Source organism: Engystomops pustulosus, chromosome 9, assembly GCF_040894005.1.
Source record: "Engystomops pustulosus chromosome 9, aEngPut4.maternal, whole genome shotgun sequence".
Lineage (NCBI taxonomy): Eukaryota > Metazoa > Chordata > Amphibia > Anura > Leptodactylidae > Engystomops > Engystomops pustulosus.
Window position 1 is genome coordinate 89,835,180 of NC_092419.1, and position 60,948 is coordinate 89,896,127.

Consider the following 60,948-nt stretch of genomic DNA (forward strand, 5'->3'; position numbering starts at 1 on the left):
CAGACCTCTGATTATGTTTTATCTAAAGACCTATGATTACAAGGACGACATTATTAAAAGAAATCTTCCAGCTGATCATTATTTATATGAGGAAGGCATTAATATTGCCGGAACAATCAGCGAGGCTCGGAATACAATGTTATTTTAACGGGCTACCACTTTGACCTATTTTCTAAGAGAGGTATTTGGTTCAATCTCTGATTCTAGTGTGTTTGTGAATGAATTAACCTGGTTTTAATTACTTATTAATATTCGCTGTGCCCTTCCCAGTAATAATGACCATAAAGTAATTTAATCAGTCATGGGTGGTGTTCACACCCAATTTAATCAGTCATGTTCCCTACTTGGCATAACAGATGCCCTACCACACTGCATTGACTTATTTCTATCTGTCACGGGTGCTCCTGCGACCCATGTCCCGGGTCACAGGCTCACTCAGGTGTCTCTCTGTGCTCCCGTACATCCGCAGCAGGATAGCTCTCCTGTCCATGTTCCAGCTCTTCTCCATGCTGTCCGACACGCGTGTCCCGTCTCCCAGGGGGCACGCATGACGGCTTTCTGAATCTCAAAGGGAACCCGCTGAAAGCAGTTGTTTACTGAGCTAACCACTTTTTTAATCTGCTGTGTATAAATGATCTTTTCTACTGTTTTCTTATCAGTTTACAACTGTTCAGGAGAAGGGAAATGGAGCAGAATGGAGCAGAAGCAGAGAAATTGTGTCCCCGATTCGGATGGTCCGACGGAGATTAAGTCCGGCGCGATTCACGTAGCTTGTGCACCCGAGTTCGTGCATCCGTCGCTTCCCCGCCGAGGTCCGCTGGAGTTCACCTTCTTCTCGGTGCTTTTAGGTGCGTGTCTTGCGACACAATTCAAAATGTTAAATCCGGCGCGTAGTCCGAACCCGCCGATTTGTGTTGCGTGCAAGCTGGCGCTGATGCGCCAAAATCCGATCGCGTGCTCCAAACCCCCTGTTGAATGCAGCGCAAAACAGAAATCGTCGGGAAACCCGACGAAAATGTGCTCCGTGGACCCTTAGTAAATGATCCCCATTATCTTCAGACAATGCACTTTATGTGAACTCTGGTGACTGGGTAAGTAAATGTACCCCGTTATCTTCTTCCGCTTCTATGCACATGCAGCTTGCCGCCAGGCTTTTCTGATTTAACGTTCTAGGACAGTGGTGGCGAACCTATGGCACGGGTGCCAGAGGTGGCACTCAGAGCACTTTCTGTGGGCACTCAGGCCATTTCCCCAAGACAGAGTTCATTAAACAGGACCAAATCCACTGAATCTTCCAGCAGTCGCAGGCATCTTAAGAGACGCTGCTCTTAGCTCTATTTTAAAGTGACACTTCATTGACACTATGGAAAAAGTGTGGAAGAACTATGTCAAAACGTTCTCATTTTGACAGAAGTGCATTATCTTTGGAGATCCTCCTCCTGGACCCACTGTTCTTACTGTACAGAAAGGCCCTGGAGGGAAGCTACAATGATAATCCAAATTTTCCCTCCTTCTTTCAACTATATTGGCGTCAGATACAATTGAAAGATGTGGAAGAGCAGGAAGCCATAAGTTACTTCTTAAAATGCCATATTGGCACTTCACAATAAATAAGTGGATTTTGGTTGTAGTTTGGGCACTCTGTTTCCAAAAGGTTCGCCATCACTGTTCTAGGATTTGATAACGTACAGAGCTGCAATAGGACTGTGTTCAGATAGCTTGAAAGCCAAAGTATCAAATCAGAATATTAATAATAACCATCGAAAGTGTTTGCGAGCATACCTCCAGCAATACACTTAAAAGTCTCTTAGGATTTTCACTCCATTCTGTAAATTGCAGTGTTTATTCTAGAATCGCAAATGAGAGCTGTATATAAGCTTTATTAACTTACAGACTGTGCAATCCATTCATTTTATTATGATGTAACCACTGTGTTGTCCCTGACAGGCAGAAGTAATCAATCGCTGTACCATCCCCTAGCTGCTGTGTATGAATCATCCAGCTCAGATTGATTAGTCCTGTCTGGACAGTTCAGGAAGCTTCGTGTAATATGTTTATGAACAGCAGGCCACATGCAACCCAACTTATTCCAGCTTTGTATAGAATTTTTATAGAATTTTTTAGTTTGCAAAAAAGTGGCATTTTCGACTGTTTATGATTTTTACTGTTTATTTATATTGGTTCTAGGGAAAGGGAATTTTTATGTTTTTTTATTTATATTTTACTATTTTACAGACCCCTTTGGGTAGTTTAACCATAGGTTGTCTGATTGATCCTACCATATACTGCCATACAGCAGTATATGGGGATTTTCCACAGCATCTATTAAATTGTACATTGTAATACATCATGTATAATGAGCAGGGCTGGCGCTATGGGTAGGCAAAGGTGGCAATTGCCCAGGGCCCCCTGAAAGGGGAGAATCTCTTCTTTCAAATGATTTTTGAATTGTGTTTCTAGGTGCTCTGGATCCAGAGATATTCAGGTTTAAAGTGAGAATATCAGGTGCCATTTTTATATATAAAAATCACTCCCAACGGCACTTCAACAGTTGTTATCTCCATTTTCCTAAAACTTATTAACACAAATTTAGATTCATATAAAAGAGGAGACTCTCTTCTTTCATAAGAAAAAAGAAGTGAGGTTGTATGTGTCACAGAGCCAGAGATACAGCCCCCTGAAGTGTTCCCCCCTCCAGATTCTTAGCCATCAGGCTGCAGGGAGAATTTGCTGCACCTCACAGATAATGGAAATATTCACTTTATATGTTACTACATTCTGATAAGGGATAAAATCAACTAATGTTTATGTTTTTAACCCTTCTCCATCCAGAACTATCTGAGAACACACTTTCTTTCTTATTTCCTTTTACTTTGTGATAGTTTTTTTTGTTGGGAAAATTGACTGATACGATGAACATTCGATCCTCTTCGCCTGATGTCGCTATTATATATTATACACCGCGACCCAGAACGTGTCCATAAAGCCATATGTAACACCAAAAACACTCACATGTCCTGGAATAAACTTTTTATCTCCCACCATCCCCCATTATGTTATGACGTTCTCACTCATATTCTTATGAAGCGCGGAGGGTTCTGTTATTGTGTGGTTAATACAATGGCGCAAATCTAAACATGACTTTATTTGCTGCATATTTTGGTGAATATATTGGTGTGGGGTCTGTATGATCTCCTCACAACTTACTGTTTTAGGAAAGTATATTTTCTTTATATAAGTATCTGGATTTGTACATATTTTAGAGGAAATTTTGAATGTTAATTGCCAAATGCATCGCCTGGTTGTCTGCTTTCAAAATTATATAGGTTTTATGGCTCCTTTACTTTTTATTCTGTTTTATTGATATATTTTGCAGGTTGTGACTGTGTAAAAATTTCTAGCTGAAAAAAGATATCTAGTTATTACAGTGTTAGTGATATTATGTGGATGTATTCATGTGAACATATCAATATGGGACATTTGTGAACTCTACACTTGTCCATCTATTACATTTAGGAGATGTGAAGGTAAATAGTTTCTGTTTCGAGCACATTTGTTGCCATCAAATTCAAATTTTAAGTATTTTTTTGTAAAATGTTTCAGTTCGAATCAAAGTTACATGAAGGTGCCTATGTCTATAAACTCTTTGATGCAATTTTGAAAATGGGGCAAGTGTCTGCTTTCAGAAAATATCGGTCCCTCTCCCCAATGGGCCTCACAGTCTAATCAACCTACCAGTATTTTTTTGGAGTGTGGGAGGAAACCCACGCAGACACAGAGAGAACATAAAAACTCTTTGCAGATGTTGACCAGCGCTGCAGGTCTGTAGTGCTAACCACTGAGCCACCATGCTGCCCATCTCCCTATCATCTATCTATCTCCTATAAAATTCTCCAAAATTACAGTTTGTTTTACCATACTGGGGGGGGGGGTGTCTCTTACTGACTGTGACTGGTCATAAAATAGTTTTATTTTGGGGCCCCACTTTTAGTTTTGCCCAGGGCCCCACTTTGTCTAGAATCGGCCCTGATAATGAGCATAGCAACAGACCACCATTCTCTGACAACGTCATGGGGAGCGATGCTCTTAGCCAACATGGCGGTGCCCTCGAGCCGTCGGCTTTTTAATGCTGCTGGCAGCTTTGCCAGTGGAGAACATTTGTGAACGGTGCTAGCAACGATCACGGGTGCTACCAATGGGTGTTTGCTGCAATATGCTGCAAATGCTAACCGGCTACAGAAAGCCATAAGGGGTTAAAGAAAACACATGCACACGTGTCAACAAAAAACGAATATAGTAAAAAAGTTCTGCTTGTCAAAAACACACCCAGAACGCACACAGGAAAAAACGCTAGTGTGAAAGGGGTGTAAAGGCTACCTGCACATGAACATGTCACTGTTTTTCACAACTGATTTGCATCAGTTTTTCATGGATCATGGATCAAGTCTGTGAATAGCCTGTTAAAAAACGTTTCCGAAAAGGACGTGCTCCATTTTTGGTCCACTAATCCATGGATACTGAAATATTAAAAAGAATTGCAGCCGTCACAGCAATTTTTCACTGTTGTAGCCTTGGCCAGTGATGCTGTACCTCCCAGGATTATAATACTTGAGAAAAGGTAAGTAAGGACACATCTGTATATAATAATGATAACCTGAGTATTGTATTAGTAATGTGCAGCGATACATATAAGAGCGGGAAGAACCTGCGCAGGTGTATAACATCCCAGTCCAGCTCCATAGCACCAGCTAGTGCTGTGACAAGTGCAGGAGGATACACGTTATGAAGTGTCCTTCCACATGATGTCTTTATTATCAGCATTTTTCCTCATGTACCTCCCTTCCTGGGAAGGGTCCTTATGATTTCCCTCCAAGTGCACTGAAGTGTAATCAACAGGAATAAGAGTATCCTGACTGGGAATGAAGCTGTGAACCAGGCGTCACCGTCACTCCACAGATTTATGGGGAACGATCCCGTGGTCACATCACAGGGCTGGAGTCAGATCAACATTCCTCAGTCCTGTGACATCCACATATTCTTTACTGTTCTCTCCAGGTCTTAAGGGATTGCGAAAAGGGAAGTCTACGGATGAGGGAAACGCACGAGGAGAGGTTTGTCACATGTGAACTCTTAGACTTTGCGATGATGATCTTCGAAGTAGGAGATTCTTCCTTACAACCTTTATACAGGGATAAATCTATACTCTCTACTGTCTGAGGCGAGCTATAGAATAGCCCCCCTTAGCACCATCCAGAAGTTATTATTTTTTAGTGAATAGGTTCTCCTTGCAGGGTCTTACATCTATCAGGTGTTGAGGGACACTGGCCCACATTTATTACAACATTTGCTCCATTATTCTTTGGACTTTGCACTGAAAAGAATGTGCAAACTGCGTGCACATTATAATGTGTCTGCGCCAGTTTTGTTTTGCGGCAATAGTAAATGTGGGTGGCCCCCATTGCCGACCCACTCCCCGCCCAGACACACCTATAGTGGCGTGCAGGTCGGAGAAAGCCAAAAACTGGTGGGGAGTGGGAAATTTTGTCTTGACTTCTCTGCCCGAAAACTGATGGAGAAGACACAATGGGGAACATTTACTAAGGGCAGTGCGCCAGTATTTTGTAGGACTGTGCACGTTCTTTCTACTTAAGTGCAAACTGCTTGAACAGGTATTTAAGAATTGTCTGCACCACATCTGTGACACACACGTTCTGTGGCGCGGCTGCACTATTCTTCATGCAACACAAATTTCTGCTCTGAAGGGGGCGTTCTGGTGCTCATTCGGACCGTGCGCCACATTTATCATGCAAAGTCCGACAGAAATGTGTTGCACTCCCCAAGCTAAAGGTGCACCAAAAAAAGTGGAGGGGGCGCCAGACTCATGAATAACGTGCACCAGAAATCCTGAATCTGGCACCCCCTGCACTATACACAGGCAACTACACATGCAGTGACTCCTCTGATATTAGTAAATGTGTCACAATGAATCTCCCCAAATGGGGCACATTTACTTACATTGGCGCTCAAGTTCACTGAAAGTGCATTGTCTGTCTATAATGCTGCGTGCGGCGATTCAATAAGATTGTGAGCCTGATATCATGAATGTGTCTCTTCCCCACTCAGGTCCGACAGAATTCACCATCTTTTTTGTGGTCCACCTTTAACATAGGGTGTGCTTCACAATTTCAATTACGGCGCTCGTAACTAATCAGTCAGACCGTCCGACAGAGCGCCCCCTAATGTGTGTCGCATGGCGGCCGGCGCAGCTGTGCCACAAAAGAGTCGGGTGCGACACAATCCCAGCACACACACTTCTTAAATACCTGTGCGAGCCATTTTAGCCATAAAGAACGTGAACAGTCCGACTAAAGTGCGTCACAAAGCAGCGCAAAGCCCTTAGTAAATGTGTTCCATTGTGTTATAAAAGGGATTCCTCTATTTTTTTCGATTCAGGAAACTATAAAAATCAACAAGGTAAAATGTGTATGAATATGTGCAATAATAAATATAATCTATTAATATTTCACAGTTCTTCTTTTACGTTCAGAGGATACATTATCAGACATTACTCTCCCCCGTCCTGCTACATCCCTGCTTGGATTCTACAGTGATCCTATCTGTAGGGAGAGAAGGCAACAAAATAAACAACTGTCTGTAATGTATATACAAGGTGAAGACTCTCAGAAGGAAGCCTGAACAATACACCAATGTATGTATTGTAAGTTGTGTGAGGACATGTATACAATCTGGCAAATAATGTTATTGAAAGAGATCCAGTTGCAGGAGAGAATTTGATATTGACTAAAAAATTGTGTGTTGTGTGAAACTTTCACAAATACTAAAGTTCATAGGTGTCCAGGAAGAGCTGTCACATTAAAGAGCTGGACAAAGGCAGAGCCTTGTGAAAAGCTGCTCTCTTAAAGGGGAACTCTTAAAGGAAATCTCCTGTCTGATTTGCACCTTATAAAGCAGCATCAATGACTGAATCCACATTGCAACCTGATGCAGGATCTGGCCATGTAATAGTTTTTCTTATCTCCTTTTCCTAAAAAAAGCTGTTTTAAATATATATACCGTTAAACTGCAAGTGCTTCTCAATTCTCTGGCTGCACAGGTAATAACACATATGAAGCTCATTAGCGTATTTCTACAGCATCTTTTTTTAGGAAAAGGAGACAGTAAAATCTATTCTGTGGTCAGATCCTACATCAGAGTGCAAAGTGGATTCAGTAACACTGATTTATAAGCAGGGGTGCACCAGTTGTGTCTCTTGCCTCAGGCAGCACCACCTGCAGCAAAATGAGGGGCGGCAAGAAGGTTGTAGTAACCTACTACAAAGCAGCACCTAACTCTTAGAAATAGCGTCACTTAACACCTGATGTTAGCATGGGCATGAGACACTGCATGGAGAACCCACTAAGAAAATAGCCTGATATATTACTAATGGATCAGGGCGGTGTTCTATAGCTCCCATCAGGCAACACATTGTTTACGTTCACCACTGTTTATAAGGTATGAATCAAACTGTAGATTTCCTTCAAGACACAAGGTAAATATAGGACCTTTTCAGTCCTATGTTCATCACTACCCTAAACAATCTACCATAATAGATCAGAACTGTACTAAAGTCACATACCTTATGGAATACCTGTAAGTGATGCGAGCAGTCAATGATCCTATTAGTGAGCAGAACCAGCATACTGATCCACCTAAACCAAGTGAACCAACACAACATTGATTTCATAGACTGTTATACCTAGCTATAAGTTGTGTACAACCTGCATGCAACCCGGAGGTCCATACCACCAGGGCTTGCATTACGGGCAGCAAACTGGGCATTTACCCAGGGCCCCCTGTCCTATGGGGGCTCACTGCATTTGGACTTTTGTGGACAGAGGAAGTATTGCTCCTTTAATACTTCTTGGTTGAATGTCCGGGTGTAGATTCTTATCACCTATCTCCTGTCTATATATCTATCATCTATCCGTCTAGCTATCTCCTATAATTTATATATCTATATCTATATATTCTCTATATATCTATGATTTATCTATATATCTGTCTATCTAACCATTTATCTATCTATCTTTTTGTCTATCTATTTATCTATATATCTTCTATCGACCTATCTATTATCTATCTATCTATCTATCTATCTTTCTATCTATCTATCCATCCATCCATCTATCAATAGATCTTCTATCTCTCTTCTACTGTATCTATCTCACATATCTATCTTCTATCATCTATCTCGCTATCTATATGTAATCTACTTTATATTTATGCATCTATAAATCTATCATCTATCTATAAATCTTCATATTTATCTTCTATCATCAATCTCCCTATCATCTGTCTATCTGCTATAAAATCCTCACACAGGATACTTACAGATACTTACCTCCTACTGTGTGTAACTACAAAGTGTTATTATTGTGCAGAACTAAAGGAGCCTCTTCCTGACTGTGACTCTTCAGAACATAGTTTTCTTTTGGGGCCCCGTTTTCAGTTTTGCCTAGGGCCCCATTTTGTCTAAAATTGGCAATATAATCTAAAGCCACCATTCTGCACAACACGGAGGGGGAAAATAATTGCAATGCAGTGTTAATTGGATAGGTTTTTTTTGTTTTTGTTTTTTTACGTTGCTCATTTCTGTCATAGTAAGAGTTAACTGCCACATTTTATCTGTTTTAATCAAAATGGAAATCACTGCTTGAAAAGTAAATGCCGCGCCATTAGGCTGAAATTGTTACACTTCCTTACTCAATGTTGTAGTCAGTCGAAAGCTGATTAAAGTGTATAATGGGTCCCAAAGCTATGGGCAGTAATTTCAGGTATTTTAAAGTAGGCCGGTGGAAATGACTTCTGAATGACTTTCTTTCAGAGCTTGAACCTCTTTAAAATGGTAATTTAGCTAATTTGGAAGATCTCTATAAGTATAGTCCATAGGCATTGGCAACATTCAGGTTTGATGAAATTGTAAACAAAGGATATAATATATAATCCCGCTCTAAATCGGGGTGTGGAGCCTGAATGTAATTATATCTAGGGCTGGAAATAATTATAACACAGGCCCACAATGTACAGTGTGCAGGGAATGTGTGGTCTGAGGCTCAGCTACTTTATTACAGAAAATGTGTTAATTTTTTCCAGTAGCCTACAGATACGGAAGAGTATGTTACATTAGAAAGGGAATTTTACAACTGATTTATTAACATTACATCTGTACATTTAGCTTTAAATAAAATCTACCATCAAAATTAATCAATAATGAAAAACCAGGGACACTTACTCACCGATCCAGGCAAAGTGACTGTGGCAATCTTCTTATATTTGTTATCCATGGCCTCCTTCCTTCTGAAATCAACTTTTAAAATTATACTAATGAGCCAGAAGGGCTACCGTAGCCCATCTGTGATCTGCCATTAGACTGTATCCACCTACCTGCTCCTTCAGCCCTGAAATTACAGCAGGAAGTGTTATTGTACAAGTGCTGAGGGAGCAGGGGAAGGGTGATAAAGTGTAATAGTCTGTAAAGACAGATCTTGGAGGGGCTTTGATAACATCGCCAGAGGCCCTCAGGACTCATCAGCATAATTTTAAGAGTTGATCTTAGAAGGAAGGAGGTCATGGAAGTAAATATAATAAGATTATATAAGAAGATTATCACAGTTATGAGTGTCCCTGGTTTATTATGCTTGATTTTCATGGTAGATGTCCTTTAACCCTAAATGTACAGATGTAATGTTAATAGATCAGTTGTAAAATTTCCTTTCTAATGTACGATTCTCTTCCATATCTGTGTTGTAATTATTTCCAACCCAGCATAAAATTACATTCAGGTTACACACCCTGATTCAGAGCTGGATTATATATTATAAACATTGGGGCTCATTTACTAAGGGTCTGCGGAGAGCATTTTCGTCGGGTTTCCAAGTGTCCTGGAAAGAAATTGGTGGATCTAATGGGTTGAAAAAAAGCACACTGACTGGACCTTGTGGGGATTACCATGCAATGATCTGGGTAACAGAATCCATATTTAAATCTTTAAAATTAAAATTCTACAGTGGACTTTTTATTGTTCCCTGAAAGGACTTATATACCTGAACCAAAGGCCCCGAGGAACAATACTGAGATTAAGATTGCAACAGCCCAATGATAATCCCATGTTATCACTAGTGTAAAAGTTCCACTTAAGACCATCAGATAATGCCCCTTTAAAATTGCCCTACAGAAACACTCTATAGTACACACCATACCCCAAAAGGTGTTGCATAACGACAAAGGCCAGATGTGGTCTTCTATAATTTGCATCACTTATTGTGAGCCAAAATCAGGTAAATCAACTCCACAGAGACTTGCAGCTATTCTGCATGTCCCATCACTCCTGGTTTTGGCTCACAATAACTAAAGGAAATAATTGAAGACCTAACTGGACCTAATTGACTGGTCCTCGCCATCTGCAATATGTGTGGGCCCTGGTGTGAAATTAGAATCGAGAGCCCCCCTATACCTAAACTCTACATATACCATATCCACAGACATATGCACACATACACTATATTTGCATAGCACACATATATAAACACAGCACCATATATATCCTACTCACTATATATATGCTACACAAACAAAAACACACACACAACGTATATAAGAAACAGTAAAATATACATGCACATAAATATATATACCCACATACTGTACCAACTGTACAATACTAATAATATTGCAGTAAAGAATACACCACATACAAAATTATATACCAGCTGGGAATATACTGCATATTACTATATAGCATCAAACATGTTTGGCACACCACTGCTGCCATGAGGCAGATATAGACATCACTTACTGTATAAATTACTCATAACTCCGACCTTCTACCTTTGATCTTTCATGGTCTTCATCTTGCTGGCTCTTCACAGATGACAATTCTTCTCTATCAGTTACAAAACTTTGATAACTTTGCTGGCCATGACTTATTGCTACAGAATTCACCATCAGACATCTTCAGCTCAGTGCAGCACATCCCGAAACTGTGCACCTAAAAACACCACAGTCACTTGCAGTCTAATGACACATAGATAAAAAATTATGCCCTAATTTATATATGGCGCCCACTAATTTACATACAGCAAAGACATCCTCTTATTAATTTATGTTTACTCCCATTAATTAATATTTAGCAAAGCTTACACCCCATAAATAATTAAAGTAGCAGAGAGGCCCCCCCCTCAGCAATCAATATGTAGTCAGCAGTATCCCCAGTAATTAATATGTAGCATAGCAGTCCCTCTTACTAGTTAATTTAGTCCCCAGTTAAAAATATTCTGTCTAGTAGCCTCCAATTGTCAACCAGTATTCTATTATTATAAGGTCCAGGAGCTCTACTGTCTAGAAGTCCATTCCCCTCCCTCTAATAATATACTGTTCAGTAGTGCCTCCTTCCCTGCCTAATCAAATATTGTCCAGGAATTTCCCCACTCAATAATATACTGTCCAGGAGTACCCTCCCCCCCTAATAATATACTGTCCAGGAGTGCCCCCTCTAATAATATACTGTCCAGGAGTGCCCCCTCCAATAATATACTGTCCAATAGTGCCCCCCGATAATATACTGTCCAGGAGTACCCCCCCAATAATATACTGTCCAGGAGTGCCCCCCCTGAATATATACTGTGCAGTAGTGCCCCCCAATAATATACTGTACAGGAGTTTCCCCCTCCAATAATATACTGTCCGAGAGTACCCCAACCAATAATATACTGTCCAATAGTAACCCCCCTTATAATATACTGTCCAGGAGTTTTTAATCCCCCCCCCCCCCCCAATAGTATACAGTCAAGGAGTCACCCCCATCTAAAAATATACTGTCGAGGAGTCCTCCTTCCCCCTCTAATATACTATCCAGGAGTTCCCCTTCCCTCCCCCTCTAATACTACACTGTCCAGGAGTTCTCCTCCCCCCTCTAATAATATACTGTCCAGGGGTTTTCCCTCTCCCCTCTAATAATATACTGTCCAGGAGTTCTCCTCCCCCCTCTAATAATATACTGTCCAGGGGTTTTCCCTCTCCCCTAACAATATACTGTCCAGGAGTTCCCATCCTCCCCCCTAAAAATATACTGTCAAGGAGTTCCCATCCTCCCCTAATAATATATTGTCCACCAGTCCACCCCCCACCCCCCCCAATAATATGCTGTACAGGAGGAGCCATTAAAAAAATTAACTTATTACTTACCTTACCTCCCTGGTCCGGTGCTCCACCGCATGTTCTTATCTTCTTCAGCGGGCAGACACACGTCCCCACGCTCTCCCTGTGCGCACCGCATGACACTGTGACTTGATGATGTCATAGCGGCAGCACCACACAGTGAACACAGGCAGAGTGGCGTGTCTCTGCCTTTGTCAATTCAATCAATTCTAGGCTTAGAAGAAATATTATGGTAACAGATACAGAGAAAAAAAATTCAAAGCAGAGAAAAATAACTATAGCAAGAGTCAAAAGTGCGCCAAATCATTGCGGGGACAAATAATTGGGATAGAAAATAGCAAAATTGGTTATTCTGTTTAGGAAAAAGTTTGTCAATCTATATACTGTGTGTAAAGTATCGAAAATTTCAGTACAGAGAGCTGTCTAAAAGTCTCCTTTGTACAAGGTAATGTGGATAAAGCTGGAGAGTATTCAGCAATTGTATACGAATTGAGAAAAAGTAATGTATGTTTACAGAGCAGAGACAACCCATAGAAACCTGCAGCAATAATTGTTAAATACATTGGGGCAGATTTACTTACCCTTCCTGTCGTGATCCCCGAGTGGCGTTGTCCGACAAGGATTCGGAGCTGCCGCGATTCACTAAGATCGTGCGTCGAATTTCCTGCATGTGTCGCTTCCCCGCTCAGGTCCGCCGGATTTCACCTTCTTCTTCCTGGTGCATGTAAGTGCTGATCTTGCGACACAATTTTGAATGTTACATCCCGCGCTCAGTCAGAAGCAGTCGGATCGTCCGATGGCCACTCCCCCGATTTGTGTCGCATGAAAGTAGCCGCGATTGCCACAAAATCCAAACGCGTGCGTCAAAAACCCCAGCTAAATGCGTCGCTAAATGGAAAAGTCGGGAAACCCAACGAAAATGCGCTCTGTGGACCCTTAGTAAATGCCCCCCATTAGTTCAGATCTATTATACTGGCTGCGCCGATTTTCTGTCTGTCTTTGGATCTTGCCCATGTATTTATACAGTGTCTGCACTAGTTTTGTGTCGTGGTAGCACTGTGTCCGACAAGACTGAAAAATGTGCACCTAAGGGTTACTTAGGTTACTTCCTAGTCCGAGTTTGCGACACATTTAATACAGCAACTCTACAGCTTCACATGCTCCATGTTAAAAGTGCACCAAAAAAAGCTGGTGCACACTTCACAACTAGTGCCGGGTGCGCCACATTAAATAATTCAATAATCTGCCGCACCCTGCACATTCGTGAGGAAAAACGCACTTTGTGCGGCTCACCTCACTTTTGATAAATCTGGGGCATTATATTATTCTACATAACATCGGAGACATCACATTACAAACAGTACAAAAAATGTCACAAAGTTAATAGACCAGGGGCTATCCTGGCCAGAGGAAGCCATCCTGTGGCGAAACACGTGGGCTTTGTTTTTATCTTGTGTCTGTGATTTGTATACATGCTCATACTGTTTTCTCCTGTACTATTGACCTATTGCCGACCGATTCAGGTCCTATTTATTAAAGCACTTAAGTTTTATACAGGAATATCTTTTTACATGTTTTCACTATGGTAACACCCGGTCCATTGTAATATCTTTTTGTCTGTTTGTTACCCTACTTGTTTGCCTACCTTTTAACTACTGTTATTATTACCAATACTCAATAAAGTTACTACCATTTTATACCTTACTCTATGCTACTTCTTTTATTCCTTTCTTATGGGTTTTTCCAATTTGGCGTAAGGGGGTGGTGTGTGGCCCTATTCCCACCCCTTCCCTTTCTTTTTGGTGTGTTGTGAGCATAATATGTATATAACAGTGCACATCATCCACAGTACACAGAATGAATCGGCCACTAAGATAAGAAATATCAGGATAAAGTGAGGGACAGGATTAGGGATGACAGAACGACAGGATTAGGGATGTCTCATCTTTAATTCATGTGGTCAGCAGCTAATGGGACAGATCTGTGTTTTTGTATAAATGTATATTATATCAGTGCAAAAATATTTGAGTAAACAAATATGTACATTTTCTGAGGGAGTAGGGTGCCCCATTCAAAAGTCTGCTATGGGGCCCTGCCTCTCCTAATTACGCCCCTGTAATACACAGTGATCAACCTGGGTTTATCCAACTGGTAATGGGGTCTCAAATTACCCCACAAGTAAAAGCATCATTGATATGTCCCTTCAGACCAACCCAAATCTATGATGGGCAAAGTAGCCATGCAACAATGCTGTTCCAACATTTTGGGGTTGAACATTTTAAGATTGTAGCAAATAACCCATCAGATAGAATTTTCCTCTTTCGAAGTATCAGATTCTACAAGATATGATGAAATAAAAGAGCTGACTTTTTGAAAAACTTTTGGAAAAAAAAAGCTACCGTCACTGTGCATCATTTTGCTGCTTATAAAGTTGTTTGAGTAGAATATTTCGGATGATCGTCCATATACTTTGCACGGGTGTTGATTACCCCTAGATCACATGTTATCGAGCTGTTCCGAGTGTGTGCATCACAATTTTTCGCCCAGTGGGTGGCCTCCACAATCAGGAAGTAATTATAGTTTCTGGCTAGTTTTTTCGCTGGCTCTTTCAGCCGGCTGTCTGGGGAATGTCTATTCTAGTCCCTTATGAATAGAAAGACTAGCAAAGTTAATAAGATTTTTTTTTTCTCTTTGAACAAAGCTAAGAAGTTGTCTGTATTGTAACATGCAATTACACCATACGTACAGGAGGAGTGGAGAATTCTGGGGCTCGGTTTAGAAACATCAAGTCTGTGAACTCACGTTAACCTTCTCCTTGCCTGGGGGGGTGTTTTAGTCAAGTGCAAAGATATATAGGTATATATACAGCATTGTTCTTTCGGCATTGACAAAAAAAAATTGACTAATGGAAACAAATACTTTTTGCTATATATGGTCATCTATTTTAGAAAACCCATTAGATTGGGGACTGCTGTTCAGGATCTTCATTTTATTCAGTGGTTACAAAGAGTTCTGCTTACTCAGGAGGGTCTCCTCCACTTCATGGTATTGGCTTGGCTCTACTCATCTTCTTCAAATATTTCACTACTACCAAAAATACCTATAGTGATAACTTTTTTTAGCTCATACTAAGCAGGTCAAAGTGGTCCTTGGATGCATCAGTAGTTGCAAATGGTATTGCAGGGTTAGGTCCAAGTTGGGTCCAAATGAACTGAACCAAGTCAAGTTAATACCATAAAGTAGAAAAGCGACTCAAGACGACCCATTGACTTAAATGGGTACTTTGTTTACTTTATGGTGGCACTTTAGGCAGGGTCGTCTCCGGGTTTCAGTAGGCCCCTGGGCGACAGAGCCTCAGTGGGCCCCTTTGTAGTGAACTTTGCAGTGTCCCCCACTTTCCAAACCTTCAAACCTAACCTGAAAACCCACCTGTTCAGGTTCGCTTACAACGCACATTAACTGCTCTGCTCCTTCGCCTCATGTCTCTATTCCCCCCATATAGATTGTGAGCCCAGGTCACCGGCTTATGGGCAGGGTCCTACTCCTACTTGTCTCCTGATCACTGTAGTTTTGTATTTTGTACTTGCACCTGTTTTGTCTTAATGTAAAGTATGTGAACCCCTTACTGTTTGTACAGCACCATGGAATTAATGCTGCTCTATAAATAAATAATAATAACTTACATGGTAACATTATAAATTCAAAAACCAAAACAGTCTCCTGTTCCCTAAAATATTCCCTAGTAGATCATACCAAACAGCCCCCTCATGGTTATTTAGTTCCCCTCACCCCCTATGGATTCATTAGATACAGCCCCCTTCAACCCCAACCTTCAAGCACGCTCAAGATTGTTTTTTTTAGGGCACCCTACAGAACTGCATGTTGCTACAGCGCAAGGCTAGTCTTAGTACTAATTGGATTAACAGCATCATACAATAATACCTTACAGTATCAGTCTTGGTTCTATTTGCATTTACAGCATCATACAGTAATACTAACTGTACCAGTCACAATGCCATTTGCATTTAGAGCATCATAGAGTAATACCTTACAGTAGCAGTTTTAGTACTATTTGTGTTTACAACATCATACAAGGTTACACTATAGTACCAGTCTTAGTACTATTTGCATCATTTAGTTTTATGTTACAGTACCAGTTGTAATACTATTTGCATCACACAGTTCTACATTCCAGTAACAGTCTTAGTAACATTTGCATCATACAGTGTTACGTTACAGTACCACTCTAAGTACTATTTGAATCATTTAGTGTTACCGTATTATTCGGACTATAAGGCGCACTAAAAATCCTTTGATTTTCTCAGAAATCAAAGGTGCGCCTTATAGTCCAGTGCGCCTTATATATGAACCATACTGACAGACAACAGCTGCCTTGAACTGTGCACAGGTCTGCCACCTGCTGGTCATTCATCCTTATAATCAGGTGCGCCTTATAATCCGGTGCGCCTTATATATGAACATAGACGTTTTAGCAGGCATTTATTGATGGTGCGCTTTATACTCCGGTGTGCCTTATAGTCAGAAAAATACTGTACCTTACAGTAAAAAGGCAAATTGGATACAGAGATAGGGGCCCACTGTTTAACAAATTGCAATGAGTTTTATGGTATGTATGGTGGCCTAACGGGGTCCTTGTGTAACGTGGCCCACTCTGATTACGCACATAGGTTGTTTAGTCCAAAACTAAATAGACATCAACAGGTACCCCTTTCTTGAAGGGGAAATGGACACAAACAAAGTTGAAATAATAATAAAAAATTGAATCTTTATTAGTACTATAGTATATATATACATGCAAAAACATAGAAGTGCCAAAATAATTGGCGCTGGTGTGTGTACAAACAATGTAACATACAATATAAAACACAGTGGTTTGGCACAGATAAAAAGCGGATAAGCCTAAGCAGAGGAGGAAAATTGTGGTATGCTGAGACCAGTAAAAGTGGAGCTGGACAAAAAAGTGTATTAAGTGTATGGTGTCTCCATAGAGTACATATCTAGAAGAGATACGCAAAGACTCCTGTAAAAGGAGAATATTGGCGTTGAAGCTGTCTGTAAATGTGTACCAGCTCTTACCAGTAAGGGGTAATGCAAAGCTCCGCTGCCAGGTTTGGACCACTCTGTTTTATATTGTATGTTACATTGTTTGTACACACACCAGCGCCAATTATTTTGGCACTTCTATGTTTTTGCATGTATATATATATATATATATACTATAGTACTAATAAAGATTAAATTTTTTATTATTATTTCAACTTTGTTTGTGTCCATTTCCCCTTCAAGAAAGGGGTACCTGTTGATGTACCTTACAGTAGCAGTCTTGCTTAGTATTATTTGAATCACACAGTGTTACCTCACAGAACTAGTCTTAGTACTATTGGTATCATACAGTGTTCTGTTAAAGAACCAGTTTCAGTACTATTTGCAACTATTTTCAAAAATATCTACATACAGTACTTTAGTGCAGTTTCAGTAACTGCATTCCATAATCTTTCCCCTTTGTGCCTTTTTTTGTTCATCTTTTGCTCCCCACCTTCAAAATTTTTTCTGTGTACAGAGTGTGTGAGGGCTTATTTTTTGCATAACAAATTTTACTTTTCAGTGACATTATTTATTATTCCCTGTGGTACTGGAAAGCTGAAAAAAATTCTAAATGTGATAAAATTGGCAAAAATGTTCTTTTCAGGTTTTACGACTTTCACTTTTCAAATATTAAAACAATGGGGCAGATTTACTTACCTGGTCCATTCGCGATCCAGCGGCGCGTTCTCTGCGGTGGATTCGGGTCCGGCCGGGATTCATTAAGGCAGTTCCTCCAACCTCCACCAGGTGTCGCTGCTGCGCTGAAGAGCATCGGAACGCACTCAAGTTCACCGGCCTATTCCTAGTGAAGGTAAGTGCAAGCTCTGCGACACATTTTTTTTTTAAATGCGGCGGTTTTTCCAAATCCGTCGGGTTTTCGTTCGGCCACGCCCCCCGATTTCCATCGTGTGCATGCCAGCGCCGATGCGCCACAATCCAATCGCGTGCGCCAAAATCCCGGGGCAATTCAGGGGAAATCGCCGCAAATCGGAAATATTTGGGTAACACGTCGGGAAAACGTGATTTGGGCCCTTAGTAAATGACCCCCATTGTGTTTCAAAAAAAAAAAATTCATTCGGTGTACAGAGCTGTGTAAGATGCCATTTTTGCGAGGTAAGCTGAAGTTTTCGTTGCTACAATTTTTGAGGACCTTTTCACCACTTTTTACTACATTTTATATGTCATGTTAAATGGCATAAAAGTGGTGTTTTGGATACTTGGGTGCTATTTTCCATTGATCATTTTTATATTTTGATAGATCGTGCATTTTCAGTTTGAGAATTTTACTTTTTATTCATTTTTTTATCTAGGTAAAGGGTCTTATGTTTTTAGGTCTTTTTTTTTCTTTTTCTTTTTTTAACCTTTTTTTACATTTTTTTTTACCATTTTTTAGACCGTCTATGGTACTTTAACCCAAGACAGTCTGATCATTCCTACCATAAACACAGGATTTATTACAACATGCCACTGGCACATAGTTACGAATCAGCAGAAACCATACAGCCTCGGGTCTTACAAAGACCGATCGCCGTTCCGTGATGACATCGCAGGAAGCGACAATCAAATCATGCCATCATAAAATCATTAAAAGTCACCAGTGAAGTCAGGTTAACACCTGATCGCGGCTGTTAGCAGAGGGTGTTTGCTGCAATATGCAACAACCCCACCTCTTTATGACGAGGGCATTTTAACTGCAAAATCAGTTAAAAATTGCAACTTGGGTTCCTACATCTTCCTTAACTTGGCTGCTCCTCGGCCTTGTGTTGTGAGTCCTCAATGTCATATGGGAATTCCGCCACTAGTGCATTCTCTCATATTTATATTGTGAGTTCCAGTGGTGGAATCAAGGATATTATTTTATCTTTATAGCACGGATCCAGAAGGGTGGCCACTAGAGATGAGCGAACATACTCGTCCGAGCTTGATGCTCGTTCGAGCATTAGCGTACTCGAAACTGCTCATTGCTCGGACGAATACTTCGCCCGCTCGAGAAAATGGCAGCTCCCGCCGTTTTGCTTTTTGGCGGCCAGAAACAGAGCCAATCACAAGCCAGGAGACTCTGCACTTCACCCAGCATGACGTGGTACCCTTGCACGTCGATAGCAGTGGTTGGCTGGCCAGATCAGGTGACCCTGGGATAGACTAGCCGCTGCCCGCGCTGCTCGGATCATTCTGTGTCTGGATGCCGCTAGGGAGAGAGCTGCTGCTGGTCAGGGAAAGCGTTAGGGTGTTCTATTAGCTTACTGTTAGGCAGGAGTGATTCTACAAGAACCCAACAGCCCTTCTTAGGGCTACAATAACGTTATACTTTTTTTTTTTTTATTTGCAGCTAGTACCATATTGTGAGGAATTTGCAGGGGGACTTGCTACCGTTGTGTTTAGCTCTTAGTGACACACATATCCACCTCAAACACCAAAGTGGGAAAATTTATTAGGGGTTTGATTTCAATTAGGCACAGTCTGCCATTTACTTTTTATTTTACGTTTATTTTTTCATAACTCAGCGTCATCTCATCTGGCATAGCAGTGTGCTTTCATACTTGGCTAGAAAATAGCCATAGGAGAATCCAAACGGCTTACTTAGGCCTACAATAGCGTTATAAATTTTATTTCTGGTTGATTTGCTGGTGGCTGTCCTTGCTGCAGTGCATCTACTAGCCAATTGTGAGGAATTTGTAGTGAGACTTGCGACCGTTGTGTTTAGCGCTTAGTGACGCACATATCCATCGCAAAGACCGAAGTGGGAAAATTAATAGGGGTTTGATTTCAATTAGGCACAGTCTGCCATTTACTTTTTATTTTACGTTTATTTTTTCATAACTCAGCATCATCTCATCTGGCATAGCAGTGTGCTTTCATACTTGGCTAGAAAATAGCCATAGCAATAGGATAGCATCGTTTGGTTTTAAAAACTAAAAAAACACAAAAAAAAAACACAAAAAAACCACACAAAAAAAACAAAAAAAAGTAAAAAAAAAATTAAAGTTATAACTTTCATTTTCAAAATGTTTAACCCGAGGGCTAGGGGTAGAGGACGAGGGCGGGGACGTGGGCGTCCAACTACTGCAGGGGTCAGAGGCCGTGGTCCTGGGCGGGGTGAGACACCACCTGCTGATGAGGGAGCAGGGGAACGCCGCAGAGCTATACTCCCTAGGTTCATGTCTGAAGTTACTGGGACTCGTGGTAGAGCACTGTTGAGGCCAGAACAGTGCGAACAGGTGATGTCGTGGATTGCCGACAATGCTTCGAGCAATTTGTCCACTAGTCAGTCTTCCACGCAGTCCACCCATGTCACCGAAATCGGCACTCCTCCAGCTCCTGCACCTCAGCCTCCTCCCCCCCAGTCTGCCCCCTCCCAGGAAAATTTGGCATTTGAACCGGCATACTCTGAGGAACTGTTTTCTGGACCCTTCCCACAGTCACAAACCACTTGTCCGGTTGCTGCTGAGCAATTTTCCGATGCCCAGGTTTTCCACCAGTCGCAGTCTGTGGGTGATGATGACCTTCTTGACGTAGTGGAAGAAGTGTGTAAAGAGGTGTCCGACGATGAGGAGACACGGTTGTCAGACAGTGGTGAAGTTGTTGTCAGGGCAGGAAGTCCGAGGGGGGAGCAGACTGAGGGATCGGAGGATGATGAGGTGACAGACCCAAGCTGGGTTGAGAGGCCGGGTGAACACAGTGCTTCTGAGACGGAGGAGAGTCCTCGACCAGAACAGGTTGGAAGAGGCAGTGGTGGGGCCAGACGGAGAGGCAGGGCCAGAGCAGGTGCATCAGCGCCAAATGTGTCACGTAGTGAAGCTCCCGTGGCGAGGGCTCCCGCGGCGAGGGCTAGATTTTCAGAAGTCTGGAGGTTCTTTAAGGAAACACCGGATGACCGACGGACTGTGGTGTGCAACCTTTGCCAAACCAGGATCAGCAGGGGTTCCACCACTACTAGCTTAACTACCACCAGTATGCGCAGGCATATGAATGCTAAACACCCCACTCAGTGGCACCAAGCCCGTTCACCTCCGGCCGTGCACACCACTGCTCCTTCCCCTGTGTTAGCTGATAGTCAGCCCCCTGCCCAGGACCCTGGCACAAAAACCCCATCGTCGCCTCCACGATCCTCCACAGCATCCACCAGCGTTCAGCTCTCCATACCCCAGACGCTGGAGCGGAAAAGGAAATATAGTGCAACCCACCCGCACGCCCAAGCCCTTAATGTCCACATCTCCAGATTGCTTAGCCTGGAGATGCTGCCCTATAGGCTAGTAGAGACCGAGGCCTTTCGCAACCTCATGGCGGCGGCCGCCCCTCGGTATTCGGTCCCCAGCCGCCACTACTTTTCCCGATGTGCCGTCCCAGCCCTGCACCAGCACGTGTCAGACAACATCATCCGTGCCCTGACCAACGCCGTTTCTGACAAGGTCCACCTGACCACGGACACGTGGACGAGTGCTGCCGGGCAGGGCCACTATATATCGCTGACGGCACATTGGGTTAACTTGGTGGAGGCTGGGACCGAGTCTGACCCTGCGGCTGGTCATATACTGCCGACGCCGAGGATTGCGGGGCCTACCTCGGTCCAGGTCTTTCAGGCCTACTATGCCTCCTCCTCCTCCCACCCCTCCTCCACCTCCTCCTCCGAACTACCATCCGTGGGCATGGCGCCATCAGTCGCTAGCTCTAGGCACAGCAGCAGTGCCGTCGCTAAGCGACAGCAGGCGGTGCTCAAACTGCTGAGCCTAGGCGATAAAAGGCACACCGCCCAAGAACTATTACAGGGCATCACGGCGCAGACTGATCTGTGGCTGGCACCGCTGAACCTGAAGCCAGGCATGGTTGTGTGTGACAACGGCCGTAACCTGGTGGCGGCTCTGCAACTCGGCAGACTGACACATGTGCCATGCCTGGCCCATGTGTTAAATCTGATAGTTCAGCGTTTCCTCAAGACATACCCCAATCTGTCTGATTTGCTCACGAAGGTGCGCCGCATCTGTGCGCATTTCAGGAAGTCCAGCACAGATGCTGCCACTCTCAGGGCAGCGCAGCGCCGCCTCCAACTGCCCGCTCACCGACTGTTGTGCGACGTGCCCACGAGGTGGAATTCAACATTAACCATGTTATCCAGAGTTTACCAGCAGCGCAGAGTGATTGTAGACTGCCAGATGTCAACTTCCACCAGAACTGGTAGTCAGGTCAGTTAGCTTCCTCAAGTCTACAATGAGGAGTGGACGTGGATGTCTGATATCTGTCAGGTGCTGAGTAACTTTGAGGAGTCAACACAGATGGTCAGTGGCGATGCCGCCATCATCAGACTCACCATCCCGCTGCTTGGCCTGTTGAAAAACTCTCTGATCAGCATGAAGTCGGAAGCTTTGCGCTCGTCACAAGAGACGGGGGAAGAAGATTCCCTTGTTGATAGCCAAAGCACCCTCAGGTCTGTTTCTCAGCGCATATCGGAGGAGGTGGAGGAGGATGAGGAGGAAGAGGAGGAGAATATTGGCGAGACACAAGAGGGAACCATTGTTCAGTCCTTCACTGTTCAGCGTGTATGGGCAGAAGAAGAGGAGTTGGAGGAGTTGGAGGAGGAGGAAATGGGCAGTCAGGCCAGTGAGGGGAGTGAATTCTTGCGCGTTGGGACTCTGGCGCATATGGCAGATTTCATGCTAGGCTGCCTATCCCGTGACCCTCGCGTTCAAAGAATTTATTCCAGCACCGATCACTGGGTATTCACTCTCCTGGACCCACGGTACAAGCAAAATCTTTCCACTCTCATCCCTGGAGAGGAAAGGAGTGTGAGAATGCATGAATACCAGCAGGCCCTGGTGCACAAGCTGAAACAGTATTTCCCTTCTGACAGCGCTAGCGGCAGAGTGCGTAGTTCTGCGGGACAAGTAGCGAGGGAGAGTAGGCGAGCAGGCAGCTTGTCCAGCACTGGCAGGGGTACGCTTTACAAGGCCTTTGCCAGTTTTATGTCACCCCAGCAAGACACTGTCACCTGTCCCCAGTCTCGGCAGAGTAGGGCTGATCTTTACAGAAAGATGGTGAGGGAGTACGTAGCTGACCATACCATCATCCTAAATGATCACACAGCTCCCTACAACTACTGGGTTTCAAAGCTGGACATGTGGCACGAACTGGCGCTGTACGCCTTGGAAGTTCTTGCCTGCCCTGCCGCTAGCGTGTTGTCCGAGCGGGTTTTCAGTGCAGCTGGTGGCATCATCACCGATAAGCGTACACGCCTGTCGACTGACAGCGCTGACAGGCTGACGCTTATTAAGATGAATAAAGTCTGGATTTCTCATAATTTCCAATCTCCACCAGGTGAAGGAAGCTCAACCTGAATAATTTATGCACTCCTCCTCCTCATTTTCCTCCTTCTCCTCCTCTTTGTACACTAAAGCAGAGGAAACTGGCTATTTTTTGACAGGGCCCACTGGTTCTAGCTATAGTACTTTATGCATTTAATTTTTCTGGAGGGCCACCTACCCGGTCCTCTGTTTTAAACAATTTTTGGGACTGCCACATACAGGCACTCAATCTATTCAATTTTTCTGGAGGGCCACCTACCTGCTCCTCTGGTTTGAAAACTTTTTTGGACTGCCACATACAGGCACTAAATCTATTTCATTTTTCTGGAGGGCCACCTACCTGCTCCTCTGGTTTGAAAACTTTTTTGGACTGCCACATACAGGCACTCAATCTATTTCATTTTTCTGGAGGGCCACCTACCTGCTCCTCTGGTTTGAAAACTTTTTTGGACTGCCACATACAGGCACTATCCAAATTAAATTGTCTCCATAGCAGCCTCCACACGTTGTCTCCATTGCTACCTCCAAAAGTCGTCCATATAGCTGCCTCCATACATCGTCCCCTTATCAAACGAGGTGTGTCAGGCAGAAATTTGGGTTGTTTTCATGGATTCCACATCAAAGTTGTTAACTTTGTCGCCACCCTGCTGTGTTATCCACAAAATATACTGGCAAACTTTTATCATTTACCGATATTATTTCAGCGCTTCTTGCGCATCTGTTGATTACACTGCTGTGTAATCCACAAAATATACTGGCAAACTTTTATCATGTACCGATATTATTTCAGCGCTTCTTGCGCATCTGTTTACATTCCCCTCACCCGCCATATCCCAAACTTATAAGAATGCTACTACACTTGATCTTATACAAAAGGTTCTTAGAAGTGCTGTTTCGGGAGTAGCCTAGAGACAGGGGCTTGGATTGGCGAAAGCTCGCCTGGAAGCGGAGCGCCAGCTCCATCCCAAGATCCAACTAACATAGTTTTAACTGCAGCACCTTTAATCTACTACTAGTTCACTGCCTCCATAATAATAATAATAATAATCTTTATTTATATAGCGCCATCATATTCCGTAGCGCTTTACAAATCATAGGAAACAAATACAAATGTAATGTAACAGAGCACAACATTTGTATGGAACAACAGGAGTGAGGTCCCTGCTCGCCAGAGCTTACGGTTTATGAAGATGATGGGGTAACACGAGGTAAAAGAATATTTAATGGTCAAGCCATTCTTCTTAGGGAATAGAACAAAATATAATAAATGGAGTTGCTGTCGCTTGAACCACTCAGCCGTCATCTTATATACCAGGTCCAGGGTGAATGGGACTGCAGAGAAGTCTGGTGCCTGTTGGTTGCTGGATAACAGATGGGAGGACGACACAGGACGGGTTAGTAGAAGAGTTTAAACTTCATGCAGTTAATGAGTGTTATAGGCTTGCCTAAAGAAATGGGTTTTAAGAGCACGTTTGAAACTTTGGAGGTTAGGTATTAGTCTGATAGTCCAGGGCAGAGCATTCCATAGAATTGGTGCAGCTCTAGAGAAGTCTTGGAGACGCGAGTGGGAGGTCCGCACTAGGGTAGAGGTTAATCTAAGATCACTGGCGGATCTAAGAGCACGGGTGTGGCGATAGACTGAGATAAGAGAGGTAGGGGGGTGCAGCATTATACAGAGCTTTATGGATGAGGGTTATTATTTTAAACTGTATTCGAAAGGAGACTGGCAGCCAGTGCAGCGACTGGCATGAACTGTAGGCATACATGGTCCCCTTATCAAACGAGCTGTGTCAGGCAGAATTTTGGGTTGTTTTCATGGCTTCCACAACAAACTTGTTAACTTTGTCGCCAGCCTGCTGTGTAATCCACAAAATATACTGGCAAACTTTTATCATTTACCAATATTATTTCAGCGCTTCTTGCGCATCTGTTTACATTCCCCTAACCCGCCATATCCTAAACTTATAAGAACGCTACTACACTTGATCTTATGCAAAAGGTTCTTAGAAGTGCTGTTTGGGGAGTAGCCTAGAGACAGGGGCTTGGATTGGCGAAAGCTCGCCTGGCTGCGGAGCGCCAGCTTCATCTCAAGATCCAACTAACATAGTTTTAACTGCAGCACCTTTAATCTACTACTAGTTCACTGCCTCCATACATCGTCCCCTTATCAAACGAGCTGTGTCGGGCAGAATTTTGGGTTGTTTTCATGGCTTCCACATCAAACTTGTTAACTTTGTCGCCACCCTGCTGTGTAATCCACAAAATATACTGGCAAACTTTTATCATTTACCAATATTATTTCAGCGCTTCTTGCGCATCTGTTTACATTCCCCTCACCCGCCATATCCTAAACTTATAAGAACGCTACTACACTTGATCTTATACAAAAGGTTCTTAGAAGTGCTGTTTGGGGAGTAGCCTAGAGACAGGGGCTTGGATTGGCGAAAGCTCGCCTGGCAGCGGAGCGCCAGCTCCATCCCAAGATCCAACTAACATAGTTTTAACTGCAGCACCTTTAATCTACTACTAGTTCACTGCCTCCATACATCGTCCCCTTATCAAACGAGCTGTGTCAGGCAGAATTTTCAGGTGTTTCACCAGATACATAGTGGAACGCGGCCCATCTGTCGCCGCCATGCTGGAGACCTGAAGTTGCAATCATAGCAGCGCAATATGGATGCCCCATACTGTCGCTCTTAATCATGGAACCATTTCCGTAAAAACAATTAAAAATAGAACCACTATGCTATTCCATTATTCCTAGGTGAAATATTCAAACGCCCCGGCCTGCTTTGAAAATTATAATTTTTTCAAAGTAAACGCTTCTGGCCCCCAGGCCCATTTTGGGTGGGGAGGAGCCGAGAGACAGGGGCTTGGACAGGCGAAAGCTCGCCTGGCAGCGGAGCGCCAGCTCCATCCCAAGATTAGGCAGCCTCAGAGGCATCCATGCATGCTGCCCCTGCTGTTTCCTGTCCATTTTGCCTCCACGATCCTCCACAGCGTCCACCAATGTCTCATTTCAACTCTCTATACCCTAGACGCTGGAGCACGAGAGCATATGACGCACATCATCCTCTTATCAAACGAGCTGTGTCAGGCAGAATTTTCAGGTGTTTCACCAGATACATAGTGGAACTCGGCCCATCTGTCGCCGCTATGCTGGAGACCTGAAGTTGCAATCATAGCAGCGCAATATGAATGCCCCATACTGTCGCTCTTAATCATGGAAGTTGTCTCCATGGCTGCCTCCACATGTCGTCCCCTTATCAAATGAGCTGTGTCAGGCTAATTTTTCGGGTGTTTCACCAGATACGTTATGGAACTTGGTCACTATGTCGCCACCATGCTGTGTTATCGACTAAATATACCTTCAACCTTTTGTTCACATAGGAAATCATTTCACCTCCTTTGGTGAAACCTGAGTCCATTTAGGGTATGTCGCCATGAGACTCTCTAGCCTGCCACTGCTGCCGCTGCCTCTGCATGCCGTCCCCTATAGTGTCAGGGTCAATTATTGCATGTTTTAGATGCTATCTAGCCTCATTCGGTCACTCTGTCATGGCCATGCTGTTGCCCATAATTTTGGCATAATGGTGCGATTAAGCAGCCTCAGAGTCATCCATGCATGCTGCCCCTGCTGTTTCCTGTCCATTTCCGTGGTGTTTCCATCCTTTTCTGAGGTTCCCAGGTGTTTGGCCAAGCTTCCCTGTGCAGAGCCTTGGTCCCCTTGAAAAATGCTCGAGTCTCCCATTGACTTCAATGGGGCTCGTTATTCGAGACGAGCACTCGAGCATCGGGAAAAGTTTGTCTCGAATAACGAGTACCCGAGCATTTTAGTGCTCGCTCATCTCTAGTGGCCACCTGGTAATTGGCATTGTTGACTGTTGTCCTCAATGAGAGATATCTCCTCCTCCAGTGAGCTGCGCCAAATGCCACCCTGCTGTGAGGAAAAGTCTTCTTCCTTCTCCTCCTCCTCCGAAACTGTCCCCTAGCTGGTAAGTGGAGTATCCCCTGCATGGGAATAAAACTTTTTGAAAAAGTTTCTGTTTTTCTATAAAGTTTCTGTGGCACATATACTAAGAACAGTGCAGTCTGCACAATGTGCAGTTTGTCTGTGTAGTCTGCAGGGGGCACCAGATTCAGGATTTCTGGTCCACGTTCTCCATGAATCTGGCGCCGCCTGCACTGCTCTAACAGAGTGCACCACTTTATTTGATGCACCTTTAACAAAGGGTTTTTCTCAGGGTTGGGAGGGTCTTCCACAGTGACGTGCACCACAATCCTGCAAAATGAACAAAGTGTTCCAGAAAAATGGTGCACACTTCCAGAGCAGTACAGACCGTTCTCCAGTTTTGATGAATCTGGTGCACTCTGCACTCTCCTCAGGCAAACTGCACATAGTACAGACTGCACTAGTTTTGACAAATGTGGGCTGAAATATGTCTGCAACCGGGGCAGGGGTAGGTTTATGGCCCACAGAATATCATCTAGGAGAGTTATCCAAGAGAGTTAGTGACTGCTCTTATATCAGGGTTGACCCAAAACTCTCTGCTGCCTGAGGCGAGCTGTAGAAACCTGACCCTTCCACCCTATCCAGCAGTAAGATTATTTCAGGTTATTTTTTTTAATGGAGTTTTTTTCTGAGGGTTCTCCATGCAGTGTCTCACACACATGCCGACACTGGGCTCAAAGAGACAATGGGGCTCATTTACTAAGAGTCCACGGACCGCACAAACGTTGGATATTCCGACCATTACCGTTTTACGACGCATTTAAAAGGCGCACGCTATCGGATTTTGCCGCAAACACGCCTGCTTTCATGCGACACAAATCAGGGGGTGGGCCGTGAGACAATCCAACGGATTCGGACTGAGCACTGGATTTAACATTTCAATTTGTGTTGGAAGCCATGCACTTACATGCACCGGGAAGAAGATGGTGAACCCCGGTGGACCTGAGCGGGGAAGCGACACAAGCAGGATATCAGGTGCACAATCTTAGTGAATCAGGCTGGAGTCCCTGATCGTCGGACAATGCAAAGCAGGGATCATGCAAGGGACGGGTAAGTAAATGTGCCCCAATATTTACAGATGTCAGGTGACTTTGCCCCTTTTGCTGCAGGTGGTGCTGCCTGAGGCAAGAGGCTCAACCCACCTCATGGATGGTGTACCCCTATATGTTATTGCTCTCATTCTTCAGCATTCTACCCATTACTACCTTCATTTTACCGCTTGTGTTTCAGGATCAAGTCCAGGTCCAATCAAATTTTTTTCCTGATGATTTGCCAGACCCAAATTCAGACTAATCCACTTATCACTACTTGGAAACCTCCCTTCTTGTAAATTCTAGTAGTTCCAGTGGTCAGTTCCTCAACAAGCATTTAAACCCCTATACTGCACACATTTTGAGAGCCTATCCTTTAGCAGTACCCAATGATGGGGGATGTCTCTCATCTAGTTGAAGCAGTGGCAGTGCTCCAGAGAGTCTTGCTCCTGCTTCACAGATCTATGATATGACATTCATCAGTTCCATAGATTATTTCCATTTCATTCCCAGTGAATGGATTTTGGCTGCAATACCAAGCACAGCCACTATACCATATACCAGTGCTGTGCTTGTTTATACTGTGAAGAAGCAACAGTATAGACATTATTGTATTTTTGAATAGTTGAATGATGATGGTGGCAGGTAATAAATAGAAAAATAATTTATATTTATTCCAAGTGTTATTTATTCTGAGACTGTAAAGGACATCTACCATCAGAAATAGTGATGGTTGACCCCTAAACCGTATTTACACATCAAGAGGTTTTATTTCTGATAGTATTTTTATTCAATCCCAGAATGATTTTCCTAAAATAGAGTTTTCTAAAATATATGCTGAGCCTGAGGCTCAGGCTTACGTCACCTGAGCACCTCCTGGCTCCGGGTGCTGATGATATATTCCCCCCCCCCGCCCCCCATTCTTATTAATACAGCCGGGTCCAGCCTTCTGTTCATACAGACTGACCGATTTGTCAGCCGCCAGACTGAAAATCTTGCAGAGACTTTCCTTACATGAAGCAGGCTTTGACTGCGCAGAGTTTTAGTGCGAATGCGCAAGATTGTCAGACTGCCGGCTGACATCACCATCAGTCTGTGCGGGACCCGGCAGTATTAAGCCTGAGCACCACAGCTCATTAGCAGCTATTTTATAGCATCTTTTTTAGAGAAATCTTCCCAGGATTGCATAAAAAACTTTAGTTATAGGAGTATTTCTGATGGCAGATGTCCTTTCAATATCTTTAAATACCTTTAAAAATCTACCATCAGAAACAAGCATGATAAACCAGGTGTCTGGATCTATGGGTAAATGTCCCTGATTTACCAAGCTTGATGTTGATGGCAGATTTCCTATTCCTCCACAAGTGGATTCCTGTGGTGGGACATCTGCGATCAGATATACTATGTCACCGGAGCACTTCCTAGCTCCGTGGGCTCATAATTTATTCACACCCCCTATCATTCACTGGGACAGACAAAAACCTGCAGCAGAAAGCTGATTTATGATCTTCAGAAATCACATGACACTTGATTTTTTGCTGTAGTCCAAAAATAAATCTTCGCATTCTGTGGCAAAATGTGGAATGAAACGCATCAGAAACTTGGCAATTTCTTATTCCCAAATTTAAAATGACATATATATATAGTGTCCCCCTAATTTACATATATACTGACCCACCACCAGAGAAGGAATCCCCTGCAGCAATCTAGCAATCAATAGTATCTGTATCTTAAAGATGTGGATACTATTGATTCAAGACTATATAAACCCCTTGAGGACCCGATCCTTTTCTGTTTTCACTTTCCATATTCCAAAGGCCATACATTTTTCCATATACAGAGGTGAATGAGGGCTTGTTATCTGCATGACAAACTGTACTTCCTAGTGACACCACTTCATATTCTGAGCCGTGTACTGGAAAGTTGGAAAAAATTTAAAATGTGGTGGAATTGACCAACAAAATGGAGTTGAACCATAGGGCATTGTTTTTATGCAATTTCTTTTAATTCCATATATATGCATATGTGCATTAAAGGGGTTTTCCCACAAAACCAGTTAGGCCCTACAGGATAGGGCCTAAGCTGCTGATCGGTGGGGGGCTCACTGATGAGACCCCCACCGATCACGAGCAGGGGGGTCAGATGGGGTTCGAAGACCCTTTGTCGCTCCTGGAAAAGAGCGGAGCAGACAGCCGCACATGTCCATTCTGCTCCATTCATCTCTATTCATCTCAACTCGGCAATCTCCGTTAGCTCCATAGAAATGAATGAACACAGCACCAACAGCAACAGCTCAGGACAACGGGAGCGCCGGAGAAGGTAAGTATAAGTAAGTGTAAGTATATTTTTTTCATATACATCATGATAAAGCAGGGACCTTGACTGTGGTAATCTTCTTATATTATCCATGCCCTACTTCCTTCTAAAAACAACTTTTAAAATTAAGCTAATGAGCCAGAGGGGTTGTTACCAGAGGCCATCCGCGCTACAGCTTCAACGGCTGTTACACTATGCAGGAGCACCTCCCATTTGCAACATGCGCTGAAACTTCGTCTGCCGCAGTGAGAATACATCAGGCAGACGGAGAAGGGAGTGCTAAGGGAGCAGGGGGAGAAACAATCTAACAGCCTGTGAAGCTGCAGCACTGAGGGGCGCTGGTAGCACCCCCAGGATCCCTTCAGGCTCATTATCATAATTTTACAAGTTGATTTTTGAAGGAAGGAAGTCACTGATCTGGGAAGCTCTGTGCAGCGCTGCGTAATCTGTGAGCGCTATATCAATAAAGAATTATTATTATGGATAACAAATATAAAAACATTAGGTGTAAATTACTCCAAAATTCTGGTGTAGATAGATTGATAGATTTCCCCCATTGTTTTGTTAATGTAGGTAAGAGGTGATTAGCTGCTGTAATGAGTCAATGAGGCGATTCTGGATTTTTTTGGCATGAAGCTAAGCAGCTTCCAATAAATTAGATTTTACTGGAAAACTGACAAAAAACATTGTGATTTACGTCACCAAGAACCACGATGTTGTCAGGGCAAGTAACAAGTATGAAACATGTAAAATAAACATGTAAAATCGAAATTCCATAACAGTAAATAGTAAATGGTAAAGATGTAAAACATAGCAAATACAAATACATTTGGTAATTTAGTATAAAATAATATGCATATCCATACATTACATCAAAACCTAAAGTTATATTTCATAGGCATCAATGTGAATAGGCTACACCTTTTATTTGAGGTTTGGTACAAAATGTGATTGTTAGAAAAAGAAATGTGAATATGAAAAAATAGGTTTCCATTTTAAATAAATAAAAATTAAAAAAGTCTTTAAAGACTAAACAGGCCTTGGCATCATGTGGATAATCAGAATTGGTGGTGTAAATGTAACTAATGAATAACAGGTCACTCAACCAATCAACATCACTGTGGGAGTGCACATTGATGCGGATTGGTCAAAAGATTTGAGCTGGGGTGGAATTAAATCACACTGTAGCACCAATCAGACATGAGATGTATTTTAATATAATTTCTAAAAAAAAATGTTAATTTCTACAACTTTTTAGGAAACCTTATTGGTGGAGATAAAATAGATAAAGTAGATCTCATTTTGAAGACCCCTTTGAAAAATTAAAGGTATTGGTTCTTTTAAATGTGTGATAATCTGAGCAGGTGTCCTCAATTAAACATAGTACATAGAAAAAAAATTACAAAAAAAATAAAGCTGAAAATGTCCCTTTTCTTCAAGCCTCAAACATCTCTAAAAAAAAATAATAATAATAATAACGTATCTCTTTTTATAGCAAGAAAGTTGGAGATTAAACTCATGCCCACAAGCACAATGGAAAGTTTTCCCCTCTCTCTGTCACAGATGCTCACGACAGCCGAGTGATTGGCAACGAGAAGAGCTTGGAAATAAAATTGTTCACACACTAATGAATAGAAGCTTGATTGCAAGATCCTGTTTGGAAAATTATAGTGCTACACACAAGCCATACAATTACATCAAAAATGCTGCATATTCATTTCATCTACTTTGCATAGAGATTAACAAGCAGACTCTAAAATCAAAGCTAACACCAAATTTAGTCACAGGTTAGAAACTAAATAGCATTGTTTGATGGATATGAATCTATACCACCTGCCTGCGTACTGATTGCTCACAGCTTAACATGGGCACAAAAGTTGTAGGGTTTTTTTGTGTTTTTTTTTTTTATATTATTTTTTTTAATTTGAATTTTATTTTATTCCATTATGTATGTATGGAAAATATTTGTAGCTGGAAATCAATAATTTCATTGTAAAAAAAAATGGATTTTGTCCTCCTCTATTCAATATTTGCAAAGGAATATTTGTTGGAATTTTTTTACTACTACTAATAAGGATGCTTACTGTGTCTTCCTATGTCTACATTATTTTTTTATGAAGGGATTCAAAGTTTGTTTGTGTTGAAATCTGTGCTCCATCGGACGCCATGTCTACAGAGTTACTGTCCGTAACAACAACTAATTAACATAGTGTTTCTTTACAATAACATTTGATAATTTTTCTCTCAAATAAATCATCCCACCCCTTCTTGAAAATATACAAAATTGTCAACCATCACAACATTAAGTAGTAGAGAGTGGTGATGGTAGAACCTCCTCTCCTCTAGGTGTAGAGGATGCCCCCTGTCTATGGTGATGGTAGAACTGCCTCTCCTCTAGGTGTAGAGGATGCCCCCTGTCTATGGTGATGATAGAACCTCCTCTCCTCTAGGTGTAGAGGATGCCCCTTGTCTATGGTGATGGTAGAACAGTCTCTCCTCTAGGTGTAGAGGATGTCCCCTGTCTATGGGGATGGTAGAACCTCCTCTCCTCTAGGTGTAGAGGATGCCTCCTGTCTATGGTGATGGTAGAACCTCCTCTCCTCTAGGTGTAGAGGATGCCCCTGTCTATGGTGATGGTAGAACCGCCTCTCCTCTAGGTGTAGAGGATGCCCCCTGTCTATGGTGATGGTAGAACCTCCTCTCCTCTAGGTGTAGTGGATGCCCCCTGTCTATGGTGATGGTAGAACCACCTCTCCTCTAGGTGTAGAGGATGCCCCCTGTCTATGGTGATGGTAGAACCTCCTCTCCTCTAGGTGTAGAGGATGCCCCCTGTCTATGGTGATGGTAGAACCTCCTCTCCTCTAGGTGTAGAGGATGCCCCTTGTCTATGGTGATGATAGAACCTCCTCTCCTCTAGGTGTAGAGGATGCCCCCTGTCTATGGTGATGGTAGAACCTCCTCTCCTCTAGGAGTAGAGGATGCCCCCTGTCTATGGTGATGGTAGAACCGCCTCTCCTCTAGGTGTAGAGGATGCCCCTTGTCTATGGTGATGGTAGAACAGTCTCTCCTCTAGGTGTAGAGGATGTCCCCTGTCTATGGGGATGGTAGAACCTCCTCTCCTCTAGGTGTAGAGGATGCCTCCTGTCTATGGTGATGGTAGAACCTCCTCTCCTCTAGGTGTAGAGGATGCCCCTGTCTATGGTGATGGTAGAACCGCCTCTCCTCTAGGTGTAGAGGATGCCCCCTGTCTATGGTGATGGTAGAACCTCCTCTCCTCTAGGTGTAGAGGATGTCCCCTGTCTATGGTGATGGTAGAACCTCCTCTCCTCTAGGTGTAGAGGATGCTCCCTGTCTATGGTGGTGATAGAGCCTCCTCTCCTCTAGGTGTAGAGGATGCCCCCTGTCTATGGTGATGGTAGAACCCACTCTCTTCTAGGTGTAGAGGATGCCCCCTGTGTATGGTGATGGTAGTACCGCCTCTCCTCTAGGTGTAGAGGATGCCCCCGTATATGGTGATGGTAAAACCCACTCTCTTCTAGGTGTAGAGGATGCCCCCTGTCTATGGTGATGGTAGTACCACATCTCCTCTAGGTGTAGAGGATGTCCCCTGTTTATGGTGATGGTAGAACTGCCTCCCCTCTAGGTGTAGAGGATGCCCCCTGTCTATGGTGATGGTAGTACCACATCTCCTCTAGGTGTAGAGGATGTCCCCTGTTTATGGTGATGGTAGAACTGCCTCCCCTCTAGGTGTAGAGGATGCCCCCAGTCTGTGATGACAGTAGAATCTCCTCCACTCTAGGTGTATAGAATGCCCCCCATCTGAGGTAATAGTAGAGCCGCCTCGCCTCTAGGTGTAGAGGATGCCCCCTGTCTATGGTGATGGTAAAACCGCCTCTTCTCTTAGTGTAGAGGATGCCCCCTGTCTATGGTGATGATAGAACCGCCTCTCCTCTAAGTGTCAAGGATGCCTCCTGCCTATGGTGATAGTAGAACCTCCTCTAGGTGTAGAGGATGTCCCCTGTCTATGGTGATGGTAGAACCACCTCTCCTCTAGGTGTAGAGGATGTCCCCTGTCTATAGTGATGGTAGAACCACCTCTCCTCTAGGTGTAGAGAATGCCTCCTGTCTATGGTGATGGTAGAACCACCTCTCCTCTAGGTGTAGAGGATGCCCCCTGTCTATGGTGATGGTAGAACCTCCTCTCCTCTAGGTGTAGAGGATGCCCCCTGTCTACGGTGATGGTAGAACCTCCTCTCCTCTAGGTGTAAAGGACGCACCGCCCGTGTATGGTGATGGTAGAACTGCCTCTCCTCTAGGTGTAGAGGTTGCCCCCTGTCTATGGTGATGGTAGAACCACCTCTCCTGCAGCAGGAGGCGGAGCACCAGGATTCCTAACATATAAATGATATGTGGCTTTGAAGATTTTTCTGCAGTGTGTGCATGAGATCAGAATATATACACTACATTGCTACTTTATTACACTGCTGATTTGCACTAAATATCTGCGTAAAATACGCATCATGTGTGGGCGCCACTTTTATACTTGTTCCAAACTTGTATGCAGTTTGGTCTGAAAAGTGCATTGTATGTCCTTCATAAAGTAGTATTTAGGATGTGTACTAGCCATTTTTTTACAGCATGTGCATTCACTTCTATGGGCTCATGCACCTAACCCCATGCATGAGACGACTGACAAAAGATAGAGGAGTCATTTTCAATAATTCTCGGCACATGATGAGTATTTGATAGACTGCCAGTTTCATTGAATTCCTTCTCACATGCAACAAGACTGACCAGAACAAACATGGCTGAAATCCAGAAACTGCAAAAAACACAGTGATAGCTTACCTGTGCATCCTATCTTTTTTATATATGAGACATAAAGCAAGAAGAAATTTTAATGAGGAAGTGCCGTGGAGTTTTTTTTCCAGTTTCTGGATCCAAGCCATGGTAATAAATGAGAGGTGGCAGCATGAGTTTAGATGTCCAGGCTGTGTGTTTCAGGTGACATGGTGGAAAACCCAGCCACAACCCATTTTCAATGATCTTACTGAGAGAAGGAGGTTGATGACCAAAATCTTGCAATACATGTGCAACACCCTCGCCGATGCAATGGCGAAGGAGTGCTTGCGAATAAGCCCCACAGCATGTCATTACATCACACAGGGGACATTGCAGTGGTAGCTCCTGCCTGGCAAAGCAGGAGTTAAGTGTTTTGTATGATTCAAGATCTGTCATCCAATTACTTGTATTGCATTCTGTCTAATGTAAGCTGAGATGTAATTGGAGGAGCAGCCACCACCTGACCAGAGGAGTTACAAAACCCCTGGCCAGGAATGTTCGAGAGAGCAGTCTCTCCCAGGAGGGAGAAGAGACCAGGTCCAGTCAGACCCTCTGGGTCTGCAGGGCACAAGATCAGAACAGCTAGAGACTAGTTTAGCCTAGCTCAGATGAGGAGAGAAGTAGACTAGGGAAACCCAGTCCAGACTCTATTCAGCCAGCATACCAGATAAGAGCAGGAAGAGCCTAGCTTCCTATTAGGACACAGCTACCTCCCAGCCTGCCCTCTGCATCCAGGCTGGCGATCTACCTCCTGTGGCTTCCTCCAAAAGCATCTCAGTACTCCATCACTCTGTTAAAGGCACGTTGCTGCGGTTCCTGTCGGTTCCAATAAAGAACTGTAAGTTGTTTTCGTTCAACCTCTGCCTCCGTCTGGTCCCTGCTACTACGGCTGCCCTCATCACAGGCACCCTGTCCACTACACAGAGACTCATACTCTAGAAACCAAAGGGTTGCCCCAGGGAGATCCGCTATAGCAGCCTCTCCCTCATCATTTCTTGCCAACACCACCCTGCTGGAGACCTGCCAGGCTGTAGGACAGCCCTCCGGTTCCCCCATACCAAGCACCGTGACACTAGCGTGCCTAGGCCGCAACCGTCAGCCACTCAGGTACTGCGGGCCCCGGCTGACTCCAGGCCCCGAGAAAAGGCTAGGCCCCGGTGGGGGATGTTGCACATGGCCCCATCCATCCTCCTTTTAATGCGGTGCAGTTATCCTGTCCCCTTCGCAGAAACGCACCTAATTGTATGATGTCTTCACTCCCATGCTTTATGGCTGGGACATTGTTCTTGAGTTGGTTTGGATCCTTCTTCTTCCCCCAGTCATGACAGTGGAGTTGATACCAAAAAGTTATATTTTGGTCTTATCTGACCACTTGACCTTCTCCCATTCCTTCTCTGAATCATCCCGAGAACTTCAAATGGGCCTAGACATATGCTGGCATGAGAAGGAGGACCTTACATTCCCTCCAGGATTTTAATCCATGATGGCATAGTGTTACCAATGGAAAACACTTCCGTCACAAAATGGAGATGTGGTCTCAGCTCACCCTCTGAATCCTCATGTGTTGTTCTGGGCAGATTCCTGACCATTATTAGAAATTGGATAGGTCTGGCCACTTACTTTCCCACCCAAATGTCCCATCACAATATTAAAGGGGTACTCCCACGAAAACAAGAATCTTAAATATACTCAGGATAATAAAATCTCTCACATTCTCTAATTTACTGTTATGTACAAAAAAAAAACAGCCTTTCCAACCATAAAAGCCATAATGAATCTCCCCCAATCTGCATTTTGAAGGTACAATCCCTACAGCAGCAGTGATTGTATTCAAGGACAACTGTCCTCTGTTACCTCTATCTGAAACACAATTTTTTTCTTGCCTGTAACATAGGAATTTTGCATTGAACTTGTTGGCTCTCAACCACCTGTTTTTCATGGTTAGCACATGGATGCATCTGAGTGCTAACACTCAAAGTGTGTAAAATGGCTAGACTCACCTTTGTGAAGAGTATGTTGTGTGGACAGAGGAGAAGTGGTCCACAGTTCATGTTAGTGATAAAATTAAATTAAATTTATTTGGATGTAATGAAAATCATTATGTTTGTCAACAAACTGAGAAAAGGCTGAAACCAAAGTGTGTAAAGAAGTCGGTGTAAGGTGGTGAAGTGTGCTTTTTTGGGCAATGTTTTTGCCGTGGTTCCTTCTTCGCCTTCTTCATTCAATCAGCCAGCAATTTTCATACAGTACAGTGCCCCCTGTCACACAGCAAAATGGGCAAAGCAGTTTAAGACAAAGTATTGGCCAATAAACCTACAACAATCAAGAGACTGAAAGAAAAGTGGGTCAAAGTCACACCAGAGCAGTTACAGACTAGCGATGTCCTGTGGCTGCAGATGTGCTGAAGTCATTCAAAGCAAATGTTCACTTCCTTCTGATTGTTGGCTGTTGTAACCTCTGTGCTATAGTCATTGCTGTGTCATCGCTATATATGATCATCATGCTTTGCAAAATTAAGGTTTTATGTTGATTATACTTTGGTAATTTTGTTAAACATTGTTAGAGTGGAATTACAAAAAAATCTATGAAACATTGATCAGCGGAGATTATATTACTTCTGAAAAAATAAAGTGATTTTACATTGTTTTTTAATTTGGATCTCAAGTATATATAAAGTAATCATGGTTTTGGTCCTTTATCTATTTAGTAATCTTGGTTCGGGTAAAGATTCTGGAGGAGATTTATCAATCTGTCTATGAAAGAAAACTGGAGTAATTTGCACCTGAAATGCTGTGCACCACATTTAGTAAAGGGTTTAGACCAATTTTAGCAATCGCATTAATCCAGCTGCCATCCACCAGAATCAGACGTTGTGTTCAGATAAAAGTTTCTTTCTTTATTGGATTCATATAAAATAGTTAGTGGACAAACATTGTGTGATATCCAACGCGTTTCGGGCGCCAACTGCGCCCTTAATCATGGACAATGTAGCACAGTGACACCAAACAATTTATAGTGAGAGCAGGACATGAGTAAATTGTGAACCACGCCTCAATGGGGCGTGTGTTCCGATCGGACAACCGGATACAATGTTACGATCAGCCTGGGAATCATGTGATCCAGTGTGAGTGTGGTAGTCATGACGACCTAATCACATGATCTCACACGGGAGCGACAACACCAGGCCGAAAACGTAAGCGGTAAGTAAATGAATATAATGAGGTTGTCTAATCCGTGCCGATCGTGTCCTTGCTAAACAACTTGAACTAGTGCACAATAATTTAAAATCAAGATACATGCATGTTAAAAACAATGGCATTGACATTGTGTATAATGACCACAAACGAACAGGCACCAAGTGAATGATTAAACAAAGATCATATTGATATGGTTATTGTTAATAATGAATAGAGGAGACTCTCAGGTATGGCTAAGATGTCCGTGGTGAGGAACAGTGAAATGAATGGAAGTGTGTAACAGAATGCAAGGCATTGAATATAGAGACATGCAGGGGAATGCACAAAAACGCTGGTATAGGCTATGACAGTAATAATATGACTGTGCTAGTGGTAGTGTAATATTAATTCATTCCTTATGTTCATGCCTTTGGGAGCCATGGTATCTAATTGTAAGATCCAAAAGGCTTCCCTATCCAACAACAGTCTTTTAATGTCCCCGCCCCTTCTGGTTGTATGAACCTTTTCAATGATGAAAGCCAAAAAATTGTTGGTTGTTCTATCGTGTAAATTCCGAAAGTGGGCGGATGCACCACTTATGTTTCTAGATTCATTACCATTAACATCATTTATGTGTTCCAATATCCGAGTTTTAAATTTGCGTGTTGTGCAACCAATATACATGATGTTGCATGCCTTGCATCTGATTCCATAGACGACATGGAAACTGTTGCATGTGAGATGTTGTTTAATTTTAAATGTCTTATTCCCTGAAGTGTTAGAGAATGTTTTGATTGGGACAACAAAATTGCAAGTACGACATTGTCTAGACCCGCATCTGAAAAAACCACAATTATGTAACCACCCCTGGCGTGATGGACTATCCTTTATATATGAGGGAGACAAAATATTGCCAAGTGTGCGTCCTCTTCTGGCCACCACCTTGTAACCATTAGTCAAAATATTTTCAAGTTTGTCATCCTCCAAGAGTATGGGGAGGTATTTCACAATAATTTGTTTGATTTTGTGGAATTGTGAACTATACTGTAAAGAGAGTACCGGAACGATGTTCTGGCTCTCTCCACAGTTGAACTTTGTTTTTTTATGTAGTAATGAGCTACGGTCTTTTTTGTTAGTTATGTTATACGCCCTGTTGAGTGTCCATTGTGGATAACCTCTCTCTGATAATCTGTGGGATATGTCTTTGGCTTCCCTCTGGAAGTCCGTATCAAGACTGCAGTTTCTTCTGCTACGGGTCATTTCCCCCACAGGAATTGACTTAACAGTGTGCTTGGGATGCTGACTGTTGAAATGTAAGATCGTGTTCCCTGCTGTAGGTTTTCTATGTGTAGTGGAAATTATGTGTTTGCCTGTTTGTCCATGTAAATTTAAGTCCAAGAATGTTACATCCGTTTTGTGAGAATAATGTGTGAATTGGAGATTATGATCATTGTGATTGATGTAAGTTATAAATGAGGGTATGGCAGATACATCACCCCTCCAGATTAGGAGGAGATCGTCGATGTATCTGCCATACCACTCAATGTTCGACAAAAAGGGATTTTCTTCCGTATAGATGTACTGTATTTCCCACCACGACATAACCAAGTTTGCTAGTGAGGGCGAATATTTTGCCCCCATGGGGACTCCTTGAGTCTGTAAAAAGAAGAAGTTGTTGAACATGAAATAGTTATGTGTCATTAGATGATGAGTGACTTCCATAATGTATTGTTTGAGATCCTGTGTGTAATTACTGTAAGAATTTAAATGAAATTCCAGAGCTCTCATTGCAACATTGTAGGGAATGGACGTATATAAGGAAATTACATCGCATCCTACCCAATGATGGTCGTCAGTCCACGTGTGTTGGCTTAGGTTCCTTAGTATGTCTGAGGAATCCTGTAGATGACCCGGGACCCTCACTACTAGTGGCTGGAGTAGACTATCCAACCACTCGCATAATTTCTCACTAAGTGATCCAAGACCAGAAATAATCGGTCGCATGGGAGGGGGTAATATACCCTTATGGACTTTGGGTAAGCCGTGTATAATCGGAATAATGGGGTCCTGAACACACAAATAATCTTTTTGTTTAGGTGTAATTAGACCTAAAGACAACCCATCCTCTATTAACTGGAAAATTTTCTTTTTAAATATTGAAGTAGGATTTTGCGATAATTTCCTATACACAACATCGTCTGACAACATGGTCAATATTTGAGTGCAGTAGGTATCCTTGTCCATGAGAACCACCGTGCCCCCTTTGTCCGACATTTTAATTATCAAGTTAGAACAATTTTTTAACTCGGATAGGGCACGGAGGTGATCAAGGGACAAGTTACCCTTGCCTGACAAGTTAGTAATTTTGTCCAATTCTATTAACTCTTTCATAACCTTGTTTTGAAACACATTCATAGACAGCGTGCGTGATTGCACGGGATAAAAATGTGGATTACGAACCCTGAGATCGCCTGACTGGTTGACAGTGGAATCACCGTCAAGCAATTCAGCATCCAACGCTAATAGGTTTAATAGAGTTAGTTGATCAGAAAAATTAAAGTCACAAAAAATGTTATTAATGGGAATGTTGGTAACGATGTTAGTTGAGACCTCATTTGTGACATTGTCATGTGTCATGGGGAGAAAATGTCTCTTAATAGTTAAATTGCGGACAAACTTGTTAATGTCACAAATGGTAGAAAAAAGATTAAATCGCTCAGATGGCACAAAGTTCATGCCCAAAGACAGTACCTCAGATTGCTGCTTGGTCAATTCATGTGAAGACAGGTTCAATACGTCCAGGGTTTCCTTGTTTATTTGTTGCTCCGTAGTTTCCTTGTTGCATTGTCTGTGTCGTTTGTGCTTCCTGCCGCTCCTCCGTTTTTTGAATTTGCAGGAGTAGAAGTCACCTGTGTAGAATTTTTGTTGTTGCTCCTTTTGTTTTTCTTATAGTAACTGGGTTGTTTATGAGGAATATCCACAGATGATTGATCAATGGCACCGTCTGATGAATCTATGTCGGATGAGGTGAAGCCAACATGACTGTTGGAGTGAGATCGAGACCTGTTCTTTTTGAGAAACAGGTTATGTCGTTATGTCGTGGTGGGAAATACAGTACATCTATACGGAAGAAAATCCCTTTTTGTCGAACATTGAGTGGTATGGCAGATATATCGACGATCTCCTCCTAACCTGGAGGGGTGATGTATCTGCCATACCCTCATTTATAACTTACATCAATCACAATGATCATAATCTCCAATTCACACATTATTCTCACAAAACGGATGTAACATTCTTGGACTTAAATTTACATGGACAAACAGGCAAACACATAATTTCCACTACACATAGAAAACCTACAGCAGGGAACACGATCTTACATTTCAACAGTCAGCATCCCAAGCACACTGTTAAGTCAATTCCTGTGGGGGAAATGACCCGTAGCAGAAGAAACTGCAGTCTTGATACGGACTTCCAGAGGGAAGCCAAAGACATATCCCACAGATTATCAGAGAGAGGTTATCCACAATGGACACTCAACAGGGCGTATAACATAACTAACAAAAAAGACCGTAGCTCATTACTACATAAAAAAACAAAGTTCAACTGTGGAGAGAGCCAGAACATCGTTCCGGTACTCTCTTTACAGTATAGTTCACAATTCCACAAAATCAAACAAATTATTGTGAAATACCTCCCCATACTCTTGGAGGATGACAAACTTGAAAATATTTTGACTAATGGTTACAAGGTGGTGGCCAGAAGAGGACGCACACTTGGCAATATTTTGTCTCCCTCATATATAAAGGATAGTCCATCACGCCAGGGGTGGTTACATAATTGTGGTTTTTTCAGATGCGGGTCTAGACAATGTCGTACTTGCAATTTTGTTGTCCCAATCAAAACATTCTCTAACACTTCAGGGAATAAGACATTTAAAATTAAACAACATCTCACATGCAACAGTTTCCATGTCGTCTATGGAATCAGATGCAAGGCATGCAACATCATGTATATTGGTTGCACAACACGCAAATTTAAAACTCGGATATTGGAACACATAAATGATGTTAATGGTAATGAATCTAGAAACATAAGTGGTGCATCCGCCCACTTTCGGAATTTACACGATAGAACAACCAACAATTTTTTGGCTTTCATCATTGAAAAGGTTCATACAACCAGAAGGGGCGGGGACATTAAAAGACTGTTGTTGGATAGGGAAGCCTTTTGGATCTTACAATTAGATACCATGGCTCCCAAAGGCATGAACATAAGGAATGAATTAATATTACACTACCACTAGCACAGTCATATTATTACTGTCATAGCCTATACCAGCGTTTTTGTGCATTCCCCTGCATGTCTCTATATTCAATGCCTTGCATTCTGTTACACACTTCCATTCATTTCACTGTTCCTCACCACGGACATCTTAGCCATACCTGAGAGTCTCCTCTATTCATTATTAACAATAACCATATCAATATGATCTTTGTTTAATCATTCACTTGGTGCCTGTTCGTTTGTGGTCATTATACACAATGTCAATGCCATTGTTTTTAACATGCATGTATCTTGATTTTAAATTATTGTGCACTAGTTCAAGTTGTTTAGCAAGGACACGATCGGCACGGATTAGACAACCTCATTATATTCATTTACTTACCGCTTACGTTTTCGGCCTGGTGTTGTCGCTCCCGTGTGAGATCATGTGATTAGGTCGTCATGACTACCACACTCACACTGGATCACATGATTCCCAGGCTGATCGTAACATTGTATCCGGTTGTCCGATCGGAACACACGCCCCATTGAGGCGTGGTTCACAATTTACTCATGTCCTGCTCTCACTATAAATTGTTTGGTGTCACTGTGCTACATTGTCCATGATTAAGGGCGCAGTTGGCGCCCGAAACGCGTTGGATATCACACAATGTTTGTCCACTAACTATTTTATATGAATCCAATAAAGAAAGAAACTTTTATCTGAACACAACGTCTGATTCTGGTGGATGGCAGCTGGATTAATGCGATTGCTTTGACTGGACTCATGTGGAGTGAGGTTCCGAGCTCTCCTCACAATCAGTGGTTCATTTACGTGGTATGAGCTGAAACCAAGTCTTTTTAGACCAATTTTAGGCTGTTTTCTGATGCCTCCCAAAAAGGGGTGTGTCCTCAGTAAAAGGGGGCGTATCTGCACTAGAAAAACCCCCCGCACCGGAAAATTCAATATTGTGGTGCAGCAAACTAGACCAACTAGTTGGAGGTGAAAGTACAACTCACCAGTCTTATCCTGCACCAGATTAATCATCCAGCATCAGACACAGGGATTAATCTGGTGCAGCAGAGAAAGTTCTACCTCTACTCTGCATTCGTCTAAAGACTGACTCATTAATAAATCTCATTCTCTATGATGTAATCATGGTCTTGGTCCTGTATACTATATATATGAGGGGGTCCTATGTAATGGCTCGCAGGATGGGGCATTATGAACCAAATAGCTCTAGTTGGCCTCCTCATGAGCTAGTGGAGTTTGGCCAACTCTGTTAAGCCAATGTGGAGTTTGGCCAACTCTGTTAAGCCAACTCTGTATCTATTGCCAATGGATGCATTCCTTAACCAATGCTGCCACCTAGTGAGATGCCTCTGTTAGAAGGGTTAATGATCTTATTGTTTACAATTAATTGTTGCACTATGTTATACTTCCATGAAGTCAAAGGCCAGTCATTGCTTGGAGCCTTGGAAATTTCTCTAGAGTGGAATTCTATAAATCAGAAGTCTCTGGCCGGATTTCTGGGTCTTTCTGCTTAGTCTTTGTGTCTGGTCTTTTCTCTGAGCTCCTATCTGGAGACAGGTATCAGTGTGGGTCCAGTTCAGCCCCTAAAACAGTCTGCCGAGACAGTCAGCTGCTGTCTCCCTTAAGATGGATATCCTTCTGCCCCCACACCAAGATCAGGCCCAGGTGGGTGGACATTGCAACTGCCTGTATATACTATATATGGGGGGGGGGGGTCTTCCTGTATATACTATATATGAGGGGGGTCCTGCCCGTAGATACTATATTGGGAGCCTGCCAGTAGATACTATGGGGCGAGGGGCCCTGCCTTTATATACTATCTATAGGGGAAACCCACCTTAATATGCTACCAATGGGGTTTCCTACCTGTATATACTATCTATCAGGTGTCCTGCCTGCATATACTATCTACAAGGTGCCCTGCCTGTAAATACTAACTATGGGGATGAGGATGGCAGTATATACTATATATGAGGGGGATCCTGTTTGTATATACTGTATATTGGGAGATCCCACAAACAACACCAGGGCACCCTGAGGAAGCCAGCCACACTGGCGATACGTGTGGGGTAGGGTGCTGTTTGTGGGGTCTCCCCTCATCTCTACGATCTTTTATATTGATATTGTCATGGCTCGACTATACCCAAATTTTGCACTGAATAGAGCATTGTGGTGCACAGTTGGACCATGAGACACATGTATCATTGGTGCACTATGTCAGGGCAGTGCAGGGGGCGCCAGATTCATGAAGAACATATGCCAAAATTCAGGAATCTGGCGCACATAGTGCCATTTGCACAGTTTTTTGATAAATGTGGGCCATTGTGTCCTTGGTGGAGCTATGCTTATAGGGGTATAAATTATTTAGGAATATTATCTGGTTGACATTATACTGTAAGTAAAAAGTTAGTGATTTATTTTTGGCCAGGTTTCATATAATAGCAGCCTTTGTCAAACGCAGTGGGGCATATTTACTAAGGATGTAGGAAACTGCACTAATAGGGGCAGATTTACTTACCCGATCCTGTCGTGATCCCGCGGTCCATTGTCCGACGAGGATTCGGGTCTGCCGCGATTCACTAAGATCGTGTGTCCAAGTTCCTGCATCCGTAGCCGGAGTTCACCTACTTCTTCCTGGTGCGTGTGAGTGCTTGATCTTGTGACATAATTTAGCAGTTTGTCCGAATCCGTCGGGTTGTCCGACGGCCACACCCCCAGTTTTGTGTCGCATGCAAGCCGGCACCGATGCGCCACAATCCGATCACGTGCGCCAAAAACGGAAATAATCGCTAAAACCTAACAAAAGTGCGGCGTTCTGACCCTTAGTAAATGTGCCCCATAATGTTCTTGTGTATAATGCTGGGTTCGACAGATTTATTAAGAACGTGCGACAGAAATCATGAAGAGTTCACCAACATTTTTGTGGTGCACCTTTAACATAGGGCGTGCGACAGACTTTGCATGTTAAATCTGGCGCACGGTCCGACTGAGCACCGGAATGCCCACTTATTTGTCTCACATGGAGGCTAGTGCTGTGCCACAAAAGGGTCGCATGTGACACATTAGTGCCACGGACACTTCTTAAATACAGGCGGTCCCCTACTTAAGGACACCCGACTTACAGACAACCCATAGTTACAGACAGACCCCTCTGACCTCTGGTGAAGCTTTCTGCATGCTTTACTATAGTCCCAGGCTGTAATGATCAGCTGTAAAGTGTCTGTAATGAGGTTTTATTGATAATCCTAGGTCCCATTGCAGCAAAAAATGTTTAAACTCCAATTGTCACTGGGGCCAAAATTTTTTTGGTCTGGATCTACAATTATAAAATATACAGTTTCGACTTGCATACAAATTCAACTTAAGTACAAACCTCCGGACCCTATCTTGTACGTAACCCGGGGACTGCCTGTACCTGTGCAAGAAGATACACTAGAAAGAATGTGCACAGTCCCACAGAAAACTGGTGCAAAGCCCTATGTGCCCCAGTGAACATAGGATAGGATAGGAGGTTTGAAGATAGTGGCAAGTATGTGCCTACACATCTGGAGAATAATGCACCTGCACCTCCAGAATGGAGCGTGTCACCATCTCCAAACCTCCATCTATCTTACGTTTGGCCACTGTGTTTGACACAGGCTGCTTTGACAGCCGAAATGTCAAGTTATTATATGAAACCTGGCCGAAAGTAAATCACTAAATTTATTTGCAGTTTTGGTGTGCTTAGATTCTATGACAAAATTTGTACGGGGTAGGTACCCTAGTCTACAGCACCCTACATCACTTGATGTGCAGCTATACATTTAATTATCATACTGTAAGTGTAATATTTTTAGGAGTGTAATGTCAGGATGCAAGATGCGCTGCAAGGAGCTGGAGACATCTGGCGGTGTAGTCAGTAGTGATAAGTCGTCTTCCTGATGGAGCTAATTGTCATCTGTACGGTACTAGATGCCACTATTGTCTGTGTCACTGACTGTTACTAGTGTGTGAGATAGCGTCATCCTTTGTAGTGTCAGTCACAGGAGGTCAGTGATCTGGTGGTGATGTTCTCAATTGCTAGTAGTGTTGTCAGCATTTTCTGATCAGGTTGTAGATGCTACATTTGCCTGCTATTTCGGTGAGCCGAAGCAGGGGATCAGGGGGGGGGCTGCTTTGGGGGGGGGTCATTTAAATTTTTGCCTCAGGAAGCAAAAAAGGGTAGAATCAACCCTGTTAACATATACTTACCAAATCTTTCCCCCACTCTGCTGTGTCCAGCAACACCCCTTATCCCTCTGCTAACATTCTTCATCAGATGCAAGAACAGGTCACCACCGCAGCCAATCACAGGTCTCAGCAGTGACCTTGGCACAAATAGAATGTTTCTCAGAGTAACCAGGGTCTTTGTTTGTTGTCAGTGAATGGAAACAATGGAGAGCAACTTCTTCTTGGGTTTATGCCCACGACAGTGAAAAACGGACAGCACACGACTGCCTTACATGCGATACGTTATTGTGGAACAATGCAAAAGGTCCATTGTTTTAATGGACCACGGATCCATTTAGTTAAAGAGTGGAACATTTCCTGATCTTAAACATATTAATTGACCCATGTGAACAATAAGATTAAATGGGTCAGTTTTATAAAAAAAAAACAGGCAGCACTCCAAGTGCCATCCGTAAAAAACCAAAAGGTTGCTAAAATGTTTGAAAGCCAAGAAGTTCAAGGTAAAATTCCTCTGTAACGGAAAGAAAAAAATTGGATGTCAGACGGATGCAACTAAACTAACGGATGCCAGATGGATGCAACTCGAATGTGAAGGACAGATGTTAGCATTTATTTTTCATGGCTGAGAAACAATTTGGTTGTGTAGATCAGCAGTAGTAACAGTCTCTTTCTAGTTTGCTACAATGTATCATTCTAGAGTCCTGGGATTGTAGCTCACAGAGCATTGCCTGTATGAGATCATGTCAACTTCTCAGACAAGAACAGGACCAGAGATTTGTTTCAGATTTTATTCCGGGATTTTGGGAATGATGTGGAACTTTGCAACTTTATAGCGTTGCCTCAATAAAGAAAACTCTTTCCATACTGCACTGGTGGTAGCCATTGATTTTCCAGGAATAGTTAAGAACATTGGGCCACATTTATTAAAGTGTTCAGTCTGATCTTGCACTGAAAAGAACGTGCAAACTGCTTGCACGTGAATTTAAGAAGTATCTGTCGTGGCTGCACTACGTCTGCCACGACACATATTTCTGCACTTAAAGGGGCGTTCCAGTGCACAGTCAGACAGTGCACAACATTTATTACCGTGACTCAACAGAATTGTATCGCACATTCTGGGGATCATTTACTAAGGGCCCCGTGTACTGCACTTTCGACAGACATTCGACGATTTCCGTTTTGCGCCGCTGGGACAGGGATTTAAAAGGGGTTTTTGGCCCACTCGATCGTATTTTGGTGCAATCGCACCAGCTTTCATGCGACACAAATTGGGTGGTAGGCCATTGGACGATCCAACCGCGGGATTTAACTTCAAAATTGTGTTGCTAGTCAAGCACTTACATACACCAGGAAGAAGATGGTGAACTCCGGCGGACCTGATAGAGGAAGCGACACATGCAGCATATGGGGCGCACGATCTTCATGAATTGTGGCAGAGTTCAATCTCGTCGGACAGTCCGGATCACGGATCGAGCAGAGACCGGGTAAGTAAATTTGCCCCTCTGTGTTAAAGGTTCACCAAAAAAAAAAGTTGATGGTGCCCCCTGCACTCTACACAAGCAAACTGTTTTTGAGAAATGTGGGCCATTGGCTTTGCCCAAACATCAGTTTATCCAGAAAGGACTAAACACAACATGATGTTAGAGCTGAACTATCTGTCTTATACTGCCCTCTTGTGAGCACATTACACAAGTGCCACAACATTTATGACAGGAAAACGTCTTTTCTAGAAATCCACTTTTATGTGAAATTTACATATGAGAAATCTCACCAAAGTTAGGAAAATATGACTCATCTCACCTCGTTTTCAAATGAGATTAATCATATTTAGTGTTTGCAGGGGTAGTGTCTATCTTTGGTTCTGAAACACCCAGAACAGTGGTGGAGACCCTATGTCAGTGATGGCGAACCTTTTAGAGACCGAGTGCCCAAACTACAACAAAGACCCGCTTATTTATCGCAAAGTGCCAGCACAGAAATTTAATTTGTGATTTATACTCCCTTCTCTGTCACAGTTTTCATTGATACCAGCACTCTGAGGACACCAATAAAGCAGAAAATAGTCCCAGGTACAGCTGTCACTTTAAAATACCTCTGCACAGCAAGTCCTGGGCTGTCTGGGACTGCAGGAAGATACTTGGAGTCATCTCTGGTGATGGCCTGAGTGCCCACAGAAAGGGCTCTGAGTGCCACCTCTGGCACCAGTGCCATAGGTTAGCCATCACTGCCCTAAAGTGTTCTGGATACACCATCCAGCAGGATTAATCTGGTGCACAATAAGATTGTGGAGTCTGACTCTGCACTGGTCTATTCACTAAGACTTTATTAAATCTCTGCCTAGGTTTACAAAAAAGTCATGTTAACACATTTGTTGACAGAATGTAAACACAATGTGTGCATGCGGCCTTATGCCATCCCTTTTCCTAGGCTACAATAAAAATAAGATAAGGATTGAACAGAGATAAAATATAGATCGCCAGTACACAGGGCCGGCGTCAGCGCTGGGATATACCTCGGCAAGTGCCGGGGGGCCCACATAAGGCTGTACATAAGGAATCCATGGGAGTGAGGGCAGCTGTATCTAATGAATCCATAGGGCAGTGATGGCAAACCTTTTAGAGGCCGAGTGCCCAAACTACAACAAAGACCCACTAATTTATCGCAAAGTGCCAACACAGAAATTTCATTAGTGATTTATACTCCCTTCTCTGTCACAGCTTTCATTGATACCAATACCCTGAGGACACCAATAAAGCAGAAAATAGTCCCAGGTAGCGCTGTCACTTTAAAATACCTCTGTGCACAGCAAGTCCTGGGCTGTCTGGGACTGCAGGAAGATACCTGGAGTCATCTCTGGTGAAGGCCTGAGTGCCCACGGAAAGGGCTCTGAGTGCCACCTCTGGCACCAGTGCCATAGGTTAGCCATCACTGCCCTATGTCATGGGTGCCAGAGGTGGCAATCAGAGCCCTCTCTATGGGCCACTAGGCCTTTAACCCACCACAGGGTTCGCCAGATAGGAATCAAGGCCTTTTGCCGTTCCAGGTAGCCCAGAAAGTTCTTTATCAGGGATATTTTAAATTTACTGGAATTATACAGGAGAAGCGAGGAGTTGTGGACAGACCTGCATTACCATTGGAGCTCCTGCTCTGGGCTCTGTTCAGGGCTTCTATCTGTTCAGGGGACTCTGGAGGGAAGCTACCACGATAATCCGAATCTGTCCTCCTTCTTTCTACTGTAACAGTGCCTCAGCACAATCAAAACCTGTGAAAGAGCAGAGAGCAAAGGGTTACTGCTTAAAGAGGTATTCCAATTTCAGCAAATTAATGTTATTGTTTGATTCGTAAAAACGTATATACAATTCTCTAATATACTTTCTGTATCAATTCTTCACAGATTTCTAGATCTCTGCTTGCTGTCATTCTATAGAAATCTTCTATGTTTACTACAATTGGACAGAAATCTGACCATGGTCACACAGGCGCACGGCTCGTTAGTATCAAAGAGAATAATCAGAGCTGTGGGATATAACGAGCCGTGCACCTGTGTGACCACTGGTAGTAAAAATAGAAGCTTTCTATAGAATGACAGCAAGCAGAGATCTAGAAAACTGAGGAATTGATACAGAGAATATATTGGAAAATGTATAATACAACACTAAGGCCCCTTCCACACTAGCGTTTTTCACGCGCAAATTCTGCGCGTGCTTTTGACGCGCAGAACTTGCATTGCACTCTGTCCCATTGTTTCCAATGGGTCTTTCCTCATTTGCGTTTTTTTAATGCGCGTGCGTGCGTTTGTTTTGACGCGCGTCAAAATCGCAGCATGCTCTACTTTTGCGTGTCACACGCGTTTTTTCCGCCCCATTCAAGTCTATGGAGACGCATCAAAAACGCATTGCACTCGCAAGCATTGCAAGTGCAATGCGTTTTAAACGGATGGGTTGCTAGGTGACATGAATAATTCCCCTGCTCGAGATCGAGCATTTAATTAAAAAAACGCAGTGAAGAACAGTGAAGAATAGAATAAAAACATTACCATTACCCAGGGACAAATCTTACAGACACTCAGGGGTTGCCCCAGGGAGAACCAGTACATCAGCCTCTCCCTCCATATTTCTTGCACACACCACCTGCTGGATACCTGCCAGGCTGTAGGACAGTCCTCCGGTCCCCATACCAAGCACCGTGACACTAGCTTGTCCAGGCCGCAACCGCCAGTCACTCCGGTATTCTGGGCTCCAGCTGCCTCTAGGCCCCGGTGGGGGATGTTGCAAATGGATGACATTATTTACATTGATGTCAATAGAATATATGACGGATACGTTCAACTTCATTTTTTTTACATAGCTTACAGTCTATGAGGATGAGGGGGTGACACAAGAGCTTACAGTCTATGAGGATGAGGGGGTGACACAAGAGCTTACAGTCTATGAGGATGAGGGGGTGACACAAGAGCTTACAGTCTATGAGGATGAGGGGGTGACACAAGAGCTTACAGTCTATGAGGATGAGGGGGTGACACAAGAGCTTACAGTCTATGAGGATGAGGGGGTGACACAAGAGCTTAAAGTCTATGAGGATGAAGGGTTTGACACAAGAGCTTACAGTCTATGAGGATGAGGGGGTAACACAAGAGCTTACAGTCTATGAGGATGAGGGGATGACACAAAAGCTTACAGTCTATGAGGGGTGACACAAGAGCTTACAGTCTATGAGGGTGAGGGGGTGACACAAGAGCTTACAGTCTATGAGGATGAGGGGGTGACACAAGAGCTTAAAGTCTATGAGGATGAAGGGTTTGACACAAGAGCTTACAGTCTATGAGGATGAGGGGGTAACACAAGAGCTTACAGTCTATGAGGATGAGGGGATGACACAAAAGCTTACAGTCTATGAGGGGTGACACAAGAGCTTACAGTCTATGAGGGTGAGGGGGTGACACAAGAGCTTACAGTCTATGAGGATGAGGGGGTGACACAAGAGCTTACAGTCTATGAGGATGAGGGGGTAACACAAGAGCTTACAGTCTATGAGGATGAGGGGATGACGCAAGAGCTTACAGTCTATGAGGATGAGGGGATGACACAAGAGCTTACAGTCTATGAGGATGAGGGGTGACACAAGAGCTTACAGTCTATGAGGATGAGGGGGTGACACAAGAGCTTACAGTCTATGAGGATGAGGGAGTAACACAAGAGCTTACAGTCTATGAGGATGAGGGGATGACACAAGAGCTTACAGTCTATGAGGGGTGACACAAGAGCTTACAGTCTATGAGGGGGGGACACAAGAGCTTACAGTCTATGAGGATGAGGGGGTAACACAAGAGCTTACAGTCTATGAGGATGAGAGGGTGACACAAGAGCTTACAGTCTATCAGGGGGTGACACAAGAGCTTACAGTCTATGAGGATGAGGGGGTGACACAAGAGCTTACAGTCTATGAGGATTAGGGGGTGATACATGAGCTTACAGTCTATGAGGATGAGGGGGTGACACAAGAGCTTACAGTCTATGAGAATGAGGGGGTAACACAAGAGCGTACAGTCTATGAGGATGAGGGGTGACACAAGAGCTTACAGTCTATGAGGATGAGGGGGTGACACAAGAACTTATAGTCTATGAGGATGAGGGGGTGACACAAGAGCTTACAGTCTATGAGGATAAAGGGGTGACACAAGAGCTTAAAGTCTATGAGGATGAGGGGGTGACACAAGAGCTTAAAGTCTATGAGGATGAAGGGTTTGACACAAGAGCTTACAGTCTATGAGGATGAGGGGGTGACACAAGAGCTTACAGTCTATGAGGATGAGGGGTGACACAAGAGCTTACTGTCTATGAGGATGAGGGGTGACACAAGAGCTTACAGTCTATGAGGATGAGGGGGTGACACAAGAACTTATAGTCTATGAGGATGAGGGGGTGACACAAGAGCTTACAATCTATGAGGATAAAGGGGTGACACAAGAGCTTAAAGTCTATGAGGATGAGGGGGTAACACAAGAGCTTAAAGTCTATGAGGATGAAGGGTTTGACACAAGAGCTTACAGTCTATGAGGAGGAGGGGGTGACACAAGAGCTTACAGTCTATGAGGATGATGGGGTGACACAAGAGCTTACAGTCTATGAGGATGAGGGGGTGACACAAGAGCCTACAGTCTATGAGGATGAAGGGTTTGACACAAGAGCTTACAGTCTATGAGGATGAAGGGTTTGACTAGAGGAGATATTTGCACAATACCAGGGCCACTTACTCATAGATACAGGCATTTTTAATGTGGTAAATTCTTATATCTGCCATCCATGGCCTCCAGGGGTGCACCATCCATGCGGCGTTCAACCTCTTGTCTCAGGTAGCACCAACTGCAGAAAGATGGGGGGCAGCATTAGGGGTGCAGTCACCTGCTACAAAGCAGGACCTGACATTTAAAAATAGTGTCTCCTCACACGCAATGTCAGCATGGAGACATTTCATGGAGATTCCACTTACTAAAATAAATGACCTGATTATAACTTGTGGATGAGGTGGAGCGGGCGGCGTTCTATACCTCAGCTCAGCCAGCAGAGAGCTTAGCTTTATCCCTGATGACCTCCTTATATCACTTAGCTAAGCACATATGGACGTCTTATGCTTGACACATAATTAGATTTTTATTAGATAAATATTAGACAATGATCCAGATATATCATTGTGTCTGCATACGTTTTCTGTCTATCTTTGCACTAAAAAGAACATCCTTGGAGCTTGCACATGTATTATGTGTTTGCGTCAGTTTTGTGTTGTGGCTGCAGTGTGCTGACATCTGTGCACCTAAAAGGGCGTATTGGTGTGTGTTTTCAGTGTGCGCCAAATTTAGTACTGTATCTTGGTACAATTGTGTCGCAAAAAAGAAAAGCTGCAACTGTGTCCACACATTCCACAACAACGCCAATTGTACCAAAATAATTGAACACTGAACCCGGCACATGAGGGAGGCAGTTTGCACTACTTATGATAAATTTGTGCCAATGTAAGTAAATCTTCCACATGTATGAGTTGTATATAGCTATGGAGATTGAACTACTAGCAACAATACTGTGAAGTTAGAGTGCTTATGGTAAATGAACCACAAGATGGCAGCAGAGTTCTACAGGGCAGCATGTTCAATGGGTTGTAAAAGTCATACTACCACAGCGGGTATGGAAAGTATTAAGAAAGTTTTCACTCTTTGCTTCATTGCTGCCAATTGGTAGATTATTCATGTACATTCTGCTCCTCATCTTGACAGAAAGAAAACAGAAATGTAGATATTTTTTGCAAATTTATTAAACAAGAAACACTGAAATATCACATGATCATAAGCTTTCAGACCCTTTGCTGTGACACACACATTTAACTCACATGCTGTCCATTTCCTTCTGATCCTGCTCGAGATGGTTCTACTCCTTCATTGGAGTCCAGCTGTGTTTAAATAAACTGATTGGACTTGATTAGGAAATACACACACCTGTCTATATAAGACCTCCCAGCTCACAGTGCATGTCAGAGCACATGGGAATCATGAGGTCTAAGGAATTGCCCAAGGAGCTCAGAGTTAGAATTGTGGCAAGGCACAGATCAGGCCAAGGAATTTCTACAGCACTCAAGGTTCCTAAGAGCACAGTGTTGGAAAACCTTTGTGAAGACCACAACTCTTCCTCGACCTGGCCATCTAGCCAAACTAAGCAATCGTGGGAGAAGAGCCTTGGTGAGAGAGGAACAGAAGAACCCCAAGATCACCTATCCCTTCAGCCTAAACCAGTCAGGGCTTCATGGCAGAGGGTGCAAAACACATGAAGGACTCCCAGACTATGAGAAATAAGATTCTTTGGTCTGATAAGTCGAAGATTGAACTTTTTGGTGTTCGTTTTAAGTGGTATGTGTGGAGAAAACCAGGCGCTGCTAATCACCTGCCAAATACAATCCCCACAGTGACACATGGTGGTGGCAGCATCATGCTATGGGGGCAGGGACAGGACCAGTGGTTGTAATTGAAGGAAAGATGAATGCGGCCAAGTACAGAGATATCCTGGGTGAAAACCTCTACCAGAGGCTCTGGACCTCAGACTGGCCCGAAGGTTCACCTTCCAACAAGACAATGACCCTAAGCACACAGATAAAATAACAAAGCAGAGGCTTCAGGACATCTCTGTGACCATTCCTGACTGGCCCAGCCAGAGCCCTGAGCTAAACCCAATTGAGCATCTCTGGAGAGACTTAAAAATGGCTTCCACCAATGTTTTTTTCAACATTTTTCTCATCTTACCAATTGGCGGCATTGAAACAAAGAGTGAAAAATGTAAAGGGGTCTGTATACTTCCCGTACCCATTGTATAGCAGTGCTGTACTAATACACTGGTGATACACACTGCCCGTTTTGTGTCTTTATCCCTCAGTTATCTATGTAAGCTGCAATTGTGGCAGAAACAAATATTATGAAACTACACAAATGACCTGGATCAGTCCCAGAACTTGATCAACAATGACCCGGCATATAGAAGCACAACATAGTACTACTCCCATTCTGCTAAATGGGCACAGTGCAGTACTACTACTTCTATCACAAATATATGGGCACAACACTACTACTCCCATTCTGCACAAATGGGCACAATGCAGTACTACTACTTCTATCCCTAATATATGGGCTCAACACTACTACTCCCATTCTGCACAAATGGGCACAGTGCAGTACTACTACTTCTATCCCGAATATATGGGCTCAACACTACTACTCCTATTCTGCACATATGGGCAAAGTATATTTTAACTTTACTGTTATTACATCCTGAATGGTGCTGTATTTTTAGGGTACAAATAAATCCATAATTAACCTTTTCTTTAATAGTTTCTGAATGAATATAGAGAAAAAAAGAATTTGTTCATTGATCTATTAAATTTGGGCCATTCCTCCCTGAGATCAAGGTTCGAGCACTTGAAATCCAACTACCCATGACTGTCCAATCTCCTGATATCAGAAAGAATAACCTCACATCTGCCATTGAAATGTTACATTTGTATGTGGTTTTCATCAGTCACTTATGCCAGAGCTATTCTCCATTGTTCTAACAGAATGCAAATACTGTGTAACTGAAGACAATGAATCTCTTCTTTATTAAGAGAGGTGATAGGGAAAATATCATACAAATATTTATACAAATTCATTATACAGTTTCTATTCCTTGTTGTTCCATAATCTCCCCTAAATGTCATTTCCATAGCAATACTCTCCCTGAACTATTCACATCAAATACTCCTGCTGCATGTATTTAAAAGGGAACCTGTCAGTATAAATTATCCAATAAACCACACCTTCCGGAATCTGTTTCCCTCAAAGCCTAGCATGATAGCATCATCCAGGAAATCAATTTAAATTTGTTGTATGAAGTTATGAAGGCTGAGAGTTTAGCAAAGAAGTCAAGTTCTCAATGGGACACATTTACTTATCCGGTCTTGTCACGATCCAGCGGCGCGTTCTCCGTCGAGGATTCGGGTCTTGCGGTCTGCTGCGCTGAAGTCTGTCGGAGTTCACCATCCTATCCTGGGTGCAGGTAAGCGCATGTCAAGCGACACATTCTTTTTTTTAAATACCACAGTTTTTCCGAATCCGTCGGGTCTTCCGACGGCCACGCCCCCGATTTCCGTTGCATGCATGTTGGCAATTTTCGGGACACCCGGCGAAAAAGATCGATTCGGGCCCTTAGTAAATGACCCCATATGTCTCAGAACATCCCCCACTGCCGTGATACACATCATTCACTAGACTTCAGAAAAGCCGAACACTGATGATCCGGCACATAAGAGCATCGAATACAGCAGAGGGTATTCTGAGGTAAGGAGAGCTTGACTTCAGTTCTAAACTCTCCACCTCCATGACTTTGTACAACCAATTTTCATGTCAATTCAAGGTTAATTTTCTGGATGGTACTGCCACTGGTTCATGAAACAAACATGATCTGCAAGGTGTTAGTATACATGACAACATACCTGTAGTGGTTGACAGGTTCCCTTTTAGTCATATTATTATATTTGTAATGCTCTACCTTATTCAAAGGCGTGGAAAGTGGGGCCGCTGCTTCAACAGATGCTGTCCGAACTGACACTATTTGTGGGTCTCTAAACCCTTTGCAGTGTTCAGTAACGTGGCATCTAAGGGGTGGCTAAAACTGAAACCCCCAGAATCGCCCCATGTGCTGCAGGTTGATGTGCCAATACAGTTTTATGGCAGTCAAGAGATTAATGAAAGGGCAATGCATTTGTCAAAGTTAACCACCTTAGGAAATACCCGATAGGTTAGGTGTCAGCTTTATGTGCAATCAGAATGTATATAGAAACAGCCACACCCAACCTCAGACATCCCCCCCCCCCCCGCGCGTTCACGCCCCTCCATGTGCCCCCTGGCGTGAATATGGCAGAAAGAGGGGAACAATCGTGAGCTATGAGCTAGCATCGGGATTATTTTAGGACACTTATGCAACTAATGTGCTACAGAAGCCTTACTTCCTTATGAAATTGGAAGATATCCAGTACTTCCATCAGCTCAGAAGAGTGGTCTCAGAATAAGTTGTCTTGTTAAAGGGGGTTGCCCATGAAAAAAAATTCTCAAAATTCAATCCCATAGTGAGGTTAACACAATAAAGATAATTTTTAACCCTATTACTTTACAATTTTACTCAGTTTTATTGCTGTTTTAGCTCCTATAACTCAGTGTAAGATTCCTGAGTGTTGGCGGGGACTCTCTAAGCAGACACATTCTGATTCATCTAGTTCTGTGAGCTGACAATATGGTTAGATTATCAGGGTACATGGTTTACATTTACCTTCTGAACCAGGGCCCGTATCTGCCATGAGGCGAGATGAAAATCTCGCCTCAGGCGGCAGAATGCGGATCCCTGTAAAGGGCGGCGAAATTCGCCGCTCTAAAGTGGGCGATTCGGGCGTCCATTAACGCCCGAATCGCCCACCAGCTAAATGAATTGCGCTTGTCTCTTTAAGACACAGGCGCGATTTATATGCGGAGCGACGCAGCCCCTTTCTGGCAGCTGCGTCGCTCCGTTCTAATCAGCGACACAGGCGTCATGAAGTCATGCCTCCTGTGTCACTGTGCAGAGCTCACAGAAGAGCCACGTGAAGACCGGAGCCGCGCCGAGGGAGCAGCTGCCTGCAGGTGAGTATGATTTTTATTATTTTTCCTGTACTGTCATTTATTTTCTGTGGCTAATAAGGGGGAGTGGGAGGTGTCATTATTGTGGGTGTGGGAGGGGGGGGAGTACTGTATACATTATATGCGGCCATAATTGTTGTATACTGTGGGGAGTAAATGTATACATTATATGGGGCCAGAATTGTTTTATACTGGGGGGGGTACTGTATATATTTTATGGGGCCAGTATTGTTTTATACTGGGGGGGTACTGTATATATTTTATGGGGCCAGTATTGTTTTATACTGGGGGGGTACTGTATATATTTTATGGGGCCAGGATTGTTTTATACCGGGGGGGGGGGGGGTACTGTATATATTTTATGGGGCAAGAATTGTTTTATACTGAGGGGGGGGGTACTGTATATATTATATGGGGCCAGATTAATTTATATTGGGGTGGGGGGTGCTCTATATATTATATGGGGCCAGAATAATTTTATACTGGGGGGCTGTATATATTATATGAGGCCAGATTCTTCTTTTCCTGGGGGGTTATATATTTATATGGGGCCATATTTCAGCTGGGGGCTGTATATGGGATACAGTATATTACTAAGCTGGGGGGATGTATATGGGATACAGTATATTACTAAGCTGACGGGCTGTATATGGGATACAGTACATTACTAAGCTGGGGAGCTGTATATTAGGGGGTGCTATATATTCAGGGGAGCACTGTATGTAAAATCATGTAACATAATAACAGGGTGGGATACATTAGTTATAGGATACAATAGATTACTTTGCATAATTTAAACCAAATGTTGGGGGGTCTGTATTAATAAATTAGGGGTGTAGTATATTGATTGGTGTGCAGTGCATGCTATAATTCCAGTAGAAATATACATAGGCTAAAGTACAGTAAATTACCAACATTCAGATGTCCGTTTGTAACTAGGGGTCGTATGTAAGTCGGGTGTCCTTAAGTAGGGGACCGCCTGTACTGAAAAACCCCTAAACATTATACAAAACTTTAATATAAATGTGGGTCTCCCAACTTTAAGGGTTTTGTTCTTTAGCTTGTAAAAATTCCAAAGTCAATCGTCAATGATATCCTATGGAAATGTGTTAAAATTTATAAGCAAATGAGCTAAATATTATGAAACTACAGGAAAAAAACAGAGCTTTATGGGAGTGAATGGTATGTAGGTGTTTATATTCTAGCTGTGAGTTGTATGAGGGAGGATACCCGGCAGCAGACGTTTATACACAATTGTCTACAATGTTTGATAACCCTGAATAATGATGGCAAAAATAAAAACATTTCCACTGTAGTTATTTCCATTTCATTCTGTAAATTATAAAAAAAAGCTGTTTATCTAATGCACCTGTGTGTTCTTGCTGTTACAGACTAGACAAAACATATTAACCAGGTGCTGGTGGCAAGGAGAACACCAAATAAGCGTATCAGACTGGAGATAGGCCATCAATGAAAACCTACCTTTAAAAGAAACCTACCATATGATTTTATGCATTATGAAGCAAACATACCTTGAGAATGCTGTAGCTACACTGATGCAGAAACATATCTTGTTTATATATATATATATATATATATATATATATATATATATACCTATATATAAATATATAAGTATATATATGTGTATATATATTTTTATATATATATATATATATATATATATATATACCTATATATATCTGAACCGGGCAGAGGGACGCACCCAAACTGTAATGAACATATAGGTACAAGGGAGATTCATATGCCAGATATTGTCCTGTTCATCAGGCCACCCATACCCTTTACTTGCCCCCAACCTCATCTTAATTAGTATAATGGAGCTAGCTAGAGGCTGTATATAGCTGTATGTAGGGGAGGCTGTATATGGATGTATTATTGTTGGGGTGGGGGCTCTATATAGATGTATTACTGATGGTGGGGAAGGCTGTATACAGATGTATTACTGGGGGTGGGGAAGGCTGTATATAGATGTATGACTGGGAGTGGGGGATTACTGGGGATGGGGGAGGTTGTGTATAGATGTATTACTGAACCATGAAGAATTGGGGTGGAAACAATACAGGCTTTTCTGCAAATACTGCACCATACTGAAAGGGAGATGGATCGGGACATGTACTGCAACATCGTGGCCAAAGACCTCATACCCTACGTTATAACATTGAGGAATGTATTACATCTATATACAGCCTCTTCCAGCATGACAATCACCCCAAACACAAAGGCAGGGCAACAGAG

At 43.1% G+C, this 60,948-nt stretch overlaps 1 long non-coding RNA gene across 1 annotated transcript; it reads right to left on the reverse strand.

Annotated features, from left to right (window-relative positions):
• Positions 1-50,635: 50,635 nt before the first annotated feature.
• LOC140077143 (uncharacterized) lies at positions 50,636-53,853 on the reverse strand. The gene is made up of 3 exons (XR_011849716.1): positions 53,761-53,853; positions 51,649-51,755; positions 50,636-50,769 (listed from the first exon to the last, which is right to left on the reverse strand). It is a non-coding gene; the product is annotated as an uncharacterized lncRNA (long non-coding RNA).
• Positions 53,854-60,948: the final 7,095 nt, after the last annotated feature.